Source organism: Lates calcarifer, linkage group LG2, assembly GCF_001640805.2.
Source record: "Lates calcarifer isolate ASB-BC8 linkage group LG2, TLL_Latcal_v3, whole genome shotgun sequence".
NCBI lineage: Eukaryota > Metazoa > Chordata > Actinopteri > Centropomidae > Lates > Lates calcarifer.
In genome coordinates this window covers 8539104-8600481 of record NC_066834.1, presented here as the reverse complement: position 1 = coordinate 8600481, position 61378 = coordinate 8539104, and the positions used below count along the sequence as shown (strand labels likewise).

At 38.9% G+C, this 61378-nt stretch overlaps 1 protein-coding gene across 1 annotated transcript; it reads right to left on the bottom strand.

Moving 5' to 3' along the window:
• Positions 1–3886: 3886 nt before the first annotated feature.
• Positions 3887–49938, bottom strand: itga11a (integrin, alpha 11a). Its single transcript, XM_018683489.2, has 30 exons — positions 49778–49938; positions 42234–42348; positions 32537–32649; positions 31980–32071; positions 31586–31700; positions 31313–31440; positions 30902–31050; positions 30660–30804; positions 29935–30100; positions 29281–29351; positions 26718–26862; positions 25690–25838; positions 24199–24342; positions 20752–20955; positions 19556–19686; positions 19198–19364; positions 17203–17342; positions 16261–16371; positions 16065–16150; positions 15144–15354; positions 14947–15045; positions 10544–10620; positions 10090–10173; positions 9755–9845; positions 9543–9656; positions 8179–8262; positions 7964–8074; positions 7680–7775; positions 6488–6601; positions 3887–5213 (listed from the first exon to the last, which is right to left on the bottom strand). Exons 1-30 carry the CDS (start codon positions 49848–49850, stop codon positions 5136–5138), a joined length of 3603 nt encoding a protein of 1200 aa, XP_018539005.1. The 5' UTR covers positions 49851–49938; the 3' UTR covers positions 3887–5135.
• Between the last annotated feature and the right edge of the window lie 11440 nt (positions 49939–61378).

The window sequence follows — 61378 nt, the reverse complement described above, 5'->3', positions numbered from 1 at the left end:
ATCTACTTAATATAAAATAAAATATTTGGTGGCTTACAAGTCCACTTACATTTGTTGACCACAATAAATACAGGCTACATAAATAGACATAAATATAATGGAGGAGTTTGACATGAATAGGGAATTTTTAATTTCTATACTTGAATGCTTCCTCCAGCAAATTGTTCAAGCTAATGAGCAAGTAATGATGCCACGCAGAGGGTTTGTATCCTGAGCTGCTGCTTCGATTATTTCCAAAGGAAATAATTATTTTCTTTGGCTGCGGTTACTGAGCAGACAAATGAGAAGAAATTCCCATTGTGTGTATACTCTGCAGTGCAAACTGTGTTTGATTCTGATGTAACAAATTGCATTTATCTCAGTTAAGTCTCAAGTCACACATTCAGAATATATTTTACATCAACTAATCCACATTCATTATATGACTAGCAACCATGCAACCAGTTAGTGACACTGATGAATAAACAGAACACAGAAATTAATCAACACTCTTTCATATACGTCTCATATTTAAAGCCTATTCATGGAAATATGTTCTACAGCATGTTTACATAACCTCACATTTGAGCATTAATTGCTGTGTTTTGTATTCATAGATTTATTACTTTGATTCTGTTTATCTAAGTGCTTTCCCCCCATTTTCTTTCTTGCTGAATCTTATTACATTTGCAGCTGCAGCAGTCTAATTTCCCCCTCAGGGATCAATATGTTTTCACTGCAGCACTGACAGTAGCAGATAGTTTGCATGTTTAGCTAAACCACAGAGCTACATACATACATATAATTTTTGTTGTTAAGCTTGGAGAACAGCACTAACAGCCACCTTTAATGATTTTCATTTGCCATTAGATTGGATTTTGCAGATGTCACTGGCAATACTACAGCACCCCCAAACAAAACCTGATGATTCTAATGAGCTTTGCTCAGCAGGTGGCTACACAATCACCTCTGTGTTTGGAGGCAAATTACTCTTTGTGATGCTGGGGGTAATGCACTGAGGTTGAAGGTGACCCCTCTCTAGAGGGCAGGACCCTTGTGGTTTAATTCCACATGGAGATCTGACTGTTATTTAGTTACATTTCATATGCTGAAGGTTTTAAATTGGTGCAAGATGCAGTAGAGTAAGGAACAGTCTTCAAAAATAAATGATCAGAAATCCTTTGTTTGACCTGTTTTTTTTTTCAATAAATACAGTCTTAGTTGTCTATAATTGTTGCAGACAATTCAAAGATGCCAACTAAGTTAATGCTGTTTACTGCTGTTAGATATTTATATGGACAGAGATAAGAGAGATGACTCCACTCACAGATATTATTATCATCCGCTTCATCTGTTTATTCAACAGTGGATTAAGTGCAATCCAACTGCTGTAAGATTTCTCTGTGACTGTGACTGAGAGGTATCATAAGAGAAACACTGCCTCCTACTGGTAGGTGAAGACCATCACAGAAATCATTCTCAAACATTTTCTCATGAAAGTGGATTTCACACATAAGGTACAAGCATGCAGCCTGTGAACATTATTAATGGTTAATATATAATTTATGAATTCTTTATAGATCAGTTATAAGCCATTAATAAGAACAAAATTTGGGTTGCCAGGTTTGGGAAAATCCTTAATGATTTACCAACATATATAACTATATTATTATTGAATAGAAACACGCAGCCATGATATTATCAAAATATTTGATTTAAATAGGACACACTGTTGCAAGACTGGTTGTTCTCTCTGTAATTCCAATCTTTTATGCACACATATAAGTTAATTATTGAAACTCAAAAGTTAATAAATGGCTTTTCCGTAATAAGTCTGCAGTTTCAAATGTTGTTTATGTCTGGGTTTTGGTCCAAACAAGGGGTCATGATTTTGCGCAACCAGCCAACCAAAAACTTATTCTTATTAATGGCTTACAACTGTTTTTTAAAATTCAGCTTCTGTTCGGTGTCATGCTATCAACATGTTTAAACCACATTCAGGATATGATATAGAACATATAGAATCTGATTATTATAATTAACATTATCAGGTTACTCTTCACCTGTGTCTTTGATGCCTCAGTTTGTCATTTTTGTACTGAGGAGCAAGTGTTATTCTTGTGAGGCTTTTCCCTATCTATAATACAATAGTCATTTTAATTCTGTTTCCCCCCTGTAATTATTCAACTTTCAGTGCACGCCGTAGGCTCATATCAAGAGAGAGGATGTCCGTGTGAATCTTTTGTAACAGAAAGGTCCAGACAGACACTCATTAACTCAATACAAACAAACTGCCAAATTAACAGCAGAACTGCAGAGGTGTGTTCACCTGTTAAATATCACTCGAACAGATGAAAAACAACTACTTTGCTGCTGCTGTCATATACCTGAAATTATTAACTGTCTTCAGTGTTTTAATGGAGCACAGTGGGGTGATGTTAATAGCTGATGAGCAAACATCTGGATTTCAAAGACATTAAGTTAATTTCAGGGTAGCCTAATTGTTCATCATTCTAGGTTTTTTTTTTTTTTTGTTAAACCTGCATGACCTGAGTTGAGAACACATGGGAGAGCATGCGCAAAGCTTGCACGGAACATAATTAACGTGGTTAGTCATATGTGAATCTTACATAACAGAGTGAGCAAATGAGCAACAGGGATGGAAAAGTGGACAAATGACAGGTTAAGTGAGAGTCAGTCCCCAGAGGAGTGTCCTTCTACAGTCTGTCTATAGTCTCCTCTCAGTATCAGGTGTTTAGTGCAGTATGAGTAGAAGTTTCCAATGTAAGAGCGCACTGGCTATGAGTTTTAAGATCAGGAGAGATCGTGGTAGCCTTTAACCCTTTCTAAATGATGCCTCATCAGAGAGTGATACTGAAAACAGTGGGTAATGTTTTCTGTGGCTCTGGAGACATTTTCTTAAGTGTTACGCTTAAGTGCTGGAGACTTGATACCAAGCAGGTATGATCAAAAGAACAGATGCTACTAAGGTGCATTATGGGAAATGTGAATCCTCCTCCTTAATGAGGGTGGATTGGGTGGATGAGGGTGAATCACTAGAGTACCTCATTAAGCTAAATAAGTTCAGCAGTTTGGGAAATCTGCTTCACTTTCTGGCAGTAATGTGTAGATTGGTACCACTTTCATATTATTTTGTTATAGCTGATTAGCATAGCTTAGCACAAAGATTGGAAAAATTTTGCCTGGATCATTTACTACTAATTCTTGGTATGATAACTTCCAAGTCTCCACTGGCACCTGGCAACTGGTAACTGCACAGACCCAAGAAACAATCTGGAAGATAATCTGCTGTAAAAACTGTTATTTGTACACTTGGGTTTTTGTATTAAAGAAACGAGATATAATGCGTTAAACAGTGAGCTTTGGAGGTGCCAGAAGGCATATTTTCTTTGGACAGACTCAGGCTAGTTGCTCTCTAATCATGTGTGCTGTGTGTGTGTAAATTGTGTAAAATTAGTGTAAATGTTTGTATTTTTTGTGTACATTTTGTATTTTTTTATTGTATATACTTTCTTGTCTTTGCGGAGCTCCCACAATTTCGTTATACTGTACAGTGACAATAAAAGCCTATTTTATTATATTCTCTACTTTTCAGTCTTTATGCTAAGCTAACCAGCTACTATCTGTAGCTTCATATTTAACTGACCAGTGACATGGGCAGAGTCGATCTTCTCATCTTTTGGAAGAAACAAATAAATTGCTTTAAAAGTTTATTTAACAGAGAGGTGGTATTTTTGGGAGTAGGTGTGACCTGTGTTCACTCTCTCTTCTTCCCAAACCCAATCTGTTTCTGATCAGTTGGCAGAAATCATATAAACACCACTTTTGCTTTTTCAGACCTCCTTTTTGAGGCTGATACTCCTTAGGTTAATCAAAAAGACATTCATAGACATATACAAAGTTTTATTTGTTGGCGTATTATAGCTCTTCACACCTCATCAAAATAGAACAAACTGACATTCATTGGTAACACCAGGAGGGTGCTGACATACTGTAAGCAATGTGCATTCACTGGACTCATATTTATGGCGTCTGATTATCATTCAGTTACAATTCTTGTTCAAATCCTGAACATATTTGCCAGCAGTATTTTATGCACACCCTTTGCTCTGATGCAGTGCATGTTAAAAGGCATGCAACCGTCTTGTATTGTGACAGGTTCAGAAACACAAAGCTGACTTGTTTAATTTGCCTTGTAGCTTAAGTTACAAAGTAATGCCATAAACCTGTGGGAAAATAATGAAAACTATCATAGTACTGAAAGGGTATAAAAAGGTACTTGACTATTTACAAAATTCAAGTTAATTTTGTACAAAGTAAAAGTGCATCAAATGTTTAAAAACCATCCTGCACGTTTTCCAGGATGAAAATATTAAAAGAAAAGGAGTGAACTCTAAAGAGAGGATACATATTTAGAAGATTCTTCTCTGCAGCAAAAGATCAAGAAAGTCTCTGAAAGTTAAACATCATGAATCTTCTTTGTACTCTGGTGACTTTAGTTCAGTTTTGTTTCTTCATAAATTACTATGCATGTCAACTGAACATGTTGCAGATAAAATCTTTTAAACATCGAATTCAATATACAGTATAGTAACTTTACATTTGCCGTAGCTTTTGGGTGGAAGGTCACCCTTGAGGTTTTTCATGTCTTTCAAAATTTACCATAAGAGTTAAATAAATACACATCAGAAAGAGACAAAAGAGTGAGTGGCTAACATTTGCCTCAAGGGCAAATTGAGGCCTGAAATTCTTGGAACATATCGATCAAAGCTCGCTCTATTCTTCCTTTCAAACAGCCAGAAAAAGCACCAAAGCTCCAGCCCGGAGCCAAGAAAACGAGAGCTCCAAGATCTGTGAAGGGACGACACCGAGGGCAGTGGAATACATAGACAAAGAAGGCCCTGATGTCGTAACAGTGCAGGAATGCTAAGTGAGTGTGACAGTGCTGACTCTCGGGGGTCAGGGGGACGTGGCGTGGGACAGATCCAGTGCACTGAGAAAGCCTTGCTTCAGCGATCATGCGGAGCTGTCTATGCGGTGCCACTGTGGTCAATGGGGAGCAGGGGGAGGTGGGTTGGTCCCTGAGTGTCGGGTCCCCTGTGGAAAAGGCGTCTGCTGGGGGCCCTCAGCCTGCGTTACCGCTCTTCCGCCACTTTCCCGTTGGCCTCCCGCTCATCCTCATCTCTCCGCTTCTGCCTCCGGAAGAAGCCAAGCTGGGGGTGGAAGATTGGTCGAACATGGAGAGAAATTAGACAAGATGTAATGTTACAGCTTCAGCGCCCAACATAGTGTAAATATTTTTAGCTGCTGCTGCACACAGATCCATTTCTTCATAATATCAAATGCACCTCAAATTTAAACTTAAATGAACTTAATTCTTTAGTCAACAGCTATGTTAGTACGGTGACTAAGTACAGCCTCACAGAGCTGCAAAACGTGCTAACATGCTCACAATGACAATGCTAACATATAGATGTTTACTCGGTATATTGTTTCCTATATTCCCTATCTTCTTCACAACGTATATCCAAACTGCGCTGAGGCTGAAACAAAGTTGACAAACTGCAAATCAATTACTAATTAATTTAAGAATTGATTTATCGTTTCAGTAATTTTCCTAGGCAAAAGTCTCAGTGTCAGTGCCTTCTGTGTGGACTGTGAATGTGTGGCTGCCTACTTGACCTTGTATGTCACAATGAGAGTCTACACACAGCAACTAGAAACATCACAGAGAGTAGAGTGCAAAGCGTTTGTTTCACCTCTCTATTATATTGTATGATTGAGCAGCCAGTTTCCTTTTTTTCAAGTTATAGTATAAGGGACGGTTATAAACATAATCTGTATTTAGCTATACAATAGGAGGTACAGTTTTACATTGTAATTCAGGGAAAGTCATTTTCTGGTGGTTTTGGAATATATTTTAGCAGGAGGTCATGAGGTAAATTGTAAAAGTCAGATAATAACTTCACTTTTTCAGACTTTGACTGTTTGTTTCAGTTGGACATTACCTCATTCTCAGAGAGTGGCAGTCTATTCCTACACTGAAGTACTGCTGTGACTATAATTAAGATTTAATCTCACTGGTATTGGCCATTTCTTTCTGTTACTGCTGCCTTGGATCTTTTGCTGCATAAAAGTTTGTAAAAATTAAGTTCTTTTAGGTATGTATGAGTAATTGGTATAATTTTTCAGTGCAGTGCATGGGATATTGGAATACGCTGCAGTGTGCTGCAGAGATGTCACATGACCCCACAGAGTTAAGTAGGGCCCATGAAGACCTAAGATAACTTCCAACATTGTAAGAGATTAAGATTAGTTTGATAAGAGAACAATATGATACTTCTGTCAGTAGATAAACAGAGCAGTTCTGAGGCACAGCTTGCAGTCATGGTGAGGATATACTGTAGGTCTTAATATAATACATCTAACCATTCAATATAGTTTTTCTTAATGCCTAATAACTAATGTGCATGATATGATGACTTACCTTCCACAGAGCGAGACTGAGCAGGGCTAACAATAGGAGTCCTCCCAGCGTGCTACCAATGATGATCCAGGTAGGGATCCTGTAATCTCCCTCCTTCCTGATCTCCAATATTATCTGTTTGACAAGATGAGATAATATAATAAAATTCAATTTCTTTCGCAGATGCAAACTGAACTCAGTGTCAGCTACTATATAGTGTTATAAATAAAATAATAAACATTGTAATAATATATTAAATATTCATCATGTACAAAACTGAAACTATAATGTACATAGAGTAATATATATAATTATAAATCAAGTATGTTAGTGTAAATACATAATAGTCTGTAATGACTGCAGTCATTAAAGATGGCACAGCTGTGATGCACTCTGCCCAGAGATGACGGTGATTATAGTGAATCATAAATCCAGACACATTACTGTAGTCATATCCAGCACATAGACACTCACAGGCCCAACATGGGATCTTTACAAAGTTTCTAACTTTTCTAAGATACAAATGTAGAATAGAGTGACTTTATCAGACTTTTTCAGAATTTGCTCTGAAACAGGATCAAAACATTTATGCAATTCTTCTTTCATGACATGTATATTCAAAGGAAGATTTATTTGTTGCAGCATAGATCAGAATCAGTTTTACCACAAAAATCCATTTCCCTTTTTACACTTAAACACACGTAGAGCTTATATCATCTTAAAGAAATCAGTATTTACTGGCTCATAAAATCAGAGTGCAGAGACACAGTCTGAGTGTTTGTACTGGCCAATAGATGGCAGCAAAGATTAGTGCACAAGTTCAGACTTCTACATGTTGTGCCGCTGGTCCTTTCGGTCCCTGAGCACCACACAGCACGTGTGCTCCAACACCAACTTTTACTGTCTAACTCTACACTGCTTTAGTTATAAAGCACCAAATTCAACTGTACCTGCATCAAAACAAATTTTTATCTGGTTTTAGATAAACTTAGCTACTACATTATTATACTATTTTAATACTTTCAGTCTACTCAAGATAATTGAGTACAAGAAGACTGATCTTCTTGAGTACAAAACACTGTATTCACACATGGATGGGATAAAAATCAGAGAGAGGAATCTGATTAAATTATGATGCTTTTATGAACTCAGTTTTCAATCAGGTCAAATCCAGGGCAGAGGCAGTCTACAACATTAAATGTTGTTGACTCACATGTCTGACAGGCCTCTCCTCATGTAAAAACATGGGGCTGGAGGAGGGGAGCTCCACTGATGCACTGGTTACCAGTTCCAGGATTTTAAACTTCAGCTGGAGAAGAAATGAATACATGCAGCCAGTTTTCACAAACACATTACACAGCTGAGAGACTACAAAGCTGTCATCACCACAGAATCAAAGCAGAATAACCGTAAGATAAATAGAGAAATTGCGTGCATGTTTTTATGAAGTTGGGCAAATCACCAAACTATCGATGCATGTTTTGAGTTTGTACTTACTGCGTGTAAGGTATCTATTCTAAGTGCTCCTGTGATTCGAACTGCAATTTCTCTGTGGGAGGCCACATTGACAGTGCATTGGATTGGCAGAGTTAGGGTGTTGGATCGGTTCTGTGTGTATAAAACCAAACATGAGCCTTAAGGAAAAAAGTTAAGGACAAAATTGGAAATAAAAATGTTATTTGGGAATAAAATTTGGGTGGTTTGTACTTTACCAAGCGGGAGAAGCGTGAAAAGTCCTCAGGTGATGCCCTGCTCTGTGCCACATGCTGAGGTGGTAAACAGTGTGTACCATCTCTCTGTGACATAACAGTAAAAATACCTGTTACTATCTAACAGTCTCATGTCTGCAGCAATAATATTTTGATAAGTTGAGGTGTGTTGGTATTGAATTAATGTTAAATATCTGCAATTAAAGGAATAGTTTAATGCCTTAGGAAATATGAGCTCTAAGTGGTTGAGTAATTTTTATGTACAGAAAACAATCTATCAGTCTATCAATCGCATGACTGGAGCTCTGATTGCATGGTCCCACTCAATGAACTGAAACAAGGAAGTGCTGCCAAATTCCATTTACAATTCTTGATATCTTCCTCAAAGTTTCCTTGCTGGATCCCAGAGGTGAACGCTGGTTTTTAATGACTTTTTAACTTACCTACAGTTCGGCATTACTCTTGAACTTGCTGGGCCTGATTCCAGCAGTTTAAGCCAATGACCTTCAATCCATTAGCGGACAATCATAGTCACTCACCAAATTTTTATAGAGCAAGAACAGGTGTTAAGGGAATGGAGTGGGAATGAAAGAGGCACCATTCTCACTACTGCAAGTCAGTGTACCATTAAAATGATTCTGATTCGTCAAAATGATTCTGAAGCTGTTACTTTAAGGTAAAATATAGTTAAGTAAAAAAAAAGTCTACTAGCACCTGTAGAGATGTCTTATTAACAAATAAGTGTTTCCAAAACTGTTGAAATATTCCTTTAACCAGGTCCTAAATCATGAAATAAAGTATTTGTGCTGAGTTCAAACTATTTTTGTACTAGCTCTTTAAATAACTCTTAACACTACACTATTTATAGCTGGCTTATGTGACTGAAGAACTGTGGCCACAAAAGACAATTTCTAGATAATAGCAGATGCCGAAAGCTAAAAGTAGAAAGAAAACACTGACTAATCCTCTCCCGTGAGCGATTATTATCCAATCACAGCTTAGCAACCTTAACAAGGCACTACAGAGTCCTCAAGCTTTCCACATGCTGAAGCAGTATGAATGATGCTGTTGTAAAAGTGTATAAATTGTTTGGAAGGTGTTTTTTTTACCCTGTCCAAAACAAAAAACAGCCAACATATGCTGCAAATATTATCACTGTCCCACTAACTACCTTGCTACTTACAGCAGTAACTGAATGTTACTTCAGCAGCAAAGCTCCTGAGTATATACTGAATTGAGCAGGGGTTTGTTTTACTGTTTACAAATTCAACTTTCAAAAGCAAGAACATGGTATTATTCTTTCAAAAGTTCCATATTCTCACTCTAAATCACTAAGATTGTCTCTCACTCTGAGGCTCCACACTCACCTGATCAATATGGAAGTCGGATATCTGCAGGAGTTGGTTCCCATTTTTCGTCATTTCTGGAATCTCTATGTTCAACTGTAGATCCTTTACTGGAAAGTAGCCGAGGTTCTGGATCTGACAGACAACAGAGAGTAAATTGTGTAAATTATTTCCATGCAGTGTTTTCCTGTACCATAAATTAAAGCCATGGCGATGAGGCTGTTGGCTCTCACCTGGAAAGTGAAGTTGAGAGGAGGTCCAATAATTCCAGGCTCCTCAAGTGACAGCTCCGATTTGATCTCATACCGAGTCGGATTCGAATCCCTTTTGAAGTAAGGAATAAACATGAACAAGCACGTGAGAAGGAGCTATCCTCCATTTATCTGGGCTGTAAAGCATATGCTGTGAAGTTGAGTACATGATAACAAAGACTCCATTTCAGCTCCAGTATCTGCAGTTTATTTTCCCATATGTACATTTTTCAATGCTTTCCAGATGCCGTCAACTCATCTGCTTGCAAAATCACCTCAAGAGCTTAAGCAACATGCATGGTTTGAAACTGACAAACCTAGTGAAGAGAAGGTCTGCCTCGTATTTCAGGGAGTAATAGATATCATTGAAATTATCAGCTGTGCTCATTTCCTCCCCATCACTGTGAAAGAGAAGGAGAAAAAAATATTAAAAAACAACACTATTAATGATGTTACTTTTGAAAAACGTATTCTTGCTCAATGGGGGTTTCAGCTTTTTTAGCTTATCTTGAGCTTGCCATTTGGTATGAATGATGAAACTACTGCTTTGCTGCATTTTCTCTTCATGCAAAGAGGAAATATATTTGGGTGTCAGGCATTTGAGAATTAGAATCATATTATTCACCAAATGTCCAACGTATACAGGAATTTAACTTGGTGATACAGCACAATGAAACAAGAATACAGCAGAATAGAGAAAAATTGTAGAGCAACAAAAACAATAAACAGGAATATAAAGAGTATGATGAGGGTTTCAGTTTATATTCACACCTGCTGGCCTCCAGGATAACCCTGACATGCTCTAGGAAGACCGTACGACTGAACTCAAACTCCAGACGAAATATTACCTACAGAGGAGAGAGAAAAATAAATCACTCATTTATTGCATGGCCTAAAAAATAATCTAATCTCTGATCAGATTTTTCAGTGTTCCTTGAGTGTTTTACTAGTTCATCATCATTCAGTTTTCATGGCAAAAACACTAAAAGCACAAGCCACAGCTCTTTTTGACTCCACATGCTACTGTACGGTATATACGTTCCCCAGAAGTACAGGCCCTGCACTATGGATTAGGGAGTAAAGCCTGCAATAACCTGCTGTAAGTCCTGGGCTTTGACCCCAGGCAGGCAGCTGCACAGTTGGTGCTGCTTAAAGAGAGCCAGGGAATTTCCCCTTAGTTGGGGACAATGCCATAAATACAAATCAACATGACTGCACACACACATACAACTTCCAGTGAGAGTCAGACTCAGGGCAAAATACAAGCAGAGAGGTAGAAAAATAGAAAGGAAAGGAGACAGACAGAAACAGAAGAGAAACTGGGTGTGTAAGAAAATGGAAAACAATGGAGGAATCCTAAACAGAAACAGAGGGAGACCCTTAAGTCTGGAGAGGAGAGAAGAGGAGGGTTGATTGGCAGCAGACAGCAGACTGAGCAGAGCTGAGTGTTGTTTACAGTCCTCTATGCCGTAATGAAATCCTGACAGATTCCGTCTGACCAGAGAGGAATGCATAACAAGGTTTGCTGTAGCTTCCCTCCTCCGTATAGGCTGAATAATCCACAGACCACAGATATAGAACATACTGTACATAGAAAAATAATGACATATTTTCTCCTGTTTGTGAAAAGTGACCCCTCTTCTTCTTTGTTAAAAATGCTCTGGAGAGGAAAGGTTTGCCTCTTTGTGCAGCCTGTTTTCAAAAATAATTGGATGAATCTGTGTGAAGGTCTTTTAGGAGAAAGTTAGACGAAAACACACACACACACACACACACACACACAAAGGAATGCACATACACATACACATGCATGCAAGTGGTATGGGTTTGGAAGACAAGATGGTGCGTGGCTAAGAGGGCTTTTGTGTGCCAGCATAGCTGAACATGGAAACTCAGACAGAGCATGAAGCTCCCCTTCCTCCTCTGGGTTGATGCAGTCTGCCCACATCCCTGAGCTACATTCACTGTCAATCTTTAGATAATTAATTGCAACTAGAGCTCCATGTATCTGCACACACCAATGAGAAAAACATAATTTTGCTGCAGCAGTAGTAAAGGTTACAGCACATGCTAGTTTTACACAGGTCAAAAGCAACCGGAACAGTCCAAACAAGAGTGACAACTGGCTATTTTAAAAACCTTGCCCTCAGGTTCCTACTTTCCTTTAGCTAAACAGTGGTTTGGGCTGGTTTGGCAGTGGCACCAATGCACAATCAGCGTTGTTTAACTCTGTGCCACATTTTTAAAAGGCTTTCAACCAGAGCAGAGCAGAGGCCTTGTGGCTCTGGATGCTGTTCAGGCCGAATGAGTGGGTATGAATCACTCAGTGAGTTTTAAAGGGTGACCGGAGTCCTCTTGGTTCAGTTGTTGGGGAGCGTTACAGAGTAATGTGGTGATATTTTTGTTGCCAAGGAGATGACTATTGTTTGGGATAATGGCGTGGTTAGGACATTTCACAAACTCTTACAATCATCTTCACTACTTAATTCCTACAGTATTTGTCGGAAAGACTATTGTTCAGACATCAATGGAAAAGGCTACTTATGTTTAATCTGCTCGCTTTTTAATAGCTTTTAATTGCACAGTGTGATGTACGATCAGTGTCATCCCTATCAAAGTTAATTCAAACATCACCCTCTTAAAAATAAAACTTGATGCCTTGCTGTAAAATACACTGGAAAGTGCAGAGTCTCATAAATATTGTTGACATTACAAGCCTGTGGAAAGGTTTGGAAAAAGCTGAATTGGACGTGAGAATCAGTAACAGATGAGAGAAAAAATACATCTCAGCATCTTTTGCTCAGTCTCACCTGGTGCACCAGGTTACAGCGGTGAGAAAATGTTCTGAGGGAGAGGTTTCTTCTGTTGTTAAGATGATATCTTGTTTAATAATGTAATAACAACCAAATGAGCTCATTTAAATTTTTATAGTGAATAGAGGAGGAAGGTATTGCTTGACTGATTTTTATGTCCAAATATGGGACATTTACTTTAACCTTTGAGAAAATGCTTTCAAAACATGCACAGTCACTCTCAGACAAAAGTGTGAGTGACGGCTACAACACTCACATATGTTATGGCTCATGTCCCAGAAATTCTCCAAACTCCATACTGTAGGTTTTCAGTTACACCAATATGATTTCCTGCCAGTGACACTGTGTCCCCTCTCCCACAAAATGTTAAACAGATGAAAAATCTATGGTGAGAAGCTTCATTCTTGACCTCAGGTATGCATAAAATATCAACTCATCTTCAAAGATATGATCTAAGTAATTTAGGAACTGGGCACATTATAACAAGTGATGATATATAGATTATGGTCAAATATCATATGACCAAAGTTTTGACCCTCAGCAAGTGTCATTCACTGAAGAAGGCTGTGGGACATATTTGAAAGATCTGAAGAAAGCCAGTAAATGAACCATGATTTTATCACATGAAAAAATCAATTGTTAAAAAACAGTAAACACATTAACAGCTTGGAAGAATGTCACTCCGACGATGCGTTACTTTTAAAAACAAGTGCTTTATCAGTATCTAAAATACCTCATTTACTCACTCTGCACATTGCAAAAGCTCTTGGCTTCAACTACTGTTACTGGTTAGGCACCTTTTTATTCTGAATTGGTAGCATGTTTAAATCCTTTAATCTGGATACTGGATCAAGGAGACGCTGATCTATATCAAGCTTGAAAAAATGAGATACTCTACCGAGAGCTCTCTAAAAACTTTTTACAAAAGCTGGAAACCCCTTTGTGGATCACATAAAATCCTTGACACTGGTGCCTGATGCTGAGGATGGCTGATTGCAATCCAATTTCCTTTTAATGAATCAATTAATTAATCAATTAATCTATTTTTTCTTTCTTTTTGAAGAGATTGTACCTAGTGAAAGCATGAAGTTAGATGTGGTTCAATGTTTGTGTTAAATGTGAAAAATTCGGTTACACTGCATTTGACACATTCTGCATTTTCCAGCTAATTTCCTGGAACCTTTCCCTCATGCTACTTCTGGTGCTTTAGTTATTGTTACATTTGAGTTTTTAAGAAAAAAATAGGAAATTATACAGTAGCAACGTGAAAAATACTTAATGAACTGATGTCAATATCCATCAGAGTTTCCTTGAAAGAATAACAAAAATTCTTTATTTAATTTTAATTATGAGGAAAGTTTTCAAAAAAATAAACGAAAAGATAAAGGGTCACCAAAAATGTATAAATAATGTTTGCAAATACTCTCATCGACTATGTGGTATAGTAACTTGAACTTTAAGGTCTTCATATTGAAGAGCTTGTGACTGGCCTGGGAAACTACAAAAAGTATCAGGTTACAACATCACAATGTGCTTTGTGAGGGCCATATCCTACCCATAGAGCTGCAAATAATGCTAAGTCACAAATAAAACATTATAAATTAAGATAAAGATGTTGATCTTAATCTTTAATGTGTTGTTGTGTCTTGTTAAGCCACTTTAAGCTTTTTGGACTAATGTAATAATAAGACATGTTGGATTAATAATGTTATTTCAGTTGCTTCCTATGCACATTTGTTACAGTTAGAAAGTTAAACACAGACGGACATGTTTTAGTGTTGACACTGCAGACTTTGATGTCAGACTATAGAAAGGAGGAATCTCATAAACCAGAACTAAACTGGGATCCTCTGTTTGGCTTGTGGTTCTTACATTAACCACTATAGTCTGTCATGGTCTTCTAAAGCATGAAGCATGTGTTTTGGGCCCCTGTGTCTCATACAGTCCACGTCAGTATTATTTCCGCCCCTGGGTAGTGGCACAATGCGGGCTGTAAGACTGCTCTGACAGGGCTGTGGACATGTCTCCAGATTTTTATTTGAAGTGAAAGCATCTGAGATGACTTTTTTATCTTATTTGGGGATCAGTATGAAAACTCCAATATGACTGTTTTTTTTCATGATCGGAAAGATCAACTTTTACATCTGCTTTCCACTCAGTCAGATTAAATAAAAAAATGATGATTCTCACCTAAAACATATGGTCTTTTTGGACATTAAACCAAAATAATACAGGAAAATACTCTAGAATCAGTGCAAAACATTCAAAACCATCTAATTGATTGTTCTATTTCAACATAAAAACAGCAGCAAAACCTATATCTAATTAAGTTCATCTACTTCCTTAGTTATCTGATCTCACCTGAGTTTTGGCCCTCATGAACGGAGCACTGACATTGCAGATCTTCTCATTCCTCAGTTTGTCCTCAATGTAACACTCAATTTTGATGTCAGTGTTGTCCTGGATCAAAAATATAGTTTTAATATGTTGGTAAATTTCTTCAAAATATAGTTTTACGCATTTAACACAGTGAACAGGTAGTGGTGATGATAAGGTACCTTAACTATGAGGCTGGAGAAGCGTAGATTGCGCGTGTAGGTGATATTGAGACGAGCATTGTAGGCGTTCTCTCCTTTGTTCTCCAGTCGGACATCGACCACCATCCTCCTCCTGTTTGCCTCTATCACCCGCAGAGATCCTTCTGTCCCTTGTTCACTTACATGGTGGCAGAAAGCACCACGAGACTGTACAGGCTGCGCACAGAACTGACTGGGAGGCAAGGAGGGAGGGAGGGAAAACAGAGTGGAATCATAAGTAAACTAGAATTACCGCCTTGCGGTTGTATGCCTCTGCCAACCAGTCCAGTGCAGTTAATTAGCGTGTGAATTCTTGAGTTGTGGCCAAAAATGTATTTTGTGTCTCAACACATTCCTAAAATGTGTATTTCAGGAATGCAAAAAACTTGAGATGTTGACCTTTGACTTTTGACCACCAAAATCTAATCAGTTAATCCTTGAGTCCAAGTGAATGTTTGTGCAAGATGTATGCAAAGTCCCTCCTTGTGTTCCTGATGTATTATGTACAAGAATGAGAGGTCATTGTGACCCTGATGTTTGACCTTTGACCACCAAAATCTAATCTAATCTGGACTCATCACTGAGTCCAACTGAAGATTTGTGCCAAATCTGAAGGGATTACTTCAAGGTCAAAAACATGTTTTGTGCGGTTACAGTAACCATGACCTTTGACCACCAAAATCTAATCAGATCATCCTTTATTCCAAGTGAACATTTGAAGAAATTCCCTCAAGGCATTACTGAGATATCATGTTCACGAGACTGGGACGAACTGCCTCAAGTACTTATGGTTGCCATCACAGAGGCATAAAGAGCAGCCAAGAATTGCTTTTATTTTTTTTAACTTAGGTGTCAGTATGTCTGTGTATTCTTGTGACTGTGCTACATCTTGTGTGTACCTACTTTCGAGTCATCAGGTCGGTCATACTCTGCAGCGCGAGGTCAGGTACGCAGCGGTCATCCTCGTCACAGCCATTCCAGAAGGGCAGCTAGCCAGAGAGATAACATTTTGTAAGTCAAAGAAACATCTACAATCCTTCCCTTTTCATTTTTGTTGCGATAGAATTAGATGAGGATAAGCTGTCAGATTGTCCCTCACCTCAGTCCTCACGACAGTAGGCCAGCTTTCATCTAAAACTGGCCCATGGTCTGGATTTTGGAGTCCCACTTGCACCGCAAATACTATGGGCCGTGCATAATCTGTGGTCTCCTGTTATAAAACATTAAGTTCAAACATTAGCCTGTGGATTTACTCTATCGTGGCACTTTATCTATGGCACTCAAATATCTTTTGCTTTTTTGGTTTACACAAATGTACAAGATGCAGAAATGCACAGAAGATATGATTATAATCTCTTTTTAATGTACAGTATGTGTTGGCTTTGACCAATGTCTGAGACCAAATTAATAATGATATTTTAAGACTGAACTAGCTCTTTTTTTTTTTTCAAAGGATCTATTTGTAAGTTTTTTCTTCCACCAAAATGTGGTTTCTTGCCAGGAGTGGGTGGTAGTGATGTCAAGAGCTTCAGCCATTGCTGAAGGGCAGGGACTGACAAAGTACACTTTGACACTTTCAGAAAGTGATGAGATGGGTTGACCAGCATGCTAACTTCAGTAGAAGAAAAGAAGTGATAGAACTAGAAGCAAAACACTGTTGTTGCTTTCCACCACTGGAAACAGCTTTCAGTGCATAAAAGAATGAAGAATGTAGTTTATTGAACTTGCAACATTTCCTCTAGGCTGGTAAATAAACAGTTGGATGCTGTTGATGCTAGCATTGGCCATGTAGCAGTGGAAAAACATACAAATAGCTCCTGTAACAAAATACGATGAATATTTAGTGATTCTGCCAGAATTTAAACATTGACAAAAAAGAAAAGCATCTGAAATGGCATTTTAATCTTCATATGATACTAAATGTTTCCACAGATGCAAGAGATGCAATCAATTCTGGAGTAAAACTCTAGTTGTCTTTGGATGTCTTTGGAAACACTGGTTGCACCTTTGTATTTGACTCAAACCTTATCACAGGCCTCACCATGACATGGAAGTAGATGTGCTCGCAGGTCTCTTCTCCAGGAAACAGGGTCAGGTTTTGAGGCTGCAGCTTGTTCGGGTTGTCCAGTATGGCCCGAGGATTGAAACGTCTCTCAGCAATGGAGACATTATATTTGATCCCTAGTGGGTCATAGGAAGGGTTAATTCATTACACTTCCTTCTGAAACCCTGAAAGATCATTTTCTATTTTGTTTAAATGTTTCTAAGATACAAGAGCTCCTGTTCTTACTTAAGTTAGTGCAGACTAATTGACAAATGGCAACAACAGGCTATGGTAAATGACCTCACTGTAGCAGTGCAGAGCAATATTAACTTGACTCTGAACATATGATGAATGTGTGACCAACATATACAAGAATCCAAACCCTCTGGCTTCAGTACTGTGTCATTTCCAAGCCACATTGTTTTAAAGGCTTTCCATTTATTGCATCTTGTTTTCATGCCACAAGCAAAAAAAAAAATCCACTAAGGCTGAACTCGTGCATGTGTTGTGTTGGGGGGGTCAAGCAGAGAATTAGAGATCTGAGGGAATCATAATTCCTCATGCAAAAAGATCCGGGCAGATAATGCTTACTAAATTGGACGCTTTTCTCTGCCTTTCACCACATCACAATTGTTATTATCAACTAATATAAAAAGTTTTTCCTTTATCGACGAGAAAAAACTGAGAGTTACAAAAGACTTTTTTATGTGTTCAAGTTCGAACTAGGACTTTTTCCGTTTCAAGAGCTGTGGGGCTACACAGCAACTCTTGTCATCAGCATTTTACCTCAAACTCCCACAAAGAATCTGAAATGTAGTTGGTTGAGTCTTTTTGTTTAAAGACACCACTCTCAATTATTGTAAATAGATATTTGCATAAATAAGGTTTACTTAAATGAGAAAGAAAAAAAGCTCAATTTTATGCAAAGGACCACTGCAAACTCCAGCACATCTGCCGTGCATTACCAGCCAGACATGACAACAAGAGGAAAATTAAATAAACGTGTTCCACTATACGCAACCAGGGAAGACAAGATAACTCCCTCTGTTCTTCCTCTACCCTGTTTTGGCACATCTGATAGATTTGATAAAGATGTCGCAGGGTCAAGAGGTTAACTCAGAACATGCTCCCTCCGCACGTCTGCTGCCTCCCCCCTGAAACACTGAAACTGGACCTTGCCCTGATATCTCTTAAAACAAATTGTGAGCAGAAAGACCTCACATTTATTTGCAGGTGGGCTACCCAACTGTGGGATTGTCTATGAGGTGCCACTACCACCAAACGATGAGAAATCCCTCTCTTTTTTATGGTAAATAAAATGAAAAAGAGATAGATTTGTAGATATATTCCAACCAGCACTTTTACAATGAAAGGAACATTTAACATCACCAGTGTGGTTCAGATATACCAGCTTTGGAGGCAGCAGCATTAGCTTTGGCAGAGAAACAGCAGTGAGATCAGAATCTCTTGCTGCTGGTAAAGAAACATTTTGCTTTGGCGCCACTCTGAATGGAAGGAGCCATCACAGTTTTTACAGGAAGCCACATGGTGAAAAGTCTGCTGGATCCAGGACATGAAGGATATACATTCAGAGGGCCTAGTGCCTCTTCTCACGTGAAACCAGCCATGTTTCATCCTGTCATGGACCATAGTCCAAACTACAGCTGAGCTATGCTGCAACTACAGATCAAAAATATAAATGGCTCTGCTTGAGTGTATTGGCAAAGGTGGTCTGTTAAAGGTTTGACAGTATCCAGAGGTTTGACAATACACCTGGCAGTGTAAGCATCTTTTTATATCATAAACTGAATATGATTAAGTGATCTAAACCGATCTATACATCTACACATTAAATAAAAGGCTTTGCTTTACTAATAGATGAAATAGCATTTTGTTAACTGCAGAAGATTCCAAACATCAGCCAAAGACGAGGGAAGGGACTCGGAAACTTCACTATGCTTCTACAGCAGTGGATTATTTTTGCTGGCTTACCAATTTCCTGTGTGGGATGAATGGCAGTCCTGGCAGTGATGTTGAAACATACAATGGCTGACATACAGGTCACGTCTTTGCCACCTCTCTGACAGTCCTTCACAAAGATGTTGATCTTACTGGGCTCAAACCTGACAGTGGCATAGATCCGGATAACACTCTGTGACCTGTGAGGGCAGAAAGGTACAGATGAAGCCAGCTCCTGACCTGTGAGGCTCAAGAATATTTCTGAGAATACGATTACCCTCTCTATTAGAGCCTTTACAATATGTGGTTAGAGTTGAGCCAACCTTGTACTTGTGCAGAAATAACTACAACTACCATGTTTACAGTATTATTTACAGGGTGAAATACTAACCAAAGGAGAACTGCAGCACCAAGGGAACCTACTGCCAGGTCTACTAAACCGTCATCATTCATGTCCATCGTGCCATGGATACTGCGGCCAAAGTACTGCAGGCCAGGAGCTAAATCTGCTGCTGCTATTCTCTGAGAAACAGGCAGAGGAAAAGGAATCATAATGACAACAACCACAGTTTACAATGTTATGATTTAAGTCATTGTTAGAGCAGCCACATGTGCAATTAAACTGTGCAGCTCAAGTTTTTGGGAAATACATTATGTAAAATTAAAGCCATAATAGTAAATAGACACTAAACATTTAAACTAATTTAGTCAAGAATAATAAGAATGCCTTTATCGCTCCAAAAACATGTTAGTGTTTCTTAAACTATATTGCTATCCTGTTAGTGGAACTGTGAGCTCATCTCACTTTTCAATGACAAAAAGCCATTTTCTAGGATTTGTGTGGTGTATTTTTGCATGTTTTAGCCCGTTTACTGCAACTATTCTCTGAATCATACCACTGGCTTAAAATGTTCAAATCAGTATTACCATGTACGCTGCGACTTATTTTGCACATTTCTGTCCATTTCCCATGACATTCACTAACCTATTCTGATAATGCAGAGCATCTTATTGTCCACCTGTCCAGCAGCTGCTCTCAGTGTGTTCCGTTATCTCCACACCTGCCTGCACACCTGCCCTTAATTCCTTCATCAGTCACTCATTATGTATATGCCAACCCCTTTTCATCCAGTCTTTTGTTAGATCATCTATTGAAATCCTTAGCCTTTTGGTGTACCAGTCCTTTGGTCAACTCACCTGCTTGCCTGCTCATACTGTGTCTACTGTCTGTTCCATTTTTTCCTGCCGTCTTGCTCCATGAATAGCACTGTTTACCTTCACTGACAGATTGCCTGTGACTGACCTCAGCCTTGATTTTCAAGTAAAAGTAATGCCACACAGATCTAGGTACAGAACTGTCACAAGTATAGAATGACACTCACTGGTGGCAAGTTTCAAGTCTCTGCAAGTTGATTTTTACCATACTGAAATGGGCATAAATCAGTGGCTGCCTGAAAGGTGGTAAAATAAGTGAAAAACATGATGATGTATTGGAAAGTGATCACCAGTAATATGTACTGTGTGTGTGATTACAATCAGTAAATCCAAATACTTATCTTTTAACTATACATTTTGCACACATCCTACCTGTTTGTATTTGCGTAGAATTCTGTTGTGCTGACAAAAGAAAACATAAATGGCTCCTTTGTGGTCGTCTTCCAGCGGGGCTCCCACCACCAAATCATTGAAGCCATCACCATTTAGATCAGGGACAGGAGCAAGTGATGAGCCAAAGCGAGCATTCTGGCCGCCATTAAGGATTTCCAACGCCCCTTCAAGAATGAAACGATTCTGAGGATAGCAGGGAAACATAATGACAATGAACTTTGTGTCATCTTTAAAGTACACATAAATGTATTTGATACACATTATACATATTGCAAGCATCATCCTCATTTTGCTGCCATAGGAGTGTGTTTGTTTTCCCTTTGGATCCCACTTCATAAATATCTGTAATCAAATGCCCCTTAAAAGATTTAAGATTAAGATTTTTTAAGTTAAGATTTTTGGACACAAGAATTTGTGACTTTATACTCTGGTATTTAATGATGATAAGCAGACATCAGCTTTAGGGTGGAGTTCAGGGGCAGGTGATCTGACTGCTAATCCCGGAAACCGAACTGCAACAAACAGTGTCAGTGAACAAAAATATTTTTAGGCTACAACACAAGATAATACTTTTATGTATTTCCAAACTATGATTTGCCTCCCATACACGAGAATGTGCAAATAACCAGCAGCATCTTATGTCAAAGATACTGAATTATGTTTTAATGAGTTAATGTTAAAGAGAACTACTGGAAAAAAAACAAAAAACAAAAAAACACTCAACATGCAAACATACAACCAAAACGTGACTCACATGTGCATAGACAACATACAAAAAGCCTTTATAGTAAGCACATGGTCATATATTATTTGTGTATGACTGCATACACAAATACAAGCTGTGCAGGACAAAAGCTTTATTGGACACAGAGGCATTACGCCAAAAGGACATTTTTCAAAACAGCACATATACTATCTGTTAGTCAAAGAAAGACTTACTGTATGCTATATCAAGTGGGGAGATCCAGGCCTTCTGGCACAGCTCCTTTTTTCAGTCAACTGACTGATCTGTTTATTAAACGATCTGCCATTCATTTATCTAGACATACAGTATCATAATGAGACCAAAGAAGAGATTGTTGTCCTCTCTGACCTCTATCCAGCTAGGTTTGTTGTTTCAATTATCTCAAAACCATCTTTAGACAACTAATCATGCTGTCATTTCTGCAGGAAATGGTAACAAACAAGAATTTTATCATTCTTCTAATCAGACAGAAGATAAAGTTTGGATTGGCCTCTGTGTTTTCCTCATAATCCTTTAACTCTGCCTTTTTGAACTCAAATATTTTAAACATCTGGAGACAAAAAAGTGAGGAATTTTACCTCAAGGTCATAAAAGAACTAAAGAATGCCATATAGCTTTTGTATATTTATTTGAAGTTCTATTCTTAGCGAGTGTTAAATCAGATGGAAAGTATCCATGTCTTTGAAAGCGACTACCCGGCTGGAAAATTTTTCAGACAAAATGGAGCCAAATACTTGAGTCCATCAGTAGTCATGCATATCATTGCTCCACTTGGCATCCCAGTTCATAATATAATTTAGGGATGAAACATGAGCACACGTGTTTTTTCAGTGAATAAATGGGAAGGGAATTGATTTAGGAAGGTAGCTTTTACTTCTCGGCTACCTGATGTGTGCACGTGTGTGACAAAGACTGAGATTGATAGAGAAATGGGGAAAAATATATTCAGCACCATTTAAATTTGAAACATATGGTTCGTGTGGAGGCCATGACAGGTCATGACCAGTCTGCAGTGGCTCAGGAGTGAGTTAGAGGAGCAACTTCTATGTGTGTCAGAGAGTAAATGGAATTTAATTTTTGACCAGCTGCCAGACTTTAGGCAACTTAATTTAGCTTTAAACTTGTAGTTATTATCCTATTAGTTTTGGTCAGAGCCTCGATACAAAGGCAGCTCAGCATCAGCTTGTCAATGATGGATAGGTACTTATCCTGCATTTACTATAATGTTCATCATAGTTCTGACTGCATCCCTGCTGAACCACCCATACATTCTGATAAGGCAAGACATCCTTCTCATACAGTGTTAAAATGAAAGAGAAACATATCTATGGTAGATTAACAAGACAAATTAAGATGATATGACAAACTTTTCTCTCCTTTTAACTCTATTTTGGTCTCCACCAACTCTAGAGGGAAATGTTTTTTTCACTGCTAAATGCTTCACTATGTTAATCAGCTAGATACTAACTGTGTCTGTCTAGAGTTTGGTGCTGGGAGGTTGGTGTTCATTGAGGCTACCTGCCACAGCTGAAAATCACACTATATGAGTGGTGAAAGTGAACAAAAACAATTAATTTGTGGAACAGAAAACCAAAACAATGAGCTAAAGGACACTATGAAACACCACAGAGCTGAGGAAATCTGCACGTTTGGGTGATAATTCTCTGTGAGTTCATCGTACATAAGAATTAATGTGATCTGTTGTTGATTATAGTCGCTTTAAAAATGCAAATGTGTCATGTCAATACATCACATGACCGCACAGATTTCTCAAAATGGAGACTAATGTTCTTTTTTTGAAGAGATACTACTGACCATCATTGCCATTCCTACAGCCATGCTGCTAGGCTTGGTAAAAATTGATAGCACAATGCAATATGAGCAGACTGCCAATGAAAATGCATTTGTGCACTCTAAAAGTCTGCAGAATCACACTGTGGATATGTAATATTCACTGTGACTACAGAGACACATTTTTTAACCAGGGCGTCCAACCTTAAATAGTTTTCCAGAACAATATCCCCGTGTATCATCAAGAGCAACACCTGAATCAACCACATCATGATTATTAATTGCCCTGAACATGTGGTATTGCTGTTGTAATGATGACAGACATTTTTAAATAGTGATTTTTCTCTGTTTGTGTTTTTGAATGTTAAGCTTGGCCTGCTACCTGTGATGTGGTTTGGGCCACACCAGATATTTAAATACCTCCTCTACGCCTGTTCAATGAATTCAAAACAACTGAAGACATTCATTATTCCAATGAGCAAGACAGACCTGGAACACCGGGAAATTTCCTTCTATTAAAGAGTTCTCGCCTCCAAATGCTTTGCTGGAAATGGGTTTAAAAGGGGCAGAATACTTTCCTGTTGAGTTCATTCTACACATCTAAAAAAGTCTGCACTCTGGCATAGCAACGTTTTCTCATTTGATCTGGACAAGGTCATGTGTCAAATGTCTGCCTGCTGCATGTCAGTGTGTTAAAAGTGGAGCTGGAATGCAACAGAGTCTGGTTCAGTGTGTGTTACCGGACACTTTGACTGAGGTGTGTTAGAAATTACTGGGAAAGTCTGGAGTTTGAACAGGTGTTGACCCAGTTCTCTGTAGTGGGTTTTGTGGTCCTGAGTTGATTAATACATGCAAGTGACCAGCCTGTGTTTGTTTAAGTTTGTACCTACCAGCTCTGTCACTCTGTAGATGTAGACCTTTCCCTTCTCCAAGCCAGAGCTGAAGAACATTGGCGCTGCCACTAAAAGGTTGTCAGTTATACCATCCCCATCAATATCCACAGGTGCAATCTCACTGCCGTAATAGGATCCAATCTGAAAGACACATACATGCATACCATGTTAAGATCTCTATCTTATTTTATGAATATAACTCCCAGGATAAATGTCATCATTTACTATGTATATCCCTTAAATTCTTGACTGTTCCCCCGCTGTTTGTTGAACCACAATAATGTTTGGTTTTGATGATCTGCTGATGATCTGGAGTGACTTTTGAGGTTAAATATTGTAAGCAAATAGCAGCCTGTGTTTTGTCACAGCAAGCGGTCAGAGTCCTGATGCTTTGTTAGATGCTCAGACTGCGAAAGCTTTACGAAGCTGGATTAGTCACTGGAGTGGATGGAACATCATCTGTTGGTTTTCAGATTAGAAACATCTGCCAATAAAAAAAGCTCTTTTCTCAAGAACTGTGAGATCAAGAAAGAACTCTTCAAAAAACATCTGCTGTTCTGGATGAGCTGTTGCTGACAAGGTACAATGTAAGCTGCTGCAGGATCACTTCAGACTCACAGCCTGTGAAGAGTTGCCAGTTATGAGTGTAGTGGTCATTAACACACAGAGCTGCATCCCCTTGAAATGATGATCATTTTTAAACTTAATTTGACTAATGTGATACTGGGAGAAAATCCCAGCAGATGATCTGCGGTGCAATTCATGTTAAAATGATACAACATTAACAATAGTAATTTAATGCACCTGAAATATAAACAGTAACAGAAATTTTGTATCTTCACATACAATGAATTTGTCCTTATGTCAAGTCACATCATCAGTGCAGTATGTTATGTTTATGTCATTTGGACTGCAGTAGTGGAGCAGTTATTTTATTATGCTTAAATTTCAAAATGCAAATCCTCTTGGCCATTGGCCTTTTCCACTGAAAAATACATGTCATGATAATTTTTCCGGCCATTTTGTCTAATTTTATATGCTCATGAATTGGAATAATTCTAAAGCTTTTCAAAGTTAAAAATACAGGATATATTGAGAAACAAATGTAAAAAACAGAGAGCAAGAGGAAAGCTATCCCTAAATCTGGCTGAGGTAGTTACCTTCACTGCCAGCTGTGATCCTGGTTTTTATGCACATTATGTAAGATCATGGAGAGATGCTCCTTGAGGATTTTTTTCTTTCTTTTCTTAAAAACTTACTGTAACTGTCTACAATATAACTAAAGTGCCTACCCAGCATTTTTTTAGCATGAGTCACACCAGAGAATAACACAAATTCATCTGTGTCTGCTCACAAAATACAAGGTTTTTAGAAGATAAACTACTGTAGCTGGCGAGCTAACTGCTAATGGCCTTCCTTGATGGACTGTGACATTCTTCCAAACCATACAGCTGATAAACTCTATATTAAGTATGGATATTACAGTACCTGCTGGCCTTTGAGGGAATGCAGGATGGTGAGGTTGCCCGAGTTCTTCAGAGTGAAAATGATTACTTTTCCAGTGTGGTTGAAACGTGGAGCTCCTGCTACGAGTAGACGACCATTTTTGGCTGACACCACAGAGGTCACAGTATACCCTGGTTACATAAAACAGACATACATTAATTCTGCCTCTACTCACGGGAAACAACCTAAAGTAAGACATAGATTAAGAGATTGATCTAACCCACTCTCGCCATAGCAACCCATGCCAGATATTACTTATGATGTAAGTAATTATCTATTTTATACTCCATTGTTTTCTTTTATTGACTCTGGCTCTGTAAATATATAATAAGTAAACTGATTGCTTGATAGTCAAATTGGACTAAAAATCTCAGGCACTACACTTTGTTGCACTGTTTGTGCTGAGAGTGGTGGGCCTGACCTTTAGGTTGAATTTCATAGCAGCGATCTGCATGACTCAAGGAAAAACTGTAAAACGTTGCAATTTGAGGAGTTAAAACTCATTCAGTTACGCAGAAGTGGCTGCTCTGGTTTCTCAGGTTTCTCGGATTTCTTCTTCTATTTCTTCTATTTCATCTTTTCCCATTAAAAATTCCACTTTCTCCCCATATACTTTTCCACCTTCATCTCTCATCTTCATACCCCCTTTTTTCCCAGCTTTAACTTTCTCCCTGCCTGTCCAAAATTATGCTTCCACCTCATATTACTATTGAGTCTAGAATGGCTTCCATTGGCAGCCTGGTGGATAAGCTCAGACACAAACCACTGATGGTAAAAGCAGAGGTCTGTGGTGGTGGAGTGAGATGAGGTTGGATATGATGGGAAGCACTGGAGCAATGGGTAGACTTTAAAGAGATGGGCCACAGCTCGGACAGTTGGTGCTAAACCACAGGTCTATCAGGGCAACCATACCCTCCACCAAAAAGGAGGATGTAAACAGAAACTGATGAGCATGAGAGTAAATTCAAGGGGTATCCAAGCTTGACTTTCACTCACTTCATGTTACTTACCCAAGTAGGCACCATGGTTTTTGAGCTCTTCAGGGAACTCCTGTGTGTAGGATGATTTAGGAGGCACCACCTTCCCCTGCCGTGTTTCCTTCAGCACTGCTCCGTTCCAATCATAAGCCCCAACAGCACCCACCAGAATCCCATCCTGTAGGTGAGGAGCAGTGTAGTTTTCATTTTTATACTTCAAGTATATATACTATGCACACAGCAGCGTAACAGAGAATCACCTGGCTGTGCTGCCTGAATTGCATATGCACAGAGCATGTTAAGCACGATATATGATGATTATACACTCATAACACAACATTCTCTCTCTCTCTTTGACCACCATTTTGGAGGACTGTCTGTGTGTTTGTCTCCCTTCAGTTTCAATCAGATTAATGGTGGTAAAATGTAATCTTGGTAACAGTGAAAAACACTAATGCTGAGGGAGGTTCTCACTACATTTTTTGATTACTTTAAAAGGATATAAAGAAAATCTAATTAGAGTATTCCTCTCTCTCCCGCAGTACATAAGATCACAGCCATGCAGATGTTGCAAGAACAGGTTTTTCAAAATTAGTGGTCCATCTTAAGGTGAATGAATGAACTGAATTTTATTTAATTGTCTTGCCATCTCATGGCCCATCCCTCATGGGAATTCTAAGACACCAGTAACAGACATCAATAATTACAGTTTAACAGTGTTCTGGTCAACAACCAGACCAGGTGCCAAACAATAGTGAGTAATTATGAATCCTCTTCCACCTTTGAGATATAATACTAATCTTACCCAGCTTCAAACAAATATTTACAACACATACAAGTGCTTTATCCATGGCCCATTTTGTTGTTTATTCTTGGCTTGTCTGTTATCATCCATACTGATATAACCTATTCCACAGCTACAATATTCCACCCTGTATCTCCTGTATATGCAAAGCAAAGCAATAAATGAGACAAACGTAAGGCCTCTTCTCTCTGGAAAGTTTAAAAACCACTGGTGGAAATGAAACCATGACAAATTAACAGCCACTTCATCAACAGTCACAAACATTTTCACACAATAGCAAACCACAGGACACAAGTAAAGCAATAAAATTTGCCTCACAGTCTATTATCAAATCACTGCTAAACCTTGATCAGTGTGTATTTTCAACTCATCATTCAACAAAGGACATAAACCGGCAAGTACAATTAGCTACAGACACGAGAGGGGTTAGAGGAGGGATCTTCTGTATTCCATGGTTCACCATACTTCGTATCACTGACACTATAATTATAGGGTTCCTCTGCTTAATGAGCTCAGTTTTTTTCCCTGTACACAATATGCCAACAACACATTTTCCAGTGTTTGAGCATATGCCGGAAGGCTTGTGATTCCTTCCTGAAAGACGGAATTGTGTGCTCACCACGCTTGCACTACGTCACTCTCTGACAGCAGTGTTATGCCAGTGTGGTTGTCTGTTTTGGTCAAAATGGTCTCCATGGCAAATTAATGAAACCCCAAAACAATTCAACCTTATAAACCAGTGACCTATTTCTGCTGCAGTTGCATGTATGGACATGCGCCTTGCTTTGCTTAGTGCATCAACTCTTTAGCCCAGAGTTGTGGTTACATACAAGGAAGTGTACAGAGGATGTGCATGCTTTAAACCAGCTCAAACAACTAATGTAGTTACCATATTCTGCAGTATGGTATATACAGGAATCATTTTTGCAAATAAGTTAACAGTTCTTGATTTCAGTATTGGTTAGTTACAGTTGATGAACAAACAGGATACAGAGAAACCGCTATGTATGCAGATGCATGAAATGTCACATTCAGCAAAACCATCTGGGTCTTCGCAACTGTTTTTCTCCTTTAAAGACCCAACATTCTTTCCAATAACTTATCCTACTCTCAACACTCAGGTTGGTGTTGTCGAGCATTTCTGGAATCTGGCCTTGTGGACTGAATTTCCAACCATTCCTGCCACCCAGCTGCAAATTCTACTTTATATTTATTTTTCATCATAAATGGGATATATTTATTTCTCCCTTGACAAATCACACTGTGAAAGGGAACTGGAAAATCAAAGCAGTTGCATCAGCAAATGTCTGGACACAGCCAGGAAGAGAGGAATGGAAATCAATTCATTGGTATGAACACCAGGTACAGTAGAGGAGACGTGCCTTATCTTCCTCCTCCAGCTGTGTCACCCTGAAAGCCAGCACATCTGCGACTATCTACTCTCCGGTACAGTCAAAAATCTCTAGGAAGGAAAACGAAAAATAACCCATTCTGTCTCAGCCTTGTCTCAGCTTCTCACTAATACGTTTCCCTAGGGAACAAGTGGTGTCTTATTTCCCATCACTGCATGGTTGAAGTGGAAAAAGGCCTGTCTCTTCTGTCAGGGGCTCCTAAATCAGGATCACCTAAACCTCTGGGGCCACACAGCAGACACCTCAGGGGGGGACTGGAAAGTGATAAATGGCAGGTTGTGGGGAGGAGTTACGATGCGCCAGAAATTGAGACAATGTGTGTTGTTCTACATGTTGACAGATGGTATGAGGCGACGTGGTAGCAGAAGTCAAGACTCACCTCGACGTTGTGTGCGGAAAATCCAGCTTGAGACATCTGGAGGCCAAACGCTGTCCCATTCTTACTGGTTCCTGTGTAAACAAGTCAGCCTTTTAGAGATCCATTGCAGCAGCAGCAGAGAAACTTAATCCTCCAACCACAGTAACATTCTAAGATGAATGGCACTGGAGTCACAGTGTGAATGTTTCATATTTAGAGAGATTTAAGAGGTATTTTTAGGAACTAATTGTAGCACGCTTAGTTGTCGCGTGACAACTAGGGCTGCAAGAAATAATTACTTTCATGACCACTTCATCACAATACCCAAGAGTCCAGGATGCCATTTTTGTTTTTTTAATCTGTGTAGTTTATCCAACCAGCAGTCCAAACCCCAAATGTATTAAATCTACAAAAATGTAAAAGAAAAGTATTCCTTTTTGAGAAGCTGAAACTAGCATTTTTTGCACTTTTGCTTAATAAATAACTTAATTAATTATTAAAATGGTTGTAGATAAAGATTCTGTCAAATGACTCTCATCTGAGTTTGTTCCATTCCACAAGGACCCACTGTATCCTTTGGTTAAAGTTAGAATATGAAGTAGAGTTAGAAGATCTTCATGCAGATGTAGCAATGCATTTCTCAGCAGCTTAAATGAAATAAATTTCTTGCAAAACCTTCCAAACTGAAGATGCGTTCTCCAAGAGCATCCACAATATCCTTCAGTGCTGACTCGTCTGTCACATTAAAGAAATGTTTGTCATCTGGGTCGCTGGCAATGTACTTGATTTCATTGAGGAAGGCCTCAGGGTTGATTCCTCTACGGTTGTAGTAGCCAAGGACCTGTGACAATGATATTAAACTGTCAGTGCATACATGAAATACTTGAGAGTCAACCTTTTTAATTGATCTGCCACATTTTAATAGCCCAGTGACGGGTTAGCATTAGCACTCTTTGAGAGGTGGGATTCAGGGGATTTTGATTTTATACACCATTGCCAGTGCTGTCACCAAATCCAGTTGGTTTTCAACCAAACTGCTTCATATTCATTTTTGCTCAGATGCTTGTGCCCAACTTAGCCACTGGATGGAAACAAGTGTGCCATTGGCTTTACCAGCACTGGCAAACCAAAGAACCATGTGGTCTGGAGGAGATCATTTACACCTTTAACTGCACTTCCACTGAGCTTATGATTGGAGCTCACTGAGGGCTCTGAGTGTTTCTGGCTCCATTCTTGACTTAGCTCTTGAGAGACTTGCTTTCACTCCATGAGGTCACCTCATTAATGCTTATGGTGTTTTAATGCTGCACAGGAAATTTATTAGCCTTCAGAAAACCAAGTTAAAACTCATAAAGTGTAAGCCATCTAACCCAGGTGAATAATAGATCTAGCAGACTCACGGCAATCGCGTAACGGGTGATGCCATCCTTCTCACTGTCCTCGATGGCTTGCTGAAGATCTGCACTATCATGTGACTCTCCATCAGTTATCACTATCATCACCTTCTTGGCACCACGCCGACCTCCTTGTTTGAAAGCTTCTGAGCTGTGAGAGCATGTTTGATATGTGTAGCAAATTAAATTACAAGATAGAGGAGCAGTGAAGCAGTGGTGCTCATGAGTGCAAAATGGGGATATTGTACCGTGCTACATTGATGCCAAGAGCTGTGTTGGTCTCCTCGCCGCCCCGTTGGTTGATACTGCGTGCTCTTTTCACCACTTCCTCAACTGATTTGTAGTCACTGAGTTTGAATTCATGAACCACCTTCTCACCATACTGAACGACTCCAACCTGTCCAAAGAAACACAATGACAATGATCTTTCGCAATTAAAAAGAGCACTATTTACTTGCAATAAAGACCTACAATAATTAAAAATAAAATTCTCACAGTAGCCTAAAAAACCTTTCATGAACATATGATAGGCACAATAAACCTGAAACAGAGTTGGCTCAAGTAAAGAAGACTTTTAGCTTTCATATTTAAGTGTATCCAACAAGGAACATTATCAATATAGCTTATCTTCTTTTAGTAAATCTTCCTTTCTTACACACCTGTATTTGACCTGGTCCAATATAGAACTTCTGAAGAATGTTGATGAGAAAAGCCTGCACTTCATACCAGGGGTAGATGGAGTTAGAGCCATCCAGAACGATCACTATGTCCATATAGGTCTCACATCCTGAAAAACATTTAAAAGATGAGACTTAATCCTGAGAGCATACATGGGGAAAGCAGATGTTCCTCAATGAGTAAATAATCCCCTGCTGTGACTAAGAACTGCCAATGAATCTTTGGCAAACTGAAAACTTTTCTTTAAAGCTTACTCTGAAAGGCAGGCGCAATCGTTCTGGAGAACTTGAAGCTTGCATTGACTCTGGAGCAGATGCCAGTGCTGTAGTAAGAGCTGCCACACTCGTAGGACCATAGCGGCCCACAGGCCTGAAACATAAAAGAAAGCATTTATACAAGCAACATTATGTGCCTCAGCATGTTACAAAAAGTTAGGTTCATGCTCTCAAAGAACTTCCGTGGGGAGAGCTGCAGCATGACAGCCGTGTAATCAAAAGACAATTTTGTGGGATTGCCCTTTTTTCCATTTTGAACATTGCTATTTAATCAAATCTGTTCTTACTTACTCTAAAAGTTCTGCAGCAACAAACCGTTACTGTGTTATATCACAGAAACATAAGCCCCAAGGAGTCTTAAACCAACTCTCACCACAAAGCTGTTGTCTTTACGGTTAGATGTGAGCGTCATTCCCAGCCTCATCTTGTCCTTGCGCTCTGATACGTTGGTCAGAGATATCCTTCCTTGAGAGAAAATGAATCTTACTGAGATGATCTTGGATACACAGACTCATATATACATAAATACATGCACTATCCTTCAGAGACCAAACAGAAGTTCCCACCATCTGGGACTTTGGTTTGTTATTGCTGTCTGGGCTGCCCAACCAGTGTCTACATCCTCAGATCTAAACGTTTACTTGACAAAACTTCATGTGCCTACCTAACCAGCACAACACATGTGCAACCCATATGAAGACGCATGTGGTCAGATGTGTGGTATAACACATGTGTGGAAATGTACATAAACCATTTTAAAAAATAGTAAAATGTGGAATGATTGGTATGGTCCCCACACTTCTGTCTCACACATGTCACCAAGATGATGACTGAGAGACATGTAGAAAAGCATGCTGACATATAAACACATATAAAATACAAACAAACACATTGTGATTCTCTGGTAAAAAATGAGTGGTAATACTATACCTAAGTTCAGCTTGGAGCAACCATTGCTATTGGTTCGTTTGCTCAGTGAACATTTGTAAACATCCCCTGTCTGGTAAGGGCCATTCATTTCATACGGGGCACCCACTAATAACCTGCAAAAACCCAAAGTACAAAAGTTAGAATCACTTAAAACATGCATCAGTGTTAAAGTGTGCTTTACACATCATTTATTATCTCTGAAGAGTTAAATAGTGATGGTAGGCTAACAGGCAAGACTAACAGCTTTATTCTATTTAAGAGTAACCAATCTTGGTCTGGTATGTAATTCTCAAAGGGAATATGTCTGCAACTGTTAACATCGGTCATCTAGACAAAACACATGGGCTGACCAAGAAGATTTTAAACCTTTATTTATCCAAAGAGGTTAACTAAGCATGTCTAATCATGTCCAGCAGCACTAGACTTCACATTCATAAACAGTTCTACACAGTCACACCTAGTCGCTGGCCAGCACAACCAGTCATCTCCCGTGAGTCATATCCCATCCTATATCTTACGCTATATTGGCAGGATATGTGGAGGCACATGCATGGGGAAAGCAGATACCCCTGTGAAATTGGAATAAGGTTACAGTGTGGTTAAAGTTGGGCAATTAAATTGTCCTGGTCAAGGTTGCCAAAAAACCTCATGGTTAAAGGTAAATTAACAAGACTAACAAGACTCTGTGAAACTGTGGTTTCTCTTCATTGAACTGTGTGAACTAGTTATTTACTTTTGTCATCAAGATTTAAAAAAAAAAAAAAGATTCTACCAATCTCTGCGACAATGATGTTCTCACTGGGATCTCTGAGAGAAACAGCCATTTGGATTCATGAAGGCTTAAGGCTGATTAATAAAATGAAATCAAAGGAATTGTGTTGTTATGAACTACTATAGGATTTAGATTTCCTCAAAGAGCACTGTTGTAGCGCTGGACATTCTTTTCACATGATGTAGCATTTGTGAGGAGTCAGTCCTGCACTTGACCTCACAGTGGGTTTCCTGTGCGGGGTCAGTGTGGTCTTATAAATGTCACAGAAAGGTTTTAGATGACTTGATGTGATGGGGAATATAAAGTCATTTGGCGTGTTTACTTCAGGAGTGATGGAGGGCAGAAAGGCCTTAAAGGGAGCTATAATTCAAATGTATTTCAGAGATAAGAACTCTTTATGTTCTTTTATGGGAAACACAAAAACAGGGTTAAAGCTGCTGTATTCATCACTGACAGTCTCCTTAAGTTCAGTCACTAAAGTCCTTTAGGGTTTCACACTCTATCTTGTGATGTATGTCTGTTTCTCACGTGCTGTCTTTAGATTAGTTGGCTCACCATTTCAACATCTCAATACTGCAGTGTCACAAGGTTCTATGTTCAGTTGCCTCAGGTTTTAACATAACTCAAAAGTTGACATGACACAGTCGGACTGCCCTTAGCTCCATCTCTCCATAGTTAATTTTCATATGTAGTACATACAGTACAGCCCACAGATACAGTATTAAACCTGTAATGCCCTAAAATCTAAATAGATACAACAATATCAGTATTAAAATACATAGAGGAAATGCTGCAATGATAACACAGTAATTATCTGCAGCTGTGTTGTTACCAAAATGTACAAAAAATGTTTTTAGATGGCATTAGAAACTGTTGTGGAAAAGGGGAAGATCAGCAGTGTATGTTTATTGTATAATTCAACCATTTTTACAGAACTGTTTTCTATGACACAGTAAAACACTATGTTAGTAGGCTACCATTAACTGATATTTAATGATTACTTTCTGCATTTTGGAATGGACCCTTTACTGTTCAATGTTAAATCACCGGTTGTGCTTTTTTTTATACTTAGTTGGTAAAAGTAAAAATTTCAGCTCTTTTTCACTACCTAATTCAAGTACTCAATGGCAAGTTGTGGGCTATCCTAAACTAATCACATTCCTGGAAAAGCTTCAGTAAATACAGTAGGTCAACTAGGAATTTAAGCAACTGTGGAGTCCAAGTGAAAATCACAGGGAAGGGAGTAACTCTCAGTTCAGTGATGCCCAAGAGGAAAGACACTCGACACCACTTTATTGCAAAAGCAGACCATGTCCGACCTCCTGCATGGACTTCTGGGTCAAAGTCTAACAATTTAAGAAAGACAGCTCTTCAACTTAAGGATTTCTGGGTCAGGCTCGTGATCACGAGTTCGGAAACTCCTCCAAATTCCCAAGAAAATACTTTGGTAATATTTAGTCGGAAAGAAGTGTAGTGAGAACCTTCCTTGTAATTTCCTAAGGTTATCATTATGTTATGTCATATAATGTGATCTCAGTGGAAACCAAAGGTGTTCTGGGGATTACATTGTATTAACTCTGTGACTGAACACATTCCTTTAGATACGAAGACTCACTGACAGTTGCCATTTAATCAATTAGGGTAGAACAACAACAACAGACAAGGGCTGACAGTCTGTCAGAGGGGGCTCATGCTCCGTCCAAAATATGTTTTCTTTCTTTCCGCAAGTTAGTCTCATGAGCCCAGCCTGAAAAGGCATTCAGACTTTGTACTCTACAAAAACATTAAAGTGATTCAGCTCAAATGTCAAATGAATTCATCTGTCTGTTCTAGAAAAGCCAAAACCCTGCAATGTACTATAAAAGACAATTGTTTATTAAAATTAGAAGTGGCATTGATTGAAGATTTAATCCATTCAGTGACAGCTGGACAGAGGTGGATTTTGTGGTGAAACTTCTTGTTCATCTACTGACTCCAAGGTATATTTCTCATTGTCATGTGGCCTGCCATCTTTATTTGTTAATTTCTTTTAGCGTAGCTGTCCATGCTACTGATGGTATACTCAGGGCACATATATGATTTGAAATACAGTAGCAAATGAGGACAAGAGGAAATGTTGTTCAAACAGTCCATCACTGCACGTCAAAGAGTGACTCATATGGAAGTAAGAACCAGTGTTATTGCTCCTGAAGCCAACTTTAAAACTCTCACAGACTCTGGAAGTCATTTTCACCACAGTGGCTCCAGCAGAGTTCGTACTTTCATAGCTATTAATATCATGATTATTACTTCAGCTATTGCTATCCCCTGGCATGAGGACACACTGCAGCACAAGTTCAGGTCAGGATACAGCTACCTTGATGAAAAGGGACCATTGTTGGCTCTGACTTGGATGCCTGCCTCAGGACCTCCTGAATTTCACCAGAAGCTGTTCAAACAATCATGTTCCAGAGCTCATTAGGGTCGAACGCTAGCCTCGGTGCATCATCGCTGCGAGAATGGTAATGACACCGAAAGAAATAACTTGACCCAAAATGAATGCGTGGACATTTTCTACCATGGTTACCAGGGAATACAGGATTTTGGGGTTTGAGGAAGTGCCATCCCCAAGCCCAGGCTGTCATTAATGTGGTAATGTTTTTCATATTTGGAAGGAGGAGATGTATACGCTGTTAAACCACATCCCTGCCCCAAACATGAGTGTGCTACTCCAATGTCACGCTTGCTCATCACATTCCATCCGTCTACATTAACGGGATATGTGTTCTTTTCTAATTCTGCCTCATAAATCAAGGGAATTAATGGTCACATAATCATTTTCCAAAGACATTAATTTAACTTCACATGAGAGCATTGAGTAGACAGTGAGCGGGTGATTCGAAGGCTCTCCAAGCACTCGTTCCTTTAACTCATTGTAACACCAAGCACTTCTGTATTATCCTATATTTAATTTTAAGATATATTTTTTAGCCACAATGGTTGGTATCTCAACAACTATTGGACAGACTAGATTGAATGAAATTTGTACACTTGATAAATGGCAATAGTTTTCACTTGTCTCAGACTTGTCCAGTAAACTTTCTCAAAATTTACAGGACGCTCCTGTGGCTTTGGGATTCACACTCTGACCATGAACTGCAGGGTCCCCAGTTTGAGTCCATCCAGGACCTTTGTTGAATTTCCCATTCTGCTTTTACTGTTCATAATAAAGGTTTTAAATGGCCAAAAAATAATTAATAACTTAAACAACAAATATATACAGTATATCTCGACATAGATTGTCTACATGAATTGCTACAAATTCATGGTTCCAAGAGGATAAATCATAATGACTTTGGTGACTCTTCCTCCATGTGGTTGACATTTAAAGCATTTGACTTAAGAACTATTGGATTTACTATCACAAAATTTGGGACAGACAATCATGTTTCCCTCTGGATGAATTGTAACAATATTGGTGACCTATAGCACTATGATCATACTTTGGTTTCTGACTACATACGGTACCTGTAAAACTAATGTCATTCCCATAATCCACAGCTATACTTTATATTGAGTGATTATTAGTTAGCACGCTGAGTTCAGCATATAGGTCAAAACACCACTGTGCCTACATGGCTGCTGGCAAGACTGGAGACTCTTGGTCCTGCTTTTCAGCAATTTTGTTTTTACTGTTCCTCAGCTTTATAACAGGTATCTCTGTCCATCTTAAATACTTAATTTAAAGTGGATAAGACAGACATTACAATCACATGACTGTGTATGTTGTGTCTGAACTAAAATTTGACAGATCAAATTTTGTTTTTCTACCAAGCTCAGGAGGTGAAAAAACACTTTTCTTTGCAGCTCTGCAAATGGGCAAAATAAAGCGACCACTCATTCAGGCCAGTGGTGAAAGACTTCACAGACTCCCTGTAGTTCCTTGTGGTGTGCAACTCGTAACTGAGCTAAGGAGTAAAGGTCAGGTCTCCGCTGGGGAGACCTGATACAACTGCAGAAAAATAAACAGTGGAAATAGAGAGTGGGAGGCTTCTGTGGCGCATGGCTCAAGTATGCAGGTTTAAAGACCCTAGCTCTTTGCCAGTTGGAAGTGATGTGGCCTCTTCTTAGCTCCCCAAAGAGTGCCTGCTCTGGCAGAGTGTTTAGAGCACCGTTATGCTACATAGACACATGAGGAAATGACACATTCTTGACACTGTGACCTTTCCTCAACTTGGTAGCTCTATCAGCAGTCATGGACAGAAACTGTCAACAGACCTGACAAGGATGTCTCAACATGTTGATGCCTCTGACAGCCTGACTGCCTCTAACAGTCTTAAAACATTTTTTTTTCTTACTCAAATTTTGATTTTCAATATTGTGCTATTTAAACCACATGCTTGACCAAGGGGAAAAAGGGGAAAGTTTTATGTACACACACTGTTTTAATATCTGAGATACATGAAAGCTCTAGTCTAGGCACAGTAGAATCAGCAAACACTACTTTTTTAATTTGGTCCTCATAGAGAGTCTTTTGAATTTAGCTGCAAGCCTGTCTTACTTCAGGATTGGGTCATAAAAGGCTTTTCTTTTTACAGAGTCACTTTCCAGCTGTGATCCTGTTCCTATCCAAACACAGAGCTGAGGGTTTTGAGAAATCGGACAACTCTGGAAAAGTTGACGGTGCTGCAGTTTGGCTCAGATGCTCACAGGCAACATTAGTAATTTTAACAATTTAAAATCTCTTGAAAGCTCAGCTGGGGTGAAACCACTTGAGGGGAAAGTGAAGGTTAGAAAGTTAAAAGGCATAAATAGCTAGGGACAACATAGACTGTCTACTGCAATTTATAGCATGTGTATCACTCAAAAACAGTTCTCTATTTGACTAATCTAAGTGTGAAGTCACATTTGTGTATCCAGTCAATAAGTAGTCTGACAAACAGATAAACACACAAACCCAGACAATCAGCAGAAATGCACCCCCCTGAGGTGCTGACACTTGGTGAACACATGTCCTGCTGCAGAGCTGCAGATTTTTATTCACTTAAAACAAAAAAGAGCAGATTCTGTTCTAATCTGCAAAAATATTTGCCTCATCAACATATTCACTCTGAGGGGAAACATATAACTCATATAAATCACAAGCTTATGAGTTAACAAACATGAAAATGAGAGACATGTGCAGTCATCGATGCCGGCACGATTCTACAACAAAGCATCACTGCTGGTACCCAGTGGTGGAAAATAACAAGCAAAATACTCAAGTACTGTACTTACAATGTACAGAGAATTCCTGTATATTTTACTCCACACAATTATTTTTCAGCTATAGGTACTACTTTCTTTGCAGATTAACATTTTACCCAAGAAATGAAGTAAAGTACAATCATATATCTGCCAGACAGTATACAGCAATTAAAATAAGTTGCACAGTATCATTATATTATGTATCACACTCACTGTAGAAAGTACAAAATTTGTATTTTTACATTGTGGTATTCTTTTAGTTTTACTTAAATAAAGAATCTGAATATGTCCTCCACAGCTGTCTAATAAAGCTACTACTGGTGATGGAGAACACTATCCTTAGCAGCAATATCATTAGTTTAGAGTATCAGTATTGACTGTGAAGAATTTCATTGAGGAAGAGACAAATCAAGTCTTGTCAAAATTAAAAATAAAATGATTTTACATCATTTTAATCATCCCTTCACACTCTGTGCAGTGTTTTCCCATGAGCCTCAGATCCTGTGACATTCCTTAGTCCAGCTGAGAACTGTCAGACTGTGCGTTGCATACTCACACACACACAAACTCCCACAGACACACACAAATATACAGACAGTCTTTCTTGAGTATGCGCATGCAGCTGTGTGTTCACATACTCTCACCCACACACACTGCTGCACTGACTTAACAGACCTTTTTAAAGTAAAGTCAACTGGATGAGTAAGTTGTCTACTGAGCAGACAGACAAGTCATAACCAAGGAGTAAAAGGAGTGGGAGACTCAGCACTGTGATCATAGTTTGGGTAGATGGTATACTGTATTGTTGCAATACTGAAACAGCACTTTATAACACTGTAAAGACATGTATAAAAATATTTTCTTTTCTTGCATCAATTAGAAGACTTTCCACGCAGTTGGTGTTCTTTCACAGTACGACTATTTTATTGCTTATGAATAAGGACACTTTTGTACAAGATGTATGAACACCCAATAAAGATGCCAAAATCTTGGTCCCTACTGTTCCATTTGGCGGTATGCTGTTTGTACAGTCTGAGCCGCACTATTCTTCCACAGCAAATGTTTTCACCTCGTTCTCAGACATTTACCTCAGTCGAGGCAGTATCCCTGGTGACCCTTATTCCACACATGTCAGCCTCATCAGACCTTTTCAGGTCTGGCAGACATGAATGGCTGACAGTTGCTCAGAATGGGAAGGAAGTTGGATTTTACAGTGTAATCGACAGTGTCAGTGTCATGTGCATCCTATGATAAAGGAAGGACTTTGATAAGTTTAAGTTAAAGCTATGTTAAGTTAAAGCTAGGCTTATTCTCTATTAGTATCTCAATTAGTCTGTATCTCAATACTTTCTGACTCCTCAGCCCTAATATACTTATAATAAGGCTTCATCTATTAATTAAAACTACTGAGCATTGTAGTTTTTGCCAGATGCTACTCAATCACATGTAAACTGTGCATTTTGGTGAATTTTTAGCTATAGATTAATGCACATTTGGTATGTTAATTAGTATTTATGAAAGCAGGATGGTGTTTCTTGGATCGCATTACTCATTAACTACGTGCCCAATGTTCATTATAATGAAGAAACACACCACTGAGTCAAACAGTGTGGCTCACTGATGTATTTTTAATAGTTTTTGGACAGCTATGGAGGTCTTTGGCACACAGTAATACTAGAAGGATCAAGTCACTGTTGCTTTTGGTCTTTTCATGGGATTTGCTGACAATTAAAAAAAAAAAAAAAATCACCAGACATACTTTTAACCATGAGAAGGCTAACCCTTACCCTGAGCTGAACCTGCAGCTGATTCCAACCACAACTCAAACCTTAACCCTTAAATAATCCATTTAAGAGTTAAGAACCAGCTACGATGCCATCACTTTCTAAAAATGTCTCACTTTCATGGTTAAAAGTCCACGCTGGGCCTCACAAAGATATAAATACAAAACCACAAACACACACACAGTGGAAGACACTCTGTCAGTTTCTAGCTTTTTGACTTGAGGTTACTAACAGACATTGTGATCTGTGAGTTCATTAACCAGGAGAACACAGTGATTTCACTGCCAAGTGCAATTTTCCAAAGCATCTTTTTATGAATACAATGCTCTCTCTTTTCTACACGCACACATACAAAACTAGGCCTCATATCCTGCTCAAGGGTGATGGTGATGCATAACTTGCCAGAGGAACAGTAAAAAAAAAAAAAAAATGAAAAAAAAAAAAAATCAGCATGGGACTGTAAGCCCTGTATGGCATGAACATTGGTCCCATTATGTTAGCGTTGCAGGTGTGAAAATTAGAATTATACCATTGGGCTGTTCTTTTAAAGAAACAATGACATACATTTTTCATGTGCAATAACCCACTTGCACCACAATGTTGTTGCAATAGGAATTAGATTAGGTGCAGCTAATAACTCTTAATGTTACACTTATGTTTTGGCTGGGCACAGAGTTGTGACTGACATTGACTTTGAGGGTTAAAACAATGTTGATTGTTGGAAGGAGACAGGATGGAAGCCATGGTCTGGTGTCACGTGCATCGCACACTTAACCATCCAAAATTGGAGCTATTCAGAGGGGACAGTCATTATCTGCACAACTATAAGAAGTCATTTACCAGGAAATTGTAAACAAAGATTTAAACAGGCAATGTTGTAATTTTTTGATGAAGCCAGTCTGGAAATCACTGAAGTCAGAAATAAAAAATAGATATATAATTAACATATATAAACAGAACTAATGATTTGCACACACACACACACACACACCACACAGAAGCACAGCTGGAACTAAGCATGGCGCTTGTACAGTGCTTTGCAACCAGACATTTTGAGGATGCCAGAAACTAATTTTGGCCACCACACAGTGCCAGTTGGCCTACTAACAGTGTGCATCAGGAGTCAGTTTGTGCTATGAGGTAATATGACGAATGTGAGGTATCCAGCTCAGAACTACAGTTGCAAGCACAAATTAATGGAAGGAAATTTTTCACACCACAGGAGAGGTACAATAGATCACTATCCTTCCTGGAAAAAAAAAACGGAGACGTTCTATTATCTCTCTGCCAAGTCAGATGGTCTGTCAGAATTCCTCAGGACTCAGCCTGTCAGCATATGTTTTACAGTCATGATGTACTTCACCTCTTAATCTTAGCCATAGATCACTCAGGTAAATTCTGGCAGGTTTGCAAAAGCTACAACATAATAAGAGATATTGATATTTTGCGCCATAAAATATGGATGATAAAAGTTGACACTGTAATTCAAGTACTCATGAATGGTGTTGGAAGCCATAATTGTGTCAACACAGCAGTTTTTCCAGTGGCTGAAAGACTAAAAAGCATATTAGACACAAATAAGACTTTTCTGTCACATTATGGCAGTAGGGCTCCTGTGCAATGAACTCAACTTGAGGTTGTGGTGATAGCTTGCAATAACAGAAATAAAGGTGTGACTTATATGATCCATAATAAATGGATTAAGTAAGAAAGAATGGTGAGAATGCTAAGTGTGCATGATTTTCAAAATCACTCAACAAAAGCTTGACTTTAAAGAACGCAGTGTTTGCCAAGTTATATGAAAAGACAGGAACTGACCGGCAGATTCTGAAATCAAATTACTGCTGTACTTGACAGGAGCAAAACATCAACAAGTTATAATATTTTGCATAGCAGCAGTGTATAAGTTCCTTACCACTTTTCTCCTCCTGCAGCCACATGTTGCTGAACAGTGTATCCAAACTGGGCCTGTTTAGGGCCTTTGATGATCCTGTGTCTCTTTGTGTCAATATTGAAGCAGTCATGGAATCCTTGAAGAAAGAGAAAGACAATTTTCATTAGCACAGGCTAAAGAAGACCTTTACATTTCTGCCATTAATGACCTCACAGCATTAGTATGATCTGTACAGGACACGCTTTCCAGGACCACATGGAGGTATCTCAGCAGTTTTATCGATGTTTGTATTGAAACAAACACACATTACATTAACACTGATTAGACCTCGGCATCTGGCCTAAGTGTAACAAACAGTGGCATGTCATCCTTACTCATCCTTAAAAATACCCATACCCCATCTTGTGTCTGTTAGTCCCCCCTGCACCAGTCTAAACACAGACTTCCCTCACAAGAAACAAATATTAATTGTATAAGGAGAGCATCTGAAGCTGTCTGTCACATCTGACTGATTTTCTTCCATCAGACATTTGCAGACCCAGAGACAATTTGGTTAAGCAGCATAGTATCAGAATGACTAATCTGGAATGCCTCATCACAACATATACAGTGCACGTAAGAGGCCTACATTAAAGATGTCAGATATGTTATTTACAACTCAGTGGTGTGGGAGCTGAAAAAGCTCTAGAGAGTTCTTTCCATATGACGAAATTACAAAAAGCCCTACACTATATCAGTGCCTAATATCTTGCAACTGAAGTTTTAAGGTACAGGGACTCAGTGGGTTCTGTTTTGTTGTTGCAGTTGATAGCTAGTGACATGTTACCTGACATGTAGCTAAAGGGTAAGAAGAAAAAGCTGCTATTGGACCCCATTAAAGTAAATCTGTTCTCCTGAATGAGAACTTGAATTTCTCTCACATCTTTGAACATCTTTCCAGGTGGTAGAAAAGAGCAGTGAACATCTGTTACCAATTAAAATACTGATCAGAGAAGGAATTTTTCAGATTTTGCCTGTCACCAAGTTACCCATTATGACCCATTAATGGTGACAGCATCTTTTGGCTTTCAAATTTCCACCAAAAGAGGAGGACTCTGTGTGAGGACATGGAGGTGATGAGATTTTCCTTTTGGCAGAGGAGGAGGGGAAAAAAACGTCATCGTCTACCACTCTCTTCCTCTCCATCCATCTCTCTCCGTTCATCTGCCTTCTACTTAATCTCCTGCTGATCTCTGTTTTCAGCAGTTGCCAGACCTGTCGTAAGTGTATCTATTGATCAGTGTTGTTCCACTGATGTTTGAGCTACTGTAAGGTCAAGGATCTTGTTGGCCTTTACACTGGAGATCAGTGATCCTCTAAATCCTAAAATATACCAACTTAAATGTGGAAATATCCCATTTCAACTGCATGGATAAGAGAAAGTATGTGTGGAAGTGAAGTATACTTTATGTTTAATGACACAATGGTTTGTTTTGTGGGAGTTGAAGACTATTGTGTAAAAATAAAGTGTTTTTTCACAGTTTAAGCTGCACAGCTGAGCTGAGAGCGCAATGGCCTCTGCTTTTAACCACCACATACACAACCCCCCACTTCTTACATCTTTGTGGCTCTTGTCCACACGCTGTTGGACCTATTCAATCCCTCTCGCTAAACATCCCTACTCACAGCTCGCTCCCCATCTGTGAGGCTCCGGGGTCACGTCAAGTGAGCCTTTTTTCCCTGCAAGGGGAATTTCATTTAAGTGCAAACAATAAGGTGAAGGAATGCTCAACAATGTCTAAAACATATAACATTCAAATTAGCCCACAACAAATAGCAGATGAGTTCAAATTAAAGACAGTTATACCGTGGGTTGACTTGTAATTATGTGACTCAGAAATGAAACTGGTTTGTCTTTGGTTCATGGTTTCCAGTGGCAGTTAAACTAATCCTACATACTTAATGAGCAAGACTGCGTAGTTGCGCAGGTTAGAATGTAATCTTGTTTTATTATGCTGTTACGCAGATAAGACGTTTTTAGTTATAATGACTACTGTCGTCCCAGTTGTCTGGATTACATAACTGTCTAGTCGATGTCAAAGATGTCCAAAAACTTCAGCAGATTGATTCAATTAATTGATTCAATACATTGAACCACTCTCCCAATATGTAAAAGCTTCAGCTGAGTCAGTACACCACACAAGAGATGCTTTCTGTTCGTCCATGAAAACCAGTGACTGTTACAGTCTGCCACTGTTGGGAACAAAAGAAAACTGTGGCTTTCTTTAAAAAACAAACCAACAAACAAAAAAATAAACAACACCAAACAGATGGCACAGAACCAGTGGAGTTATCTACACAGTGTCTACACCAGCAATATATTACTGATTTTTCCTCCCTACTATCCTACATCATAGGGCCACTGAATCATTTAACTCCTGAGTAGACAGTGACTCCCACTCTGCTACTACAATGTACATATCAGAATCAATTAAATATGTGTGGGTTTTTTTAGGAATCGAATGGCGATGGTGTGGATTGATGGATCAAACTGCAAATAAATTAATATTTGGGGGGGAGCTGATAACACAGTTTATACAGTTTGTAATAACTGAGTATAATGTAGTTGTATTATAACAATACAACAATTGTATATTTTGGTGAGTAAATTGTGTTGTACAGCATCAACAGGTCAAATGAATTCTATAGGCCTACTACAAAAATATACCATGTTACATTTCAGTCATCATACACAATACAGGGTACAGCTGCAAATCAGCTTCATTTTGTTGCACAGCAGACAAGATTTTTGTGCCTGGGTGTGTAGTTGTTTGTATTTTGAGACACAGAGGAGAGGTTACACATTGAGCAGCTGTATGCTGTAAAAAAAAAAAAAAAAAAACTAGTCACTCAACAGAAACACGAAGTTGAATGCATTCCTCAGATAGTGAATATTTAGAAGTGTTAATAGGTTGTCTAAACAAATAGTGAACCAAATATATACTCCCACTGTTCCTTAGAAAGGATCTGTAAACCTGGGAGTGAAACTGAAGATTTTTGGACTGCAGGCACTGTCAGAAACATCGTGGCACAATTTTACCACAGGACATTATGTGAGTACAGCAACAGCCACAGAGTGAATAAGTCATTCATTGTTTACTGTCAAGTGACCAGGAGTATATCACACCTTGATTGGCACAACCATAGACCATTTGTTCTGTTTCACGAAGACCTCCATTAAAATAAATAGCCATCTCTGCCATGCAGGCTCTTCATGTAAATATTGACACATTCTCCATATTGTTCATTTCCTGTAGTATGAATGGTTCACATGTTCAGCTGGTCTTTCATCCTGCCACCAAACATCCTCCTAAAGTTTCTGTTTATCTAGAAACATAAAAGGGTTGACTGAAAATAGATTGTCAGGAACAGATAAGTGTATGGAAAATAATTAAAAATCAGTAGGTAACTTTGAACAATGTGGTCCAGCATAAATTTAGCATAAATTTCTCAAGATACGATCACAGAAAAGCTGATGTCTGATTAAGAAATGAGCAAAAGCTAAGATAGGGACAGGGAAAAGTGTCAGGGTGAAAGCATGAGAATGGAGGTAATCCAGTTTCCATTTCAAGCTCCTAATGTGGTAGAGCTATTTAATATTCCCAGTAATATCAGCAGCTTCTAACGCAATGTCGGAGTCTTGCTGAGTTTCCTGTGTACCGGCTTCCATGCCCAGATAAATAAACCTCAGGCCGGTGGATGCCGGTGCGACCCACATTAGTCCACTGCTACCTTTGGCCCAACATCAAGCTGTAGGAGCTCTACTAAAGATCCACTGACATAAAGCAGCCGTGTGGGTGCATTGTGAAAACTGCTGGCTTGGAGACATCCTCATATCAGGCATGAATGATACAGTTATTTTATAAGATGATGCAGTCTAATATGGTTTGCATCATGATATTTCCTCTTCTTTACTGCTCTCTAGTCTATGTTTTTTATCAGTTTTGATATGTGAGTGTATTGACACTGCATTATAATGGCATCTGGCTAGTATTATATAGCCAGTGAGGTTTTAACAAATATAAAAACAGTGTCCACATAAATAAATCTCAAAAGCGACACAGTGTACAATCCATTGATCCATTCTGGGTTTCCATTACAATGGTTTTCTCTGGAAAGATACTTCACACTTGACAATATACTTTCAAGCGTTTTGGCACCTTGTATCACTACCCCACGCCAATGTAAATACTCTACAAGGCACGAGGTATCTAAAACCAGATGTTCCCAATACACAACAGCCAAGTGGGCACTGCTTAACAAGCTGTTAACCCTCTGGGCCAACAAAAGGCCCACCAGGGAGTCAAACCAAGTCTGTGTGACAGATCAATACTGAATGTATACCACCAGCTATCAAACACAACTACATGACAATCTTGAGACATTTGCAGTTAGAAAGTGCTACATTTGTTATTACACAGGCGCAGTAATTGCTTTTGGCCAGTGTAACATTACTAAACTGTAACAATAAAACTTCAGCCTATAAAACAGAAGTAGTCGATTAATGAGCAGATATTTTAGAAATGATCTGATATTAATTCAAACAATAAATTGCTTTCAGAGTTCATGTTGATGACACATTCTAACATTAACTACCACTGGGATATCTGTGTTGGTACAAACATATATAGTCTCAGTAAACGCCAACAGACAGGACTCACTTTTGAAAACAGATCTGGACACAGTGATCAAAAAAGCAGCTGACACTGTACAAAAACTGCCAACATTTAAGAGAGAAGGAAACTGTAATCAATCAAGATAACTTTCAAAGAAAACAACAGAGATATGTGAACATGACCTCCTCACAAATTTGTTGGCAGAGGTATTGCTGGAGGTCCCAGGAGGGTTTTTAAACTTGGAGAAATTGGTTCTTGTAAACTCAATAATTACATGTAATTGATTTTATACAGTAGCCTGTTTAGCCTTTTTATAGCGATTAGTTTTGTTTCTGTTCTCCCAAAACAAAAAACAGCATAATTTGTTTCAGCAAATGCTCCAGTGTTCAAGTGACAAAGCCCTCCAGTGGCTTTAAGTGTTGGAGGATCACATCACTACTAGTGCATCAGTGTGGGAATGTTGTAACAAATACCAGATTTAAAACTTGGACATACATAGAGTTTTACCTGCCGCTGACAGGCTTAATCAGCTTTGTGTAAACTCATTTGTAAGGGCTTGAATGAAATGGATGTTCATTTATATGTTTAACTAAGCACACAAACAACACACAACTTAATCTCCCCAACCATGTTCCTGTGCCTAAACTCACAGATGAATGTAGCAACTACCTGGTGAAAACAGTACAGCATTGAGCAAGAAGACAAAACAGACCTAGAGGCAGAGTGATCATTGCACTTATATTTATCAGGGGGAAGAATAATCACGTCAAATTGAATTCTAATGTTGCTCTACGTTAGCTATAGCAACTATATAAGGTGATATATCTATGGAAACCGTGACTGTTAGCTTGTTCTAGGGTTCTTTGGTCCCTAGCAGCCAAAAACTGTAAATGCAGCTAATACTATTAATGTAACTATAAGGTACCGTAGGTGATAGCTGCAGCAAACTATACTGTGGCTTGATGTATACAGCTATGTACTATGGTATCATTTAACTCAGTGGTAAAACAGAGCTAAGCAACATTCTAAGTGGATGATGATGCAAGCATAGGCTCCCAGATTTCCTTTGGGAAGTGGTCATGATGTAATTGCAACCATGAACTTTGAGGTTTACTCACTGGGAAATAATGGACTTGGCGTCATTTATAATCAGAACACCGCATAGAATATTACTGTTTACTTAATCCAGTCAGAATCTGGCAGACTGTAGATTTTGTATTTTGGAGGGCCTCCAGTAATAGCTAATTTATTATGAGTACATCAAATTTTTAGCATTATTACTGTCATTTTCAGCGCACTCTTCACCCTCTAATCTACATCAAGTCATGGTGGGAACTCTTCATGACAACCTCATTATCCCTGCATGGAGTGGCCATACTCTATTGAAAGGACGAAATTCTAAGTTAAAGTTGAAGCTGGAATAGTGCTTTTAATGACATGTGCCTTATGAGGGGATATCTGGTCAATGTATGAAAAAGGGCCAGGAAGGCGAGGAAAAACTCTAAATGTAGGTTTTATGTAGATGTCAAACAGTAGTTTTTGAGGTATCTCACAAAGACATGTTATCCAAATGATCTGGTCATACTCAAAATTATTCAGATGGGATCACTGGTCAAAAAGTCCAAAGATTTCTCACAAACAGCACACTAAAATGCAGCCTCCTTCTTTTGTGCATGCCAAAACATCTCCCACCACAGCCAGCATCAAGGCTTTCTCCACAGACTCCAGCTACAAGGTCAGAGTCTCCCTCACTGTGGCATCAGTCCAAAACTTAGTTCCAACAAATTCTGAAATCAAACCAAATATTTACAATGGAGATTTCCTCTCCTCCACTCCTTAGTTTTGTTTTATTTACCAAACCAAATCGAAGATTAATTAATTTCTTCTCCTAAAAAATTCCAGTCTTGTAGACCCCTTAAAGTTTTGTCTTTGGTATTAAATTTGAATTGAGAACAGCAATGGCAAAACATTAAGTTCATATACAGCCATGGTGACAACATACACAGTGCTTTATGGAAAGTGCTTTATGGCCGCTTTAAACAATGTGGTTACAGTACACAGATCAAAACCTAACCATATAGAGAGTTCTACTGTAGCACTGCACTGACTACTTAAGTTTTAACTGTATGTTTGAGGTTAACAATACAGTAGGTTTGACTGGCTTTATTTGCACATGCAGAAATATATGAATCTATGCGACTCATATTGAATCTTTGGTTTTCAGGATGCATGCTTTTCATGCCTTTTATTCACTCTCCATCTCTTTCTTTCATCCTGTCTGGATGTGTTACTGTTATAGTGATTTCACTGGTAATTGACCACAGCTCTGGCTCAGCACCAACAATTCTCCAGTTGCTGGAAACTTGACTGTGAAAAGATAGCATCAACTTTCATTTGAGAGAACATGCCTGCTTCCAGTGAGACACAGAGCACCTCTGTAGACCTGAGGAGGACAACATATCCTTCAGAAAAGCCACTGAGCTCTCTCTTCCTGCCTCTTGGCATGATAGTGGGACAAGATGTCAGGTTATGATGACAGGCACACAGACAGCCATTCATTTACTTAAGATATTCAAATATTACTATTCCTTTAGTACAAAATATGCATGCATGTTCAAATTTTTAATTTAAGCTGGAACAAAAAAGTTATCTAAAGTTGCTTTTAAAAGTTTATAGTTCCAGTCTAGCTATTTATGTCAAACCTTTAAAAGCAACAGAGTCAAAGTTTCCTGTGTCTGTTGGAATGGGACAAAGTATAACTAACAATTATAGTGCCATTATTATACCACCAAGCTACGTGATGTAAGAAAGCAGGTCAGATTCATATATCAGCATAACACAAGCATGTGAGGATGTATACACTAAATACACTTAAACAGTAACACACATACATAAACACCTTTCACTCACCTAACTGCTGGCTGCAGATCCAGAGCAGGAGGAAGCAGTAGTACTCCATATGTTTGCCGGTGCAAGCGTGCATGTGTGTGTGTGAGTGAGTGCTGACTGCTGTGAATGTGTATGTGGTGGGCTGAGGCGAAGAGACCCAGTGGCAGGCACGGTTAAAGATCCCACTCTGATTGACTCTAAGTCTAAGTTAAAGCGCTGCCTATATCTTGGGGAAGTAGGAGGGGTCTGTGGAAGAAGAAGAGAAGAAGGAGGTCCACTCTGACACAGCGAGCAGAAAAACTCTGTCTCTCACACGCTCATTCAGCTCAGTTTGACTGGGGGAATACTCTCTCATGGCTCACATTATTTGGACAAACTGTTGTAATGGATGTGTTTTAAAAACATGTTTATGTGGAACAAAATAAATAAAGCTGTGAATTAAAGCTGTAAACCCTGGTTGGCCATCTCAACAGATTTCATGAAATGAGTGAGGTAACTTAACAGAAAATTCAGATACTTAGTTCATTACAGTCAAGAAAATAGAATAGTGTTGCTTGATCAAGAAGGGAATAGTGAACCGACAGCTATAAGGTAGAGACAGGCAGGTGCAAGACCTAAATCACATTACTGGGATCACCATAATTTCAAAAGATATTAGGAAATGTCTATAGCCAAGTCCAAAAAAACATACAGTAGATCAGCAGCACCACCAATCCTTTTCTCATTACAGACGTAAGATGTCTTCTGTCAGACTTGAGCTATGCACCACATACGCTATCATCATGGCACAACCACAAACTAACCAGTGTATTAACAGTGGAACGCAAATGTGGGGTTTGTATGTTACCTCATACCCTTGCAGTTGAACCATCTAGTCCTAACTACAAAAATGTATAATGATCCCACTTGCATAATAAGACATTGTTTGTGTACATTAGGTCTCCTGAAATCCATTTGTGGTCAATTGGTACATCTCCAAATCACCACTTAGCTTCTGTTAGTCACAGAAATGCACATCTCTTCTTTATACAAGGCTCATTTTCACTTTGATTTGGAAAATGACAGGCATTTATACAGGCAATGACTGTAGACTATGTTTGAATATATCAACACCTGTGTTTCCATAATGAGCCACTTATGTAGTTATGCACAGATATGTTTGGATGGTATCCCAATTTAGCATGAAGTAGTGTTCTGAAGTCTAATAGGTGGGAAAAGTGCCACTGATACAGAAACAAAGCCGCAATTTTTTATGCTAATTTAATTAATTTGTGTGTATTGTGGCCCTGTGATGGACTAGCGATCTGTCCAGGGTATAACCTGCCTCTTACCCAATGTCAGTCGGGATAGGTTCCAGCCCCCCATGCAACCCTTAACGGATAAGCGGTATAGATAACTAACAAATTAATGATTGAACAAAGGAATGAATGAATGTGTGTATTGTACTAATGTTAAAACTAGTTATGGTAATACTGGCCATAGCGCCAATAGTGTTTGATCTATTTTCTTGATATATTCATTAATGCATTGTCTGTTGTGTAAGGAAAGTTGCACTGTATAATTTAGGATTAAATGGATTATATGGATTAAAAACCTGTTTTCAGTGAAAAACCCCTAAAAACCTACTGTGTGCTATGATTGACAAAGTTAGCAACCAGTTGATGAATATAATGAAGCTTTTACCAACTGGAAAGGTGGATATTTCCTTGGTGAAGACCAAAACAGAGAAAAAAGAAGAGTGAAGTTGGACTTAAATTCATCACATAGACAGAGATTTGACTCCATTTGAAAGCTAATGTTGCTCTGTAACTGCTGGATGTGTGTAAGCCACTGATCACAAATGCGTTTGTCACATCAATTAAAAGGTGACAAGATGTTAGTGTTGTGCTCACAGCTTGTTATGCTCCCCCCAAGTGGCCAAACAGTTTTTGCAGGTTTAAGGTGCTATATGAGTAAAATACAACCAAACTGATTCTATTTGGTGGGACTATTTTATGAATACAGTGTAAAACACTGCTGGGACAGTGTAGATAATATTCTAATACTGTCTCCACTGAGAGATGAGCTACATGATCACTCAGCAATGTAACTGCACAGCTCAGCAGTCATTAATCTGATTTTTATGCTGGTGGAGTTTAAGATGGTGATCGTTGTTGGCATTAGCATGAGGAACTTGAATCAGTGTGCTAATTCACTTGATACTGGGCATATTTATTAGTGGTTGGTTTCTGTGTGGGTACAAGAGAAAAGTGGATTACATTCACTCCATTTTTTAAACTCCATTTTTCCATGGTCAAAGTGAACTGACCATGGAAAAATGGAGGAATGTATTGCATCTTTGATTTTAAAATGACAGATTGACAGGATACTACAGGTTAACAGGAAAATATATTATCAGGCTCAAGAGGTGAGGGTTACATAGAGTGTTTTAGGGAGTAGGAAGGAGTAACCTTCAAAAAGAGTACCACACATACAGTATCCTGTGCAGCCAGATGGCCAAAGAGCCTGTGTGAGACTGTGAAGTGCCTGTGAAACTCATGAAGTTCGTCACATATCCAGATCTGATATCCATCCTGTTAACAGCTGTCTATCTGAAAATCTGTCAAACTGACAAATATACATCCTTGGCTCTAAAAGACACTTCCTCTTAAGTTTGCAATCACGGTCCATTTTTTTGTCAACACAGAGCAACCACAGATCACACAAATCAAGCCAGTGTTCGTGCTTAAACAACTTAGGATAATCGAGCCTTCCAAAGAAAATAAAAAGAATCAAGACTTGCTTTCATTAAGGGTGCTTAAAAGCTCATTGGAGTTTTTTCCTCCTTCATCACTTCTTCTCAGTACACTGCTGGCCCCCTTGTTTCTTTCAAGTCAGGAAATTAAGCCCAGTGCCTACTGCTGGTGCCTGAATGATGTCCACATAGTGCTGCTGATGTAAATATCAATGGGCAGGGTTCTTGAAATGAGTTACTGCATGAGGTGAGTGAAAGTAAATGATACTCCATGGTTGGGTACAGAACAAATGTCTGCATTTGATATTAAGACGTTTCCTCTGTCTTAAACTATAAAAACATCAACATGATACTAGTATTATGTTGTGCTTCCTGCTGACAGCACGTATTTTGTTTTAAGGCAAAAGTAAGTCTACAGGGTATACCAGGTTACACTGTGTGCGTACAGTAATTTCCTCAAGCAGACTAACAAGACAATACAAGAAAGAAGTGCTTTAAAAGGCAGTATTCCTTGCCCATCAATCTCTATCCGAATACAACACTCACAAATTGGAGGGGAAGTCAAGAAGTTATAGGGGTTTGGTGGTCATTATAACATAAAAAAGTTCTCCATAAACATGAAAAGTTTCATAACGAGAATTGTTTCATCCAGTATTGTGGGTACATACTCATAGCTCAAGAATCTCCCACTGTCAGCTTGTAAGACAAATGATAGATCAGAGAGAAACCTACAATTAAGAATAAGGTCTGGTACTATGAATGAAGGCAGTGTGCCAGTGCAGTCAAGGAGTTGGGTTTTTTTTGTCGATGTTTCAAGACCAGAGGGGGTTGGTCACAATTCCCCTCAATGCTTTACTGCTAACCAAAATTGCCTTGTAGATATTTAGCTCAGTGTCAGTAGGGGGGGGGGGGGGGGGGGGGTACTGTTTAGGGGGACCAGAGTTGTACTAAGCATAGTGTGAAAAATTAGGTGTTGAAATCCTACTCTTTTTCCCTCCTCCAACCGAGTCCCACTGTGAAGTGAAGCCTGAAATCAATACTGAACAGGAGCTGCACATACATCACCTTTTCAGGGCCCACTCCAACACCATACCACAACTGCAAGCAATTACCTCAATCACCCCAGGATTATCTGTTTGTGTGCGATATATGGCTGTCTCCTCAGGCTAGAACGGGAGCTTTGGCCAGACACAGGACAAGTCTTCTGGGATCAGACAGAAAAGTAGCAAATAGCCAACCCCCATCAGAGTTCAGGCTGGGTGCGTGCCTCACATGGAGACCCACCATCAACCACCTTTACCATCATAATGTTGTCAAGTTTGAGACCTCCAGGCTTGGTCTCAGGGGCTTTTACTCAACTGCTTTTGAACTGCTTCTTTCTGAGGCATCATTACTTAAGCATTAGTTCAGCCAAGGTAAGATTTGAATGATGCAGGTTTTTGAAGGGCCAAAGTATATTTAAATCTGGCTGTTTTCTTTGACTTTTTTTGATTAGGTGTTTCTGCAATTTTATTCATCACTGAGTGGAGCCTCTGAAGTTGCACTTAACTATTTTGGGACACAAAATTCTTCACTGAAATCAAAGCCCTTCATCTTTTTTCAGAGCAGGTATAGCAGGTCTTTAATGGTTAACTTATTTTTGACCATAAGGGGACAAAAAAGAAATCAGTTCAAGATTGACAGATAAAGCCACCATCACATTCCTAGCTTTTGTAGCTGTCACAGCTAGTGTGTTACCAAACGATGGCCTACTTTCAAATCCAGAAACATGTATGGTCTGATATTGAGGCAGTCAATTTGACAGCCCTTTGGTGCATGTTATCCATCTATTCATTATCTATTCTGCATATCCTTAAGGGTTGCAAGGGAGCTATAGCCAATCCCAGCTGACATTGGGCAAGAAGCAGGGATACAGATCGCTACTGTTAGAACAACCAAATAACCATTAGTCACCAATTATCCTAACCTGCGTGTCAGCCAGCGTACCTGGAGAGAACCCACGCAGGCACAGGGAGCACATACAAACTCCACACAGAAAAATCCCCAGCGACAGTGCACAGTAAACTGAGGTGACAGTGCTAACTACTGCACCACCAGGCCCCCACTGGTCATTTTACATCAAAATCCCAACAAATGTGTAGTGTAAAGAGTAATTAAAATGCAAAACTGAACAAAATGTCATCTCCAGAGAAGAATGACAAAATTTAAATAGTAATATGTATGAACACGCATCAGAGCTAAATACAGTACTCTCCCTAAACCTACCAATAATTAATGCTTTATAGTAGATCTAAAACCAGGCAGGCACAAAGGCTTTACAGTTTTGTTGTGAATTGAGAAAGCCATCTCTCTCTCATCTCTTTCATATCGCTCTCTGTCTCAGAGGATGGACTTCCTCAAAAGTGCATCAGATCTAAAGCAACAAAACAATGCATGGGAGTGTTCATGCTTTGACTCAAAACAATGAACCAACTGGGAAGGCAGATTCAGAGCCTTAGATCTGGGTGTGAAACTTTCTACTGATTCTAAATATTTCATATGCAGTCTTTATGTCCACAGCACCATATCCTGTAGTCAAAAGTCATCTCCAGTTCTCTGTTTCTGTCTGAGATATTTCTTGGAAACTGTTCTTAAAACATTCAACTGTACATGCTGAAGCTTATTGCCCGTGGAGATGTTACTTTCCACAAATCACAGCCAAGTAAGGCAGGGGCAGGATGAAACAATGAATGGTTTTATAGCAATAGAGAACACATTCAAAGTCCTCCGAGGAGCTTTTGAAACATGTTGCTGTTCCAGCAGCTCGTTTTTGGCCCTGTAGCATCTGCTGTGAGGACGGCAGGGAGAGATTACTGCACAGTTCCAGCAAGTAGACCTGTGTAAAGCATTAACCTGGAGAAAGTGTTGGGAGGTCATCTGCAGGAAGCTCTTGCAGAGCTCTCTGTCAAGCATTATGTGCTGTGGAATACATGAACCAAACAAGATTCCATCTATTATCCACACAGAAATGGAATGGTTTGTCAGTCTAAAATCAGGTTATCATCTCTGTTTTCTGATGTAACCATATTTCCACTAACTTTAATGGAGAATACGCCAAGTGAATAAATATTTATAGATGGGGGAGAGAGTCAGATCTGTTATTTAAGCAAAAATACCAAAATATTCTATTATATATTATATATGTATGCTAACCAGTAACAACAGTTTTGTATCCATTATTACATTAATTATGGTTTAAAGATTTAAACCCTCATCTTTTGTTTCACCAAGTCTATTAAATCAGCTCTCTGGAATGAGAGGAGGTGATGGAACAGTGTTGAGGCAATACAAATCAAAGCAATGCGAGTGGATTTGGATGAGGAGAACTTGAGTGACAGAATGCAGGCTGGGAGGAATTCAGTGGTTTTTAGGCTGCCATGCAGAAATCGGGTAACTCTACAGAATGCAGGCTGTTTTTATTATTATATCTTTTTTTTCCTGGGGGGTGGGGGGGTGGGGGGTGTTACAGTGTATCTTGATGCTTTTTTTATTGTTACTGTATGTTGTGAGTATGCATGTGGCTTAGGAAGATTCCTCTATTATAGGAAAGTGATGTGTATACTCCTCCTATAAGCATGATTATACTGTGGTGAGTAAATAAACATAGCAAGGATTTCTTTTTCTCTCACTGTGTGTGTGTGCGTTCAACTTAAAAAGTCTTTGCTTCGCTTGTTCTTTATTTGCTCTGTGAATGTTTTCTAAAGATGGCATTTAGAATAAACACTCTATCATAGATGTAAACTCAACCTGAGATCTATGGTTTTAAGCTTCAAAGACTGTCTACCCACATAGCTGAAGTGGAAATGCGTAATACATCCCACATATCATTATGTGCAAGTCACTGTGGTATCCTTGGTGGGAATTGCAAATCGGAAATACAGAGTTATATGCTGGGCTTCTGTTAATTTTGGGGTAAATAAGCAGAACTGACTGAAAAATAGGCAACTATTTTGTATTTCCATCATTCATTTTCTTTGCCTAATTCAGGGTCATGGAGGACTGAAGCTTGTCCCAAAATGCATTAGATAGAAAGCAGGAAGTTACCATAAACAAGTCCAACAGCAACAGGCTTGTCACAGATAGATTCATAGCTTTGGGCTATGTCTCTAAGCAATCAGAACTACGTATTTGGATAAACATTACCTCATAAAAAGTACTGACTTTGTACTGTGTACTCTATAGAGAATTTTAGTGTTTCCATACTCACTTCCATTCAGTTGCAGAATTTCTGGAGCCTGCATTTAGTGGTCATTAGAAGACCTGCATCTTAGGTAATTTCACATTGGTCAGCCACTGAAAAAAACAACATGTACTGTATATTTTCACTGTGCACACGATGAGAAATCTGTCTAAAAGCAACACAATCTAACACTGCTGAGCAACCTCTGCAGCCACAAGTGGTAATTAAATCTGTTGGGTTCTGAATCTGAGCGATTTTCATGTTCTGAAAAACAAAGTCTATCAATCGCTCAGGACAATTGCATAGTCCTACTCACTGAACTGAAACATGGTCAAACAGTTTATATTCCACATGATTCCCAGTTACCAGAACTGAAAGTGTTGTTGGTGTAACAAACACACCAAACTCTGTTTAGAATTCTTGATAATTTCGAGTTTCCTTGCAGGACATCGGAGATTAATGTTTTTTTAACTGATCTACCCTTCAGCGTTACTCTTGAACTTCAATCAACTTACCTCTAGTAATGTGAAAGGGCTGTTCACCTTGAGGAAGACATGAAGAATTAATGGCTAACATTGCAGCTTGTCTTTTCAGACATTTGCTTTAATAGCACATAAATTTACAGAATAATCAAAGTTTCAAACCCTCTCAATCACCAAGACAGCCATTACAAGAAAAAAAAAAAGAAGAGACCTCAGATAAATCTACACTACCCGTACAGCCAATGACAGACTCAATATCGGGTTTGTCAGGTGGGAGGAACTTTCACTCTAAATGCATGTGAATGTTCTTTTTGCTTTATGTGTGAGTAAGTAACGATTTGCTAATGCTTAAGCTGCAAGAACTGTAAAAGGTTCTTGCAGCCAAATGGGATCATGGTACTCATCCCGTTGACACTACAGCTGAAGAAAAAAAAAACTTTGCTCTAAGTATCTACAGTTTGTCTGGGGATGTGGATTCATCAGTCTCAGATGACCTTGCTCAGTGTTTGTGAGATTTGGCCACGACAGAGCTCCAAATCAATTTGAGAGTTTGACAAAGAAACCATCATCACAGGGATCATCAATCTATTGGAGGTTCAAAGAAACGATTTTCTACCAATATTCAGCTTAAATCAGCACACTATTCAGCTCTGTTTTACTGACTTAATTCCCCAAAGAGAAAAACAATTACTCTGTAATTGATACAATCTCATTAGTAGTTGAATGCCTATGGAAAATACCAATATATAGTAAAAATGAACATATTAAAGAGCCACATACAGAGAAGGAGAGAAGTAAATGTTTCTGTCTGAGCTCGAGTGAGTCATTCTAACTTTTCCAGATCTCTGGCAGAGCATTGTGCAGGTTGAGTTGTGCCAGTAGCAATAGTGGGAAATAGACTAATGTGGAAACTAAAGCCACACGCCACAAGATGGACGACAATGGAACGCCGCAAAGCTCACACATCCAGATTCAGGGCAAAGCCATGTCTCTCGACACCCAGCTTAAACACAAAGCCTTGCTGCCCATATGAAATTACTTCCATGAGCGTAGTAATGTGCTATATGTCAGTAAGGATTTTTTCCCAGTCTGCTCCCTAATAACGGATACAATATTTTGCTGAGTGTGAGACGGTCATAGACATACTATATACAATCAGCTCTTATGCAAGCCACATATTTCTAGGACATATGCACGCACAAAAAAATACCAAAAATGAATTACAGTCACTCACCAAGTTCCTATATCCAATCATGCAACTCAGAATTCATAAGTCATCATACAGAGACTTAGATCATACCGTCTTGTGGTCTAACATAAACTTCTGCCTCCGTCATGTCTTTATCATGGGATAAGACACACTCCTGTTTCATTGCGTTTGCATTTACATTTATTGTGAGACAGATGGAAAAAGTGTACTAGGGCTTTCTTGTCCTCTTGGATCTGAATGGAAAACCAAACTGTCTACAATTTTCTGCTTGTAATTATTAGGTTTCCCAAAGCCTATATGCAATTATCTGTTGCAGGTTGACCACTCAAACACCAAGTTAAGTCCCTCTCACAGACTTTTTAAATGCAATCCTTATGATAACACATCAATGGTTAATGCAACACAACTTGTGGTGTGGTGTTTCCAAAGGGACAGTCTATGTGTGATGTTATTTTCTGTTGTTTTACACCCTGGCAGCTACTGTTCCAATGAGAGTTTAAACTTTCTGTTTATTTTTTGTACCAGCCTTGGCTGTTCATTTGCTCACGAGAAGACAGATTCAGTTTCCCTAACTATGTTTGTGTTTTCCAAAGAACTATTGAATTTGGCAAGCAGAAGATGTCTGCCCTAAATGGGTGCCTATCCAGCTTAGTGTGTGCTGTACATTGTGTATAAAAGCATCTGCCAAGATTAGAGTGGGGGGGCCTCTCAGGGACCACAACCTGCATTCATTGCTTAGGTTGTGGTTTTACAAACTAAATGAAAACGTGATTATCTCAGCATAAATGTAAGTGTTTTGCATGCATAGATAAAAACAGAAGATAATCATGATACTAGATTATGATATAAATGGCACTGTTCATATCGAAATACATCATTAGAAGTTACAGCAGTGTATCTTCTGGTCATCTTCTGTTTTTCCAAAATAGCAGTGACTAATTATGATTCAACAACAACAGGAGTTTTTGTTACATATAATGTAAGGTTTGCATTTGTGGCATGTGCCATTGGGGGTGGATAACCCATCAAAGCAATAGGTCTGGTGCCAGAGCCCTCTCACCACTAGGGGCCTTGCCCAGCCTAGGATGAATGGGGGCAGCGATAACCTAAACGTTTGAGGAGTAGGCTTGTGACTGCAGGGTCCCCAGACAAGTAGAATAAATCTGGGTCATGAGAATAAAAGAGCAATGTTACCACAACTGAATGCAGCTTCCTGGTGGCTAACATATCAGATTGTGGCTATATTGGGAAGTTTGCGTGATGTTTAAAAAGTATTTAACTGGAATACAAAATGATGGCACAATGTTAAATAAGTCAGGAATGTTATTGATGTCTCTGGTGACCACATGTTCTAGAGAACAAACACAATTTACTAAGTGTCAACTATTAAAACACTACATGTGCATACAGGCCTGTGAATCAAGTGCAGGCTACATACCACTGAGGCTTACATGAGCTAATGAGTCTTATATAAAAAGAAAGATTTAAAAAAAAAAAAAAAAAAGAAACAAACATTTCTGCCAAATTTGGATTTTGGTTTCTGAGTGAATGCAGACTGTGTACCCTCAATGACCATAAACTGATAATAGGCTTTAATGTATTATTGGTATGGAAGCTGTCCCAAAGAGGACATACTGATGTGTGACAAATTACACCGTCTTTGCTATACTTTTTATGGTCAGAGGGTTGTGTGTGAAGATAAAATGTGTTTGGTCAGATTTGGACTGGGAGGAACTCATGATGCTAATGCGAGCGCATAGTGAAGTCCTTACATGTCTTATAATCTCACTACAAATTGATTCTTATACCGTATAACACATACGGGAAGATAATGGGCAGGTTTAGATTTAAATGGGATTTAATTTCAATTTCATACTGTTTAAACTGACTACAATCAGAGAGATTTGTTGATTATCACAAATACAACTGAATGTTTTCTAGGCCATACAAATTAAACATTTATTATACTGTGCCACCTTTGGGGACCTTTTGACAGGCTTAGATTAGATTTCTTGTGTCTTGAATGGTACCTGGAGTATATAACAGTAGTGGGCTCCACAGTACAGACGCACACAAAAACCACAGCCTCACCAATTATACCAGACACACTACATTTAATATATAATGAACATCACATACCCTCCACAAAAAAGTCTGAGAGACGAGCCATGGAACAAAAATAGCAGCCACCTTTACCAAAAACCACCAAGCTATATAGCTGGCTGGTGCCCCATTTTTACTCTGCCAAACAGCTGGTGTCCAGGAATGAGATGTTTAGCTGGAAATACCAACTCAGACTTTAAAACTTTTTCAACAACCCCTACTGCTCTGTAATTTACTGTAAGAGGACAGCACGATTCCAGGAGCAGGGTCCAGAGCTGCACAGGGTCCCTGCATGCTGAGCGTCTTTCCTCTGCCAAGCACAGGTAAATATGCCCCCCGTGGATGTCAACAGCTGGAACCCCCCGGTCAATTACACCGTTTATGAGCACTGAGTCTATTCTATACCTGAAGACTTCTGGTTCCAAACATATCTTCAGTTTCAGAAAACTTCAGCTCCTTCTGCTTTTCTATTACTACTGCCTATAGATGTCGTGAGAACATCACCTTTCTTATTAGTTTTTAATCAAAGAAACAGAACTTGGAAGTAAAATGAGTCAGCCTCCTTCAAACCCTTCACAGTCCATGAACACACAGATTTAGACAATTAAATTATTGTTTTTGGCCTTCAAGCCTGAAAGAAATGCAGGCCTCTCACCTAATTAATGTGGTTGTATTCTCGCTCACAGCCTCAAATACTTGTTCCTAACACCAGCTGTTTCCAAACAGATGTGACTGTGCATATGAGCTATTAGCTGCTACATGATGAAGCATTAGAGAGGGATGTCTGCATCCTCATAAGGAAAAGCAGATTGCAGATGGACTGTTGTAGTCACAATGACAAAACACACTAATTTTTTCTGGCTTCTATTAAAAA

What these genes read in the sequence shown, in the direction of transcription:
- itga11a (XM_018683489.2), bottom strand. Translation starts at nt 49,850, where the DNA reads ATGCACGCTTGCACCGGCAAACATATGGAGTACTACTGCTTCCTCCTG. An exon ending in CTTGGCATCAATGTAGCACG is followed by an intron (nt 30,805 to 30,901) that starts GTACAATATCCC and finishes ATGCTCTCACAG; the next exon opens with CTCAGAAGCTTTCAAACAAG. An exon ending in GTTATCCTGGAGGCCAGCAG is followed by an intron (nt 10,174 to 10,543) that starts GTGTGAATATAA and finishes TCTCTTTCACAG; the next exon opens with TGATGGGGAGGAAATGAGCA.